This window comes from Chelonoidis abingdonii, chromosome 4 (assembly GCF_003597395.2).
Source record: "Chelonoidis abingdonii isolate Lonesome George chromosome 4, CheloAbing_2.0, whole genome shotgun sequence".
NCBI classification, from domain to species: domain Eukaryota; kingdom Metazoa; phylum Chordata; order Testudines; family Testudinidae; genus Chelonoidis; species Chelonoidis abingdonii.
In genome coordinates, this window is record NC_133772.1 from 124,049,515 (window position 1) to 124,121,603 (window position 72,089).

General features: G+C 43.0%; 2 protein-coding genes across 9 annotated transcripts in view; one reads left to right on the forward strand and one right to left on the reverse strand.

Annotated features, from left to right (window-relative positions):
* Positions 1 to 33,875: 33,875 nt before the first annotated feature.
* On the forward strand, positions 33,876 to 57,016 carry CHGA (chromogranin A). Its single transcript, XM_032777455.2, has 8 exons — positions 33,876 to 34,166; positions 35,048 to 35,094; positions 43,315 to 43,408; positions 43,725 to 43,793; positions 47,036 to 47,134; positions 50,516 to 51,046; positions 51,654 to 52,111; positions 56,482 to 57,016. Exons 1-8 carry the CDS (start codon positions 34,121 to 34,123, stop codon positions 56,563 to 56,565), a joined length of 1,428 nt encoding a protein of 475 aa, XP_032633346.1. The 5' UTR covers positions 33,876 to 34,120; the 3' UTR covers positions 56,566 to 57,016.
* A 3,742-nt stretch (positions 57,017 to 60,758) lies between these two features.
* ITPK1 (inositol-tetrakisphosphate 1-kinase) overlaps positions 60,759 to 72,089 on the reverse strand; it is a 237,205-nt gene continuing 225,874 nt past the window's right edge. For 5 of the 8 annotated variants that reach the window (XM_075065650.1, XM_075065652.1, XM_075065654.1 and 2 more), the window contains one exon: positions 60,759 to 67,568. In XM_075065650.1, coding sequence (XP_074921751.1) covers positions 67,246 to 67,568 — 323 coding nt within the window. In that variant the 3' untranslated portion in view covers positions 60,759 to 67,245. Of the gene's footprint in view, positions 67,569 to 69,904; positions 70,054 to 72,089 lie in introns of all 8 variants that reach the window. The other 3 variants (XR_012655830.1, XR_012655832.1, XR_012655831.1) reach the window with 2 other exon arrangements.

Below are 72,089 nucleotides of genomic sequence, written 5' to 3' on the forward strand. Positions count from 1 at the left end.
CACTGCTTTCCAGGATATAATTCCCCCTCATGTTAAGTGTAACCTATGTTCTTTGTTCCTATACGTATGATCTTTCATTTAGCAGTTTTATAATGCATGCTTGTTTGTTCCTACTTTACCAAGTGATCCAGATATCTCTGTAACAGTGACCAGCCCTTCTAGTTTATTTACCACCTCACCAGTTTGTGTCATCCTCAATGTCAGGCTTTATCGGCAATAATTGTATGTTTTCTTCATTGATGAAAATATCATAATAATATTGATCCCAAAACTGATCTTTGCAGTAGAAACACCCACCTACTGATGATTCTCCACTATCACAATTTGAGCTCTATCAGTTAGCCAGCTTTTAATCCTTTTAATGTGTACTATTTTGATTGTGCACAGTACTAGTTTTTTTTTATCAGAATGTTGTGTGGTACTAAATCAACTCCCTTACAGAAATATACACAGTATATTGTGTCAGCACAGTTACCTTAATTAAACAAACTTGTAATCTTGTCAAAGTTTTACAAGACTTATTTTACAGGAAACCATGTTGACTGTTACTAATTATATTTCCATCTTTGAGTTCCAGGTCATCCATTACCTTATTTTGCATTGGATCAATATCAGGCTAACCAGCCCATAGTTACCCAGATAATCCCATTTACCTCTTTTCTGTAATTTTACTCTTGCAATTTTGTTTAAATTGTTTTTCATATAATTTAAGAATATACAAGAAAAGAATTCTTAGCCTCATTAATAGAAAGAAAAATAAAATCAATCGCTTGCTCAAAGAAGAATTAGGGCTTAGAAGATGTGTTGTGTTATTTAAGAGGCTGTGATTGTTTTGGTTTAGTAACAAATGAATGACAAGGGTTTCAGGTGAAAACATATTGACCTATTGCACTGACAGAATGAAATCATGATGGATGTAGAGGTTTTGTTTGAAAACCAGGCCTGTCAAAAGCCATCCATCCAAAAAAAAGTGGAATGACTGCACTTTCTCTCCACTTCCCAGATGTTCCAGATGACTATTTTTCTTATTATGATGAGAGGTGATTTGAAAAATGACATTAAATTGTAAAAAAAAAAAAATGGCTTGAACATATATCCAGGAGATAGAAGGAAAGCAGCAGAATATCCATGAGCAAAAGGCTTCTATTTCACTCATCCAATAACAATAGCTGTCCTGATGGATAAAGCCTTAATCCCCAAGTACACGAAATGTGCTCGTTCTTTTATGCTATACATAAGTGAAGGATCAGGTTACACTGTGCAGTTAAGGTTTAGCTAGATAGGAATTTAATCCATGTCATTGTCCCCACAGTCAGATGTCCTCTAAATTACCAATCTCAGTGGACTAACTAATGTTTTTGGTGGAATAAATGCAACCGTTCTGTATAAATACATATGCAATTGTATTGGATCTTGGAGGAAATATGTTTTCCATCATGGCAAATGATTGTCAGTGCTTTTTCACCCTCAGTCAATAATCACTGGGTTCCTATTGTAGGTAGGTTTTATAGTGTTGCACTCTTCAAAATAATTTTGTGATAAAACCATTTCAGCATCAAAGGTGTTAATGGCAGTTTTAAACAGACATGCTGTTTCTCATCTCTTATTTGGTAGTGAGCTCTTGATCTGCCCACTCTGCTCCACTTCTATTGCCCATCAGTCAAATTTATCAACAAATAGGTTTTTGCTTTCTTCCACGCTGCCCCATGTGGATGGCAGAAGCTTCCTGAAAAAAAGGCCACAAAGCCACTACTTTGTCATCCTTCAAATCTCTCTTCAAAGCTCACATCTGCTGTGATACTGACAAAACACTCAACAAGGGCTAGGCAGCTGGTGTCCAGTGACCACATCTTATTACTCATATCATTAGCTCACTGTTACTTTGTGCTTCCCACACCTGTTTGTTGTATCCACCTGCTATCTCGCATCATACAGTTAGATTGTAAACCCACTGGGGCAGTGTAGCGAGGGGGGTCCCCTCCCCCATGCTCCTGAGACAGGGAATAGGCTAGGAACCCTGCAGCCCTGGGCAGAGGCCCGACCGCCTATCCCCGCTCCCAGGAAGTCAAGGGGCGGGACCGGAAGTTCAAGGCCCCCTCTGCCTGTTCCTGCCCCCAGGAAGTCAGGGGGCAGGACAGGAAGTATAAAAACCCGGTCCCAGCCCTCAGTTAGAAGGAGGCCGCCGGAGAAGGCAGAGGTGGGTGCCCGAGCTCCCGCTGGGCCTGGCTTACCCCACGCTCGGTATCCGGAGGGTCCTGGCCTGACCTCCCCGGGGGCCAGCACCCAGAGCAGCGGGCCGCGCTTCACGCTCGCCCTGCGGAGGACTGGACGAACCACCCAAACCCGGGACGGTGAGGACTGGACCGGACCGCCTGGACCCTGGTACCCCAGGGAGTGGACCCGACCGCCTGGACCCGTACCCCGAGGACTGGACTGGACCCCCCGCTGCCGAGCCGGCTGAGGAACCTATGATCTGGGAACCCCTGGACGACACCGGCGAACGGCAGGTACCCAGGGAGGGGAGGTTGGGAGCAGCCCAGGGGCGGCTGACTACAGTCAGGCCGCAGAAGGCCCCGAGCCGATGGTCGTGGCATCGGCCAGGATCCCCACTGACCATCCGGTCAGTGTTTTCGGTGGGAACCGGCTGCTCACCCGGTCAGTGTGTTTCGGGCCAGGATCCCCACTGACCGCCTTAGCGGCGACAGCCCTACTAGGCCCCGGGCTGGAACGCAGTGGAGTGGGAGGGCCTGCGTTCCCCTGCCACCCCTTAAGGTGGCAGACCCCCTCTTCCTTTACTTAAGTTGATTGCCTCCAGTTGTCCCTTGCTCTGCCCTGCCCAAAGGGCCAGAGCCCTAAACTGCTTGGTGCTCTGCCCTGCCCCAACAGGGCCGGAGCCCCGAAAACTGTTCGTTCGCCGCCCGGCCCTACCCAAGGGCTCGGACTACTGACTTCATTCGCTCAGCCCCTGCGACCAGGAGCTGAGCCCTGGCCAAGGCCGTTACAGGCAGAGATTGTGGTATTAGTTAATATTTAGAGCCTCTATTGAGAGTGGCCACCAGGGACTTATAGTGAGGTAGTAAGAGTCTGTGGACACAGGAAATAAAGGCATCTCTTGCATGGGGGGGATCTTGCTAGACAAAGCTATTTGCCACTCCATGGTCATTCTTTCATGAGCTGTTGTATTTCTTGTTTTCTCCATTTTACTATAGCCCTCTCTGGATCCCTTTGTGCTTGTACTGGTGTGGGCAGGATTTTTTTCTGGGCAGCCTGGAGTATTTTCTTCCCAGTGTCTGTGGCTTCCTCCTTAAAGTGATTCCTCAGAAGAGTCTATTGGTTCTTTACATACTGACTTTGGAGGACTATGTTTTTGGATGCCTCTAGTGTGAGATTAGAATAATTTTGGACTCTTTATTCAATTTCTGACATCATTATTCTGGGGGAACCAGGCTCTGGATGTGATATGAGAGAATCCATAAGTATCTGCAAGCTCTTAAAGGGCTCAGAGGAGAACTGGGGACCATTGTCAGTCATGTAACTGGCGAAGATGGTGTTTTATCCTCTCCATAACTGCGCTTGATTTGGTGTTGAGCCACCTGGCAACATCAGTGAATCTTGAGAAATAATCAGCTACCAAAAGGTAGATTGTATTCTCCCAACAGTTAAAAAACAACCAGTCTCAATTTCCTGCCAGGGCTGTCTGGTAGAGCAGATGGTAGGAATGCTTTCAGTGGGTTGGTTCTTATGTGAACACAAATACCACAATAGGCCCCTGATCCCTAATGGGTGTCTAGGCACAACCGCTGTACTAATAAGACTTTAGTAAACTAATGATTTATATTCCTGATTGTCCATTGTCTGCCTTCAATGTGCCTTGTCTGACAATCCTAATATACCCCCACATGCTCAGAGGTCCAAAGGCCGTAATGGAGCAACTCAAACTGAATTCAATAGGTAGGAAACCTACACCCAGATTTTTGTCCCTCCTCAAAGGCCTGATTCTGCAAAGTTCTGAATGATAGGTGAAAGCTACTGAGCACACTTAGTTCCCACTGACATCATTAGAAGCTACAGGCTCACACATAGAAGCTGCTCAGCACCCCCACAGGATGTGGCCCACCACCTCCAGGCCTTTTGCAGTGGTTTCCTCCATTTTATAGACTGTGGCCTGATCAATTTCCTAGAGAAGAGGCAGAAGGGAGAGGCAAGTCCGAAAGGGAAATCTAGCTAACGAGGAAGACTATACTTCTGATTCCCCTCTTACTTACCTGGGGCATAAATCAGAAGTGACGTTAGTGAAGAGACAGGGATGGCAGGACCAGGTCCAAAATAATTAAAATAATAAAATCAAGGATTTTAAACAAGAAAGGTACTGTGCTCCTGGAGAGAAGCTCAGAGCAAGGATAACAAGATCCAGAGATTTTCATCTACCTCTCAGTCACTAGTTCAGTATAGATGGCTCAGGTCAATGGTAACTGAAAGCTGTTATCATACACTGGGTGTTTTATGGCCTTGTTTAAATCCAGGTAGTGAGCTTAGTGGAAGTGTGCGGATATTATATAAAACAAGCAAGCCCTGGCTGGGATGATGTGAGGTGACCTCCTGAGGTGACCTCCTAGGTGACCTCCTGAGGTCTCTTCCCTCCCTAATCTTCTATGATTCTGTGATATGACTGCCACCATAGATAAGAGTCTCAATAGAGAGGCCAAGGACTATAGAAGCTTGAAGACTAAATTATCTCTTGCTCCTTGATTTTTGTCTTTCCAGAAGCCAGGTCCAAGCATCAGGCCAAAAGCCCAACCAGGGCAATGTTATGCCTGTGGGCAGAGGGGACACTTGAAAAGAGGGTGCCCCTATCAGGAAGAGAAGTCTATCCCCAAGGGGAAGAGAGTAGGGAAACCCTAAGGTCCCCAACCTGGGAAGAGAACAGGAAGGGGGAATGTTTGTTTCACCTATGGGGAACCAGGGCATGTGAAGAGGCAGTGCCCCCACAGACAGAACAGGAGCCCAAGGAAGGGCAGCATCCCGACTGGAGATGAGAAGGGGGACTTGAGCCAGGAGAAGGGCAAGGGGCACAGAAAGGAACATAAAGAGATGTCAGATACCCCGAGGGGGTGCACCAAAATGGTGGAGAAGGCCAAAGGGGCCAAGCAGGAGAGAAAGGAGAAACGAGAGAGAAAGAAGGGTCCCTTAAACATCCAGCTGAAGGATGTGGGGACCTATAAGGAAAGCCCATTGAAGGAAGCTGGGAACTCAGACCCTGGGAGAAGGGGTACTGGGAGAGCCAGCAGAGCAAAGGCCAGGGCTATGGGAAAGGCTGAAAGCCACCGAACCGGCCTTGCTAATAGCACAAGATGGTGCAGAGGCACAGACCGGGAAAAATAGGAATACCAGGGAGGAGAAGGACAACTTATTCCTCTTAGTGGAGAACCTAAGACAGGAGAGGGACACCCTGCGATCACAGCTGCGGGGAAAGTAAGGGAGGTCACACACACCACCTGGTATTCAGTCTTAAGTGGGAGGGTGTGTGATGGGGCATCAGCCCCACACTAGCCTATATAGGGTTAATAGAACCCTAGGAAGGCTGTGGAACTGGCAGCCAATTGGAGAAAACCTTAGGCAGGCTGCGCAGGAGACAGCCAATCATAGGCCTGCTCGACCCTATAAGAAGAGCCACAGGGCAGAGCAGGTCAGTCATTCCCTGGAGCTCAGGGAGGGACTGGGACTGGGACTGACACTGACACTGACACTGACACTGACACTGACTGCCTTGCAGGCAGAGGGCAGCTAGCACCTTGGACAGAGCAGTGCTGGGTGGGATCCGGGAGCAAGAGTGCACTCCAGGCTGGCTGCTGACATGCTGAGGCCCTGAGACAAGGCAGGAGAAGGTTCTGGGGCTGTGGGGAATGGCCCAAGGAAGTAGACTGCAGGTTGGAGGGGATGCAGCACATGGCTGCCATCTACAGGGTCCCTGGGCTGGGACTCAGAGTAGCGGGCAGGCCGGGTCCCCCCTTCTGCCCCCAATCACCATTGAGGAAGTGGCTGGACAGTGGACTGCTGGTCCCCCCTGAAAGGGGGGAGAACTGCATGCAACACAGCCAGAGGGCTGCGTCCTGAAGAGGATGCCACTGTCCTTGGGGTGACATGGGTCCAGAAGCAGAGGTGATGGCGGGTGAGACACCGCTAGGAGAGGGTGCACTGGCTAGTAGAGCTGATCCCTGGGGAGATCTAGCCGGAGGCGCTGCAGTGATGAGTCCCACTCTGTCACACATGGTCTTTCCAGAAGAGGATAGAGGCACTCTGGAGAGATACTATAGAGATGCTTGTGCGGTCACTGCCCATTCCGTACCTGTTCCAATCAGGGACTTCAGTTTCCAGAGCTCACCTCCAGTCTGGCATCTTCCACGGGTACTAAATTCTCTTTAAAAAAGAAACACTTGTCAGTTTCCTTTTGTATCACTGTCTGTTATTGATATTGTTGATGTTATTTTACATAGTTCGCTACACTGAGCTTGAATAAGGGCAATTATTCTGATCATACAGCGATCAACCCTTATTTGTTGTAAAGGCTTAGTTAAAAGGGAATCATAGAAGTACCATTTGTCCTTTCATAGTTACTATTGTGTGAACATTCTGGTTCATAACTCAGGTGCAATGATTAGTTGCAGACAGAATCTTGGCACCCTGGAACTGCAGCCCAGGAACATATGAAAGAGAACATTAGGCCTTGAGAGAGAACTGAAAATAAAAACAGAAGCCAGGACAGCACTGCTGCCTTGTTGTGGGAGCTCATAACAGAGGTTGGTTTTTCAAACATCAAACTTATCAGTTGGCTTGTGAATTAGTTCCCTTGCAAACTCTGGGAACAAAGGGCCTGATCCTGAGCGCCTACCACTCCCACCAAGGCCAGGCTCGGGGTGCAAACCCAGTGGCAGTCTGGGGCTGTACAAGGAAGGCAAAGTCAGGCCCTGTGATGAAGGGACATGTAATCAGTCTGGTGTGGAGGAGACTAATGAGCTCTTCAGGGCCTATTCAGCTCTAATGAGGTACATCTGCAAGGCTTGTTCAGCTGAGAGGGGGAGGGGCTTAAAAAGGGAAACCTGCCTCAGGAGGGGGCAGTGAACAGAAAGAAGGCTACTTCACTGTGAAACTGCTGACAACAGTCAGGTCAGCCAAGAAGTAGGCAGCCACAGGCTGCAAGAAGCTGTACTGACTAGTGGCAAAGCAGGTACACCCCATGGCCACTTGGGCAGGAGGTAGCCCTGCTAAGGGGAATGGACTCTGAAAGACTGAGCTCATATAGCTGAATTCCACAAGACTGCCTGAGAGCCAGGCCACCTGTGCCTTTTTGTTTTCCCCCACATTCTCCTTTTTTCCAAGGGGAGGAAAAGGGGAGAAGCCTTTCTTTTGCCTGTGTATTTGTCTCTGAAAGCCCCTACATGTGCCCCCAACTTGGAGGAAGAGAGTATAAATGATGGATGGGGGCCTAGGGAGCCCCTGTCCCCCACTGACTCCCAAATGTTTGAAGCCCATTTTGGGGAATCTTGCCCCTGTCTCCACAGGCGCAGAGGGTCCCAAATGTAGAAGAAGTGGTGTGAGTTGACTGTCCCAGGGCAGAGAGTGCTCCCTGCAAGATGCCCTAGGGAGCTCCCTGTGAGCCAGGTTAGACCAAGAGAAGGTTGGGAAGATGGCAATCCGTTGCTGTGGAGATCCATTGCTCCAGCACAGAGACTACTGTGCTCCTATTCCAGAGACAGCGGATCTTCCCATCAGCAGCACCCTATGCATTTTACTTGAGCTGATCTCCAGACAGAGGATTTCCGCTGAAGGTATAGGTACTTCAGCATGCATGTAAGAAGTTCCATGGGGGCAGCACAGGTGGCTGTATGTCACTGTTATTTGGATTCCATGGATGAGGGTCCCTGGCCTGAGTTAAGCACACCTGGAGGTGACTCTAACTTGCAACTACTTGGGCCCCTACAGGCAGTTGTTGCTGCCCAGAATAGCTGGGTGCGAGAGTACTCCAGCCACACCCAGTGCAAGTCTAGCTGAGGAAGGATGGTTGCGTGGTTAAGGCAGTAGACCAGGAGTTAGGAAACCTAGATTCAATTCCTGACTCTACAATAGACTTGGATCCCAATCCTGATTGACGTCATGGGATGAGTGTGATGATGGATTAATTCAGGTTTGTGTCTTGCTCAAGTACCACAGTGATGGAAGCTATAAACAAAGTCCCCTAAACGTATGGGATTTGGGGAGGGCACAAACAACTCTGGTGCCTCGATCTTTGACTTGTGGTCTATTGCAGTATTTTTGTAGTACAATTGCCAGTGACTAAGGCTAGTAATTGAGTGTCAGTCTAGGCCTTGGATTTCTGGGGTTTTGCTGTCACAACCTGAGGATAAAAATGAGTGTGATGTTGCATGGAGGGTTGGGAGCAAAACTGGATTAGCTACATGGTGGGTCCTTGAACGGTCCTGAGAGAAGCGGTTCAAAGGGGCCAGGTGAGATGTGGGACAGGGGGGAGGTGAACCTTACTGTCCTCCTACAAAGAGTAGCATGTGCTCCCACCAGTCATGGGAGGTGCCTGAGGCTTAGCTAACCAAATCCCCTTAAGCCCACAGAATACCAGCAAGCATGCAGGCCATCTCCCCCACCTAATGCTCCAGGGGGTAACGGACCTAGATACTGCTCTGTTCCTGAACAGGAGTGCTAGTGAAGTGCTCCAGGGGTAACGGATCTAGATACTGCTCCGTTCCTGAATGGGAGTGCTAGTGAGGGAGAGGCTCCCTGCATGCCCATGCACTTGACCAGAGGCCGCATTTTGTCCTCAGTGTTCCCACCTTAGGGCCATTTTAATAAACCTTTGTGTTTCTGAATAGTGTGTGGAAAGTGTTTGCAATGAAACCTGAACCCACCTGAAATTTGCCTGGTTTCGGGTTTAATTACAAAGGCCCTGTAACTCTCACCAGGATTGTTGAAAGGTTTGGTCTTTCAAGGGATCTTGGGCTGACTTATGGTGTTTACATCCAAACCACATGAAATTCACCATGTCACATGACTAGTTACCTGGGGAGGTGGTGGAATCTCCTTCCTTAAAGGTTTTTAAGGTCAGGCCTGACAAAGCACTGGCTGGGATGTTTCAGCTAGGAATTGGTCCTGCTTTGAGCAGGGGGTTGGACTAGATGACCTCCTGAGGTCCCTTCCAACTCTGATATTCTGTAATGCAAAACCAGTTGAAATTCAGCTGCTTCACTTGTGTTTCACACAAATTTATGGTTCAAAACGCTAACACAAAGCAAAACTATGGAGGTACAACTGCATCCAAACAAATAGTTAGTACAAACCTCCATGAACTAGCCCCTCTGAGGGTACATATACGCTGCAAGTAAAAGCTCACAGCTGGCCTGCGCTAGTTGACTGGGGCTTGGGCTAAGGGGCTGGCATAGAAGCTACTTGTGCTCAATTGTTAGCCTATATATAGATCGATCTATATATCTATATTTAATAATATTAGCATTATATGACCTCCCAAACACAGAAAAAGCATTTAACTGTGTAGCCTTACAACAAAGTATGCTTTGCTTCATTAAAAAAGGAGAATGGATGGGATTGCAGTGAGGATTTGAATGTAAATGCATTAGCAGATGCTGCCTGATCCTCCCAACAGAATACATCAGCTATAATAAACTAAGACCAGATGGCTGGCTACAGTGGAGGAAAATATGATAGACATCAAAAATGCTTTTTACTCCCCTTCTATCTATCTTTGTCCTCAAATCCTAAAACTCTTACAGCCAGGTCTTTGGCTGGTGTAAATTGACAATACACTGATCTAAACCAGCTGAGGAGCTGGCACATAGATTTTTGTGGCCCTTAAATTATAAGGGGGAATATGTCTTGTAATGTAGAGCCTCATATTGATTCAATTAATTAGATTAATTAGGCTGCACCAAAGGAAGCAAGAGTTAAAAGCCAAATCAATAAAAGGTTTTCCCCAGTCAGGGCTGCTGTTTTTATGCAGGCAAAACTCATGCCCATTTCAAAGAATTCTGCTGTCTGCAACTCAACTGCAGGATTGGGGTTACCTTTCACTAAATCTTTTGTTGTAATGAAATTGTCACTTAAGCAATTTACATGATCATCTTACCTCGTGACCAAAAGATAGGATGTGGATTAAAATAGGGGATGTTATAATAACATTAATTCAGCCACATTTTTATCATAATAGTAAATAATACTTCAGTGTGAATATAGGGCTTTCAATTCATAGACCTTAATACACTTTACAAAAGTGGCTAAATATCATTATCCCAATTTTAGTGTTGGGGAAATGAGGCATGGTGCAGTTAAATGACTTGCAACGGTCACATGCCAAGCAAATGTGGGAGTAGAACTCTTTAGACTCCATTCCGCTGGGCTGTCCCCTGGATCACACTGTCTCTCATTATGAATTGCAATGGCTTTCCATATTAAACATCAGTGAATATAGCTTTTTAATTAAAAAGTTTTCTTGCAGTGCTGGACACAAGCCCAACAGCATTGTGCTAATCTAGTGAAAGTGAAACACGTGTGACACTGGCAGATCTAGCTTCATGAGCAAAGAGCACAGGAACAATGTTAATGCCGAAAAATAAGTGAATTTCAAAATGAGATTTTAGCTTTCGTCTGACTGAGCATTAGTACCAACAGGATTTAAAAAATGACTTGTTTCTCTTAAGTGTCCCTTTAAAAAAAAAATCATACTCCCAGAAATGGCAATACCCTATTCTGACAATTACTGAACATATTGATCTTTGGGCTCCTGGGTGGGTGTGCATGTGTGTGGTCTTCCTTCTTATTGCTTCCTGCTCGCAGTTACTGTTTGTTGCTAGTTGGGGTGTGTGTCCACAGTGGATCTGTGCAGGTACTTGGGCCTGCAGCTCCATAGCTGCCATTTGGACAGTAATTATGTATTTTTCAGACTGTTGCAGACTTAAGCGGTTCCTGGTTATTACATGTTTTGACCTGCCTGCATGTCTGGCTTTGATGTCCTTGTGCTTTGGGGTGGCTGCTCTGGGTGCATCAGAATGTAACATTCTCTCTCTGAGGGAGGAGAGAGGAAACTCTATTTTGTAATATCTATATCTCTGATAGGCCAGAACAGACCAACTACACTTAAAAACGGGTTTAAACGCCTAGAATAGGAACTGCTGGAAAGGTGCAGTTTGGGTGCAGCAGGAAAAGAAACTAACAGGAGGGTGTTAAATAAGCAGGTAGACCTATTAGTTGCTTCTCTTGCTCCCTGTCGGCCACACTCACTTCCCATACATATGGAAGTTATACTGCCTATCATTACATCCATTTTATGATCACCATCACTGCCCCAGGAACTGGAGGCAGGCAGGTTAGCTATGTAAAATACAGTGAGTTTAGTGAAAGGGGAATATGAACTCTGATTCACTAGTAAACATACAATAGGGAACAATCTTGGTATGGCAGAGAGATGGGCTCAGTAGTTTTCTTTTTTGCCATCTCTACATTTTATAATTAGGAAGACAGACTCTGTCTTGAGTGGTTTAATAGCTCAGGTGTTGCGTAGAATAATAACTTGCAGAGATTACAGAAGGAATCACGCTAGCTGAGTTACTTTAAGATTGCTTTACCATCTGCAGCTTCAGTACCATAGCCAGAGGCTAACGCAGACCTACTTTGGTAAAATGAATAGAGTACAAGGCTGAAATTAGGGCACATCCACGATCTAGTCACCAAATTACTATTGCATCTGGAATGCTTGGGAAGCTAAGTACTGGGACCAGTAAACAACAAATGTCTTTCCTGGTAAAAATTGATCTGTGGAGCATTGTGAAATGCCCTAGAGGGAAGTTATATTGACAAAGGCAATGGGAAAACTGGGATCTACAATGGAAAGAGAAAAGGCTGCAATTGGAATAAATCTTAGTAGCCAAAATAGGGAGAAGGAAAATGAAATGAACCAAAATTCAATCTGTTCCCCACTTGGACGGTTGGTAACAGAGAAGGGAAGAAGGATGACAAAGAGTTAGGGAGCTAGCTTGGGATTCAGCAGACCCTGATTTCATATGTGATTTTGGACAAGTCACTTAAGGCCAGATTTTTAAAGGGATTTAGGTGCTGACACAGGCAGGCAGGCACAAGCATTTAGACAACAGTTTCAAAAGCACCACTCAGCAGTCACCTCCCCTCCTCAAGTGCCTCAGAGCCCTAAGCTCTTAGGCTGCTTTGAAGATGCCAGCTAAATGCTGCTGCCCCCCCCCCCACACACACACACGCACACACACCACTCATGTGCTGCTCAGAGCCCTAGCTCGAGCTGATGCCCCAGGAGCCCTGAAGCAAGATTCTCAAATGAGGCAGGGAACACCTGTCTCGCCATTGGGGCCCTATCCTGTCAGCATGTGCTGAACATGCCTAAGACTTGATACCAGCACAAGACAGCCAGGGCAGAAGGGAAACTGAGACTGAGGGTGAGCATGAGAGGTAAGAAACATGAGCAGGAGACAGAGACAGCCAATGGTGTAGGAGCTGAAACCATCTGTCTAAGCAAGTGACCTGGCTTAGAGGCCTAAGAAGAGGGTTCGCAGCTGAAGATCCCAAGTGAAGGGAGATGCCTATCTCTGGCCCATCAGTCAGATGCTCCAGGTCAGCCACTTAGCACCTAAACCCCTCTCCTTGGCATTCCTCTCATGGCTAATTTACGTGGCCCCCTGCTCAGCTGGCTGGCTTCTGAAAAATCCCTTTCTTAGGTGCTTGTCTATTCCCGTTCACCCTAAAGGGAGCCTAGGTGGCACAGAGTCACTTAACTTGGAAAATTCCACCAGGGCAGGCAACCTAGGGTTAGGCATTGCTTACGCAGCCAAGCAACACCATAACAAATGTGTCCCTAAAATGGGGATTACAACACTCCCCTATCTCACAGCAGGATTCAGACATTGCAAAGACTGGACCAGGGACCATATAAATACTTCAGACCAATAGAAAAATCAATAGCTCTGGGGAACGGTGTAGAAAATACAAGCACTTTGAGCAGAGACTTTCAAAGGCATGAAAGACAGCTAGGTAGGCAAGTCGCATTGAAAGTCAGTAGTGACTGGGTGTCTGTCTACTTTTTAAGCCTTTGAAAAGCTCCTCCTTTGTTGTTTTATTAAACAGAAACAGAATTGTTGACAGTACGAGTTGTTTTCTTACATAAGTATTAAAGAAGAGGGTGACCAACATGAAGTCAGAGAGCACAGCAGAGATGAGGCAGATGAAAAGGTCACATGGGATATGTGGGGAGGAGGAGCAGAATCAAATTAAAAAGAGTAGTAGGACAAAAGGATCACAGGAGATTTTCATATTCTTGGTATCACTCATAGTCTGGACTTCATCAGCTTGGTGGCCAATGCCATATCTACATTTTCTTGGTTCTTATCCCAGAGGGTGACATTTCATAAGTGATATGAGTCATAAGTCCTTAAGGGTAGGATGTTTTGGGCCTCCCTCCTCAGCCATGACCCTGCTCCTATGGATGTCAATGGCAAAAGTAAACTACATCAGAACTTGATGGTCTGCTGATTAAGGCCAATTGTAATGTGATTGACTTTCCTGTATTCAAAACACTTCATAGAACTTTCTGTACAGGCAAGATGGAGATTTTGCTTGTAGGCATGTGTCCCTCTTGGGAAGCTCCCTGTTTTAAGCATCTATTTATTGGTATAGGCGTGACCATACATTATAAGCTTTTAGGGAGTATGCAGTGAACTTTTCCATCATTGTAAATTTCTTAGTAAGGATGCAAAGAAGGGATGTCCAAATGATCCTTCTGAGAGAAGTAGCAATGTTATCCATGGTATGTGAACATGATATTACATTGTTTTAATGTAATTTAGATGGAATGTGAGGATGTGACTTTCTGCTTCTTGGCCCATGGCTGCTGCTTTTCTAATATGACTGAAGAAAAAGGCCTCAGACCTTACAGTATGGCTACAGGAAAAGGCCTAATCCTTACATAACCACTAGGTAATAGTCTTTTCCTTTTTAGTGGTTGTCTCTCTGAGGATTTGACTTCTCCAATTGTCTTTTGTAAACAAGAGATACATAAAGATTTCCCTTTCGCATTCCAGTCTAAATAAAAGCTAACAGCCTCATTAGACAATGAGTAATGTTGCTATCAAACAACAATACACTATGCCCTGGGAGCTTTCTTTAACCACAGCATGCACTATCTGTTCTAATTAAACTGAGCTTTAGGCCCATTGCAAGGGCACTCAAAGCTGCTGTTTTTTTCTGATAATGTCTTCATAGTACACCAGGAGCTCTGTATTTAGGTTAAGTGTATTACAATATCAATTTTCTATAAGCCACTGCACTTATCTACCTGGCTTAATCAATGGTGTTGCTCTCAGAATTTTAAATAAACATTTCTTTGCTTGAGTCAAGAAATAAACCCAAGCGAATTGAAGATTTGAGGCATTCAGATTGTAAATCAATATGTAAATATCCCCAAACCATGCCATTTGTAATGGTGATCAGTACTAGATTTGTTAAGGATGACTGTCTGTTTTGTACATGAGATCATCTATTGACTTAAGATATCTTCTCCAACAACAATGGAAACTTAGTCACACTTTATATTAAAGGTGCATTTATAAATAGTTTTCAAAGGGTTAATATGTTATGGACTGGAGTAGTATGTGAACCACAGATGTAATAAGCACATCAGTATCGATCTATTTTAAGGCACCAAGTTTAAAATATTTTTGTGAGGTCCAGGAGGCAAAGTCCTCTATACTTGAGAGTCTGCGGGCTGAAGACTCCCAAGTAGGAGACAACTGGCATACCTCAATCATACCTGTTGCATAGGGTTGCAATGCCACTCAGATTTGGCGCAGCCACTCCTACGATTCTATGAACATGCCAGACAGAGGACTGGAAGGGACCTTGAGAGGTCATCTAGTCCAGTCCCTGCACTCATGGCAGGACCAAGTGTTATCTAGACCATCCCTGACAGGTGTTTGTCTAACCTGCTCTTAATCTCCAATGATGGAGATTCCACAGCCTCCCTAGGCAATTTATTCTGGTGCTTAACCACCCCTGACAGTCAGGAAGCTTTTCCTAATGTCCAATCTTAACCTCCCTTGCTGCAATTTAAGCCCATTGCTTCTTGTCCTATCCTCAGGGGTTAAGAAGAACATTTTTTCTCCCTCCTCTTTCTCCTCTCAGTCTTCTCTTTTCCAGAATAAACAAACCCAATTTTTGTCTAGACCTTTAATCATTTTTGTTGCTCTTCTCTGGACTTTCTCCAATTTTTCCACATCTTTCCCAAAGCATGGTACCTAGAACCGGACACAATACTCCAGTTGAGGCCTAATCAGCATGGAGTAGAATGGAAGAATTACTTCTCATGTCTTGCTTACAACACTCCTGCTAATACATCTCAGAATGATGTTTCCTTTTTTTGCAATAGTGTCACACTGTTTACTTATATTTAGCTTGTGGTCCACTATGACCCCCAGATCCCTTTCCACAGTACTCCTTCCTAGGTACCATTTCCCATTTTGTATATGTGCAACTGATTCTTCTTTCCTAAGTGGAGTACTTTACATTTGTCCTTATTGAATTTAATCCTGTTTAATTCAGACCATTTCTCCAGTTTTCCAGATCATTTTGAATTATAATCCTATCCTTCAAAGCACTTGTAACTCCTCCCAGCTTGGTATCATCCACAAACTTTAAGTGTACCCTCTGCCATTATTTAAATCATTGATGAAGATATTGAACAGAACTGATCCCTGCAGGGTCGCACTCTTTATGCCCTTCCAGCATGACACTTAACCACTGATAACTACTCTCTGGGAATGGTTTTCCAACCAGTTAGGCACTCACCTTATAGTGGCTCCACCTAGGCTGCATTTCCCTAGTTTGTTTATGAGAAGGTCATGCAAGATAGTATCAAAAGCTTTACTAAATTCAAGATATGCCACATCTACCATTTACTCCTCCCGCCATCCATAAGGCTTGTCACCCTGTCAAAGACAGTGATCAGGTTGGTTTGACATGATTTGTTCTTGACAAATCCATGCTGATTGTTATGTATCTCCTTATTATTGTCTAGATGTTTGCAAATTGATTGTTTAATTATTTGCTCCATTATCCTTCCAGATAAGAAGTTAAGCTAACTCGTCTGTAATTCCCCAGCTTGTCTTTATTTCCCTTTTTATAAATTGGCACTATATTTGCCCTTTTCCAATCTTCTGGAATCTCTCCAGTCTTCCATGACTTTTCAAAAATAATTGCTAATGGTTCAGATATCTCCTTAGTCAGCTTCTTGAGTATTCTAGGATGCATTTTATCAGGCCCTGGAGACTTGAAGACATCTAACTTGTCTAAGTAATTTTTAACTTGTTGTTTCCCTATTTTAGCCTCTGATCCTATCTCATTTTCATTGGCATTCACCATGTTAGACATCCAATCACCACTAACCTTCTTGGTGAAAACTGAAACAAAGAAGTCTTGAAGCACCTCTGCCATTTCCACTTTTTCTGTTGTTTTCCCTGTTATTGAGTAATGGGTCTACCTTGTCCTTGGTCTTCCTCTTGCTTCTAACATATTTGTAGAATGTTTTCTTGTTATCCTTTATGTCGCTAGCTAGTTTGATCTTGTTTTGTGGCTTGGCCTTTCTAATTTTGTTCCTGTATACTTGTGTTATTTGTTTATATTCATTCTTTGTAATTTGACATAGTTTCCACTTTTTGTAGGACTTTTTTATTTTATTTTATTTTAGATCATTGAAGATCTCCTGGTTAAGCCAGGGTGGTCTCTTGCAATACTTTCTATCTTTCATATGCAGTGGGATAGTTTGCCCTTAATAACATCTCTTTGGAAAAATTGCCATTTGTCTTCAATATTTTCCCCCTTACACTTGCTTCCCATGAGATTTTACCTAAAAACTCCCTGAGTTTGCTAAAGTCTGTCTTCTTGAAAATCCTTGAAATGATGCGGGGGTGGGAAGGGTAAACAAGGCCAAATTTGAGTGGCGATGAGACCCTGTACACCAGGGTATGATGCCACTCAAATTTAGGGCAGCTAGGAAGCTAACCTGGGCCCGCCATTCTGGTTGTACCTCTGGCTCAAAAACAGCCTGGGCCACACATCCTACATAACCCAGTGCCTAAGTTGCCCCCTATATTGTCTGAGCACCTCACAATCTCTAATGTATACGTCCTCACAACACCCCATTTTACGGATTGGGAACTGAAGCACAAAGCAGCTAAGTGACTTGCCCATTGTCACATAGGAAGTCTGTGGTAAAACAAGGACTTGAACTCAGGTTTTCCAAGTCCTAGATTAGTCCCCTAACCACTAAACAAGACTTCTTCTCTATAGAGGGTATTATAGTTGGCTATTAGCCTTGGTTCTAAGGCAACCTGGTCAAAGAATAAAAACTTAATTCTGCGAAGGATTTCAGTATTTCAAAGTTGTTTTCATTTAGAAAGGTTTGAAACTGACCCACTTTCATTCTTCAAAATATCTGACAAACTTGTTAGCGATTTCCCCCTCAAAATTCCTTTTGGAAATGTTATTGAAGATGTCATCTGAATGGATGTTAACATTTTAAATTTGCCAGAAGCCTCATTTTTGATAAATGAAAAACATCGTTGTTGTTTTTGACAAACACTTCAGTGAAAAAGGTGGCAACATTTTTCACTAAAAAGAAGTATTGCCAACGTTTGTGGCAAATTTTCCTTTTTTATCAAAAAACACCTGTGTCTTCAAATATTTTCAATCAGCTTTAGTTATTTGTAGTGTTGGGTGAATAACTACCTTTTACCTTTTTTTTTTTTTTTTTTTTTTTTTTTTTTTTTGTGGCAGCTCCTAATAATAAAAAAATTGGTTTGAGTCAAACCAAATCTGAAATTTTTTGGAATTTTTCAGAATTGAAAGTCTCTTTTGGGTCTGTTCTAGGCAAACAATTCAAACCTGGATCTTCCAGTTCTGCGGTGAATTCTCTAACCATTGGGCTAAACCTTGGTGGGGGTCAAGGCAGCAGTACCATCACCACCTCTGCAGCCTTCTCTGACTTTTTGGTGAACGGCTGAAACGATCCGCATCAAATTTGCTAATAGGTTGGAGCTAAACTGCATTTTTTTTGGTCAAACTGTTAGTCAAAAAAATGTCACCCACCTCTAGCTGTATGTATCTTATGACCTGTATGACAATTGAGTGACCATTTTAAACATCTGTTAGCAATTTATTTCCCTTTTATTTATAAATGTTCCTTGACTAGAAAGTGTGTCCAGAAACCCCATTAACATATTTTATGTTGCACTTTCTCAAACAATGGCCTTATGACTTCCAGGGACCTTTATTGTTTAAAATGTTTGCTGACTGGAAATAGACTATTTGGCTCTATAGCAGGCAAAATGTCATTGGAACTATCTGTACAGTATGACAGACGCAAGGCTAGCACTACACATTTCCTTTCTCTCCCTGAGAACCAGCATGTTTAGATTAACATTTTCTGAGGAAAAGTTTGACTTAAGTGGTGTTTTGTCAGTAAAGTGAATTGATAATTTGGCTCCAATGTACATATAGCTCCTTGCCTGCGCTACTGATTTATTACTGTGATGGAGCAGTAGCTCCATCATACTTAAGGGCATGTCATAGATTTCAGTTTAGTAGGAGCTGTGAGCCTTTATTTTGTAAAGTTTTTATTGGAATGGCAGAAACTAAAACATAAATATAAACTCTGAGCACTATTTTTCATGGTGTTGGAAACATGGATTGAGACAGAACAAGGAGAGTTCAAAAATCACCCCCTTTGGGTAACTTTTCCCCATCTTGTCTCACTTTTTCTTTTCATCCCTTTTTGAAAGAAATATAAATCTAACTCCAGGATCTGTCCTCTGCCCATATCAGTGCTGCTCACATGCTGATTCCTTGAATAGTGTTTTAGACATCGGTAGTGTTTGCTTATTGAACACTTCAGAACTTTGGAACCATAATGGCAAACTTGTGCAGCGAGCCAAGCCCATCAAATCTGACAATGTGTCTGCTGCAGTATGAACATGTTACTCACACTGTACAACAGGTGAAATCCTGGCTCCACTGAAGTCACTCGTGTCTGGGGGTGCCAATGGGTGGGGAGTAGAAGAGACCCTGAAATATTCCATTATATTCCAAATGTACCATATATATTCGTTCATTGGCCTGTTCGTTTATAAGCCGACCCCCTCCCCTAGATGGATAGGTAAAAATAGCAAAAACTGTATGACCCTTTCATAAGCTGAACCTATATTTCAGGGGTTGGCAAACTTTGGCTCCTGGCCCATTAGCGTAAGCCGCTAGCGGGCCTGGATGTTTTGTTTACCTGGAGCGTTCACACAGCTCCCATTGGCTGGGAACGGCAAACCACGACCACTGAGAGTTGAGTGGCTCTGTGCCTGCAGACACTCCAAGTAAACAAAACATCCTGACCCGCCAGCGGCTTACCGTGACAAGCCAGGAGCCAAAGTTTTCCAATGTCTGCTATATTTTAAAAGCTGGCATCACAAGAAACACTCCAAAGTTTTGCTAGAATTATTTGAATGTAATCTAATGAAAAACCTGTTATAATAACTGAACAAATGTGTATTCATCTTCAAAATTACAGTCAATATTTAAAATCAGCAAATGGATATTTAAAACAAGTAACAGAACAATATGAGACTTTAAAAAGTCTTAAAATCCTTCAAAGTCTGAATCAGTCTCTGATTCACCAAGCAGTTCATTAATCTCAGCTTCAGTCACAGCTGCACCTGCATTGTCATCATAGATGTCGGCAGTGTCGTCTTCAGTTTTAGATTCCTTCTCATCATAAGCCTCTGTTGTGTCATCATCAAATATAGCATCATCTTCTGACCCATTGAAAGCATTGCTGATACTGCATTTCCTAAATGATTTTTCTGTCATTTCTGACGGAATGGACACCTACGCATCCTTGATCCACTGGGCGACCAGATTGATTGATTTCAGGCTTCATAAGATTCCCACCTTTTGTCAACTTTGCTATGGCTGAGCACGCGTAACTTTATGCTCCAGCTGTTGTGGTACCAGTGCACTGTGGGTATCCGTCCCATAATTTTCATACTGGTTTCAGAAATAGGGCTTTGAATTAACTATGGATTACTACTCCCACAATCCATCTAGCTACTTTTTTAAGTGAAGCATATTAATTAATATTTTTCCTTGTATAAAATAGCCTTATTTTGTAAAATTAAATGGCTTGGATTGCATAAAAATCATCTTTACATCTTAAAACAAGAGAACCCTACAGATTATGCAGATGAAGTTTCTATTTAATAAGCTGCAGTACAGCAATGTTATAGAATTTGCAGTAGCTCAAAACAAAGTAAATCGGGAGTAGAGGAGAGAGTGGTCTCTGAAGAGGATATGGAAGCACTGAGGCACTGTGCTCGGTGGACAAACATAGTGAGCCTACATTGCTACTGCAGTGGTGCAGTGACCCCCTTCAGGGTACCCTGGTGATGAGCATTGCTCTGATAAAGTGCAACTGTAATGCTGCCGACTAAACATGGACACTATTACAAACAAACATTATTGTGTATGGACATAAGAATAGAAATCCTAGCTCCACTGAAGTCAATAGCAAAATTCCCACTGATTTCAGTGGAGCCAGGATTTCACCTGTTGTACAGTGTAGGTAACTCCTAAAGGTTCTGTCATGGATCAGTAATGACAGCAAAAAGAACGAGGTTCTGTGATGAGTTCAGAACCTTGTATACAATTGTCAGTTGCATGGATCTTAGAAGTGATCTGCCTCCTCCACATGCTGTTTTGTCAGGTACAGAAAACACTTCTCTTCCCCCACCGTCCTTTCAAAACACCACTGTCTTTGAGTAGTCATTCTTACTCTACAGTCCTTAAAGGAACATTATTAACTCATGGGAACCTGGAGGGGTCTGGGGGTTAAAGCCATTCCCAGATGTTGTATTTGCTCTACTGAGCATGTCTTTTACATTTAATTCACCTTTTGACAGCAGCTTTTCTGCCACTCTCATCTTTCAAATGGCTCTGGATAGTGTTATTCCCGCACCACTGCAGCAGCTGTCCTGCATGACAAGATCACTCTGGGGTCCCATTCAGAGCTTAGCCATTGACTCCCTATGGGAGTTGGTGGATTCTCTGTAACTTGAAGTTTTTTGACGATGATTTGAGGACTTCAGTAACTCAACCCGAGGTAAGGGGTCTATTGTAGGAGTGAGTGGGTGAGGTTCTGTTGCCTATAATGTGCAGGAAGTCAGACTAGATAATCATGATGGGCCCTTCTGACCTTAAAGTTTGAGTCTATAAAAGCAGCACCAGTGATGCTGCCAGGAGATAAAGAAAGAGAGAGCTGGGAAGAAGACAAGCATTGCCTAAAAGGTGAGGTGCTCTCATACTGCAGCAATGAGGGCCAGAAAGTACCTAGACAGAGGCTCGCACTTGAGGCGGCAGTGAAAACTGATTCTCCTCTCACTTCAAGATTTGTAGATTCCAAGACTAGAAGAGACCATTTTCTAGACACCATGAATGACTGCTTCTTGGAGCAGTTAGTCCAGGAACCCACCAGGGGAGAGGCAGTTCTTGATTTAGTCCTAAGTGGAGCACAGGATCTGATCCAAGAGGTGAATATAGCTGAACTGCTCCATAATATAATTTAACATTCTTCTGGGGGGTGGAGAGGGAAGAGAATACCAAAGAAGCCCACCATAGTAGCAGTAACTTCAAAAAGGGGGACTACACAAAATGAGGAAGCCAGTTAAACAGAAATTAAAAGGAACAGTCACAAAAGTGAAATGCTTGCAAGTTCTATGGAAACTTTTTAAAACACTGTAATAGAGGCTCAAATTAAATGTATACCCCAAATTTTAAAAAAAAATTGTAAAAGGACCAAGAAAATGCCAACTAAACAAAGTAAAAAAAGCAGTTAGAGGCAAAAAGGCATCCCCTAAACATTGAAAGTTAAATCCTACTGAGGAAAATAGAATCATAGAATATCAGAGTTGGAAGGAACCTCAAGAGGTCATCTAGTCCAACCCCCTGCTCAAAACAGGACCAGTCCCCAACTAAATCAAGAAAGGAGCATCAACTCTGGCAAGTCAAGTGTAAATATATAATTAGGCAGATTGAGAGAGAATTTGAAGGGTAACTAGCAAAAGATTCAAACTAACAGCAAAAATGTTTAATTACACCAGAAGAAGGAAGCCTGCCAAACAATTAATGGGGCTACTGAATGATCAAGGTGCTAAAGGAGCACTCAAGGAAGATACAGCCATTGTAGAGAAGCTAAATTAATTCTTTGCATCCATCTTCACTGCAGAGGATGTGAGGGAGATTCCCACACCTTAGCCATTATTTTTAGGTGACAAATCTAGGAAGTGTCCCAGATTGAGGTGTGAAGAGGAGATTTTTGAACAAATTGATAAACTAAACAGTAATAAGTCACTAGGACTATATGGTATTCACCCAAGAGTTCTGAAGGAACTCAAATGTGAATCTGCAGAACTACTAAGTGCGGTATATAACCTACCACTTAAACCAGACTCAGTGTGATGGGGAGGAGTCAACACAGCGTTAATAAAGGGAAATAATGCCTTACCAATCTATTAGAATTCTTTAGGAGGGTCAACAAACATGGACAAGGGTGATATAGTGTATCTGGACTTTTAGAAAGCCTTTGACAAGGTCCCTTACCAAAGGTTCTAAGCGAAGTAAGCAGTCCTGGGATAAGACAGAAGGTCCTCTCATGGATCAATAATTGGTTAAAAGACCGAAAACAACGGGTAGGAATAAATGGTCAGTTTTCAGAATAGAGAAAGGTAAATAGTGGTGTTGCTCATGAATCTGTACTGGGACCAGTGCTGTTCAACATATTCAGAAATGGTATAGAAAAAGGGTTAAACACTGGTGTGGCAAAACTTTCAGATGATACAAAATTACTCGAGACAGTTAAATCCAAAGCAGATTGTGAAGAATTACAAAGTAATCTTAAAAAACTGGGTGACTGGGCAACAAAATGGCAGAAGAAATTAGTTGATAAAGCAATGCATGCTGGAAAACAGTCCCAACTATACACACAAAATGATGGGATCTAAATTAGCTGTTATCACTCAACAAAGGGATCTTGGCGTCATTGTGGATAATGCTCTGAAAACATCTGCTCGATGTGCAGCAGCAGTCAAAAAAGCAAACAGAATGTTAGGAATCATTAGGAAAGGGATGAATAATAAGACAGAAAATATCATAATACCACTATTGAAATCCATGGTACACCCACACCTGGAATACTGTGTGCAGTTGTGGCCACCCCATCTCAAAAAAAGATATACTGGAATTTGAAAAGGTACAGAGACAGGCAACAAAAAGGATGAAGGGTGTGTTATCAGTTATTGGCTGCATGTGTGTTCTCTCTGTCTGCTGTGCCAGTGCTCTGCAGACCGCGATCAAACTTCTCAAAGATACCACAGACTCAGTTCACTTGACCAAGTTTATAGTCAACAAAGCACGGTCCTAGCTCCTCGGATCAATGTCTACAGTTACACTAGCACATATATGCCTGTTACAATGGATTCTGACCAGTAAGCAACACGACCTTCCACCCCCACTCCCCAGGCCGGACAACGACAACCCCTTTGTGACCTCTCTAAGAATCGTAGGACTGCAAGGGACCTCAAGAGGTCATCTAGTCCAGTCCTCTCCACTCAGGGCAGGGCCAAGTATTACCTAGACCATCCCTTACAGGTGTTTGTCTAACCTGCTCTTAAAAATATCCAATGAAGGTGATTCCACAACCTCCTTAAGCAATTTATTTCAGAGCTTAATCACCCTGATAGTTAGGAATTTTTTCCTAATATCCAACCTGACCTGCCCTTGCTGCAATTTAAGCCCATTGTTTCTTGTCCTATCCTAAGAGGTCAAGGAGAACATGTTTTCTCCCTTCTCCTTGTAACATCCTCTTATATGCTTGAAAACTGTTATGTCTCCTCTGTCTTCTCTTCTCCAGACTGAACAAACCCAATTTTTTCAATCTTCCCTCATAGGTCATGTTTTCTAGACATTTAATCATTTTTGTTGATCTTCTCTGGACTTTCTCCAGTTTGTCAATATCTTTTCTAAAATGTGGTGCCCAGAACTGGACACACTACTTCAGTTGAGACCTAATCAGCATGAAGTAGAGCAGAAGAATTACTTCTCATGTCTTGCTTACAACACTCCTGCTAATACATCCCAGAATGATGTTCGCTTATTTTGCAACAGTGTTACACTGTTCTTTCATATTTAGTTTGTGATCCACCATGATCCCCAGATCCCTTTCCGCAGTACTCCTTCCGAGGCAGTCCTTTCACATTTTGTAAGTGTGCAACTGATTGTTTATTCCTAAGTCGAGTACTTTGCATTTGTCCTTATTGAATTTCATTCTATTTACTTCAGATCAGAGGGGTAGCCGTGTTAGTCTGGATCTGTAAAAGCAGCAAAGAATCCTGTGGCACCTGATAGACTGACAGACTTTTTGGAGCATGAGCTTTCGTGGGTCAGTACCCACTTCATCAGATGCATGTAGTGGAAATTTCCAGGGGCAGGTATATATACGTGTGTGTATATATATGCAAGCAAGCATATATATATACCTGCCCCTGGAAATTTCCAGTTTGTCCAGATCATTTGGAGGATAGGATTAAAACCCCTCCCAGCTTGACATCATCTGCAAACTTTATAAGTGTACTCTATGCCATTATCTAAATAATTGATGAAGATATTGAACAGAACCAGACCCAGAACTGATTCCTGCAGGACCCCACTCGATATGCCCTTTCAGCTTGACTGTGAACCACTGATAACTACTCTCTGGGAACTGTTTTCCAACTAGGTATGCACCCACCTTATAGTAGCTCCATCTAGATTGCATTTCCCTAGTTTGTTTATGAGAAGGTCATGTGAGACAGTATCAAAAGCCCTACTAAAGTCAAGATATACCACATCTACTGCTTCTTTGCTGCCACTGCAGATACTCCCAGCACTGCCTGTCTGAATGCAGGCTTTGTTTTTGCACTCAGCAGCTCTTTCTTGGGTCCTTTTACTGTCAAAGAAAACTTTTTTAAAAAAACAGACTTGTTGGAATCTAACTCAATATGAGGTCTAGAAAGTGTTTGACATCTGTTGTTAGGTTTACCATGGTGCAACAGGATTGCCATTTTATTTGGCAATGTATAGAATTTAATTATATGCATTTTTTCCAAAACTTTCTTCCCCTTTACAGCAATTATTACATTCTGCTGTGTTCATCCTAACTGTTGCCCTCCTTGTTCACCTGTAATTGACATGAGATCCCATTATGTGGAAATGCTTCCTTAACACCAGCTGCTTGTAAAACTCTGGATGGGCAAAATTTATCAGGTACTAAATGACAGAGCACAAAACTGGGCACATGAGACTGCACAGGCAAGCTCAGAAATACCAGTTTTAGAGCCTGATCCAAAGTCCACTGAAATCAACAGGAGTCTGTCCATTCATTTCTGTGGGTTTGGAATCAGGCCATGAATGATTTATAGATGTGAGCTGTAACTTATATGTGAACCTTTCAGTTGCTATGCTGAGCAAAAATAGGTGTTGTTTTCTTTTAACAACTTCTAAATATAACAATCATATTTAGTACAACTTTAAATGCCACGTAATCTGTATGTGTGTGTGTGTGTATATAATATTCATACACACCTACATTATCCCTTTTATCCTCTTGAAACTCAGAGGTTACCCTTATGTATATACTCCATTGGGGTTGGACATGACAGAAACAAGCCCTTGTTTGGAAGGAAGCTTGTGAAAAGATTTCACTGCTGTTTTCTGTTACCTAGATACATATCCATTAAAGAGACACTGTCAGGTGACCTAAACTCCTGATTTAGGCTTTGTTAAAAAAACAGAACAAAACACAAGATGTTTTGGGGGAAAAAATCTAACAATAGAAATGTTGTCAGGCTTTTTTTGTTCAGTTTGGGTTTTTTGTATTTCAATGAAAAGTGTTATTTGTGCCTAAAAATTCCTATATAAGGTTGGCAAACCTAAGCTGAGTGAAATGCAAAAAGGAAAGAATAACTTCTAAGATCAAAATGGTGACATGTAAATTAAATTTCTAAATCTTTCAGTTTTGCAGAGTTACAATGTTGGCCAGTGACAGCTAGAATGAGCATCTTGGAAGATTTCCTTTAAATTGTTCATATACCTTAGTGTTCTAAATTAACGTGCATCAACTCAGGAAAAGAATATGAGCAGCATTACAGACAGCAATGAAGGCCTCTGCTCAATGTGCAGTGGTGGTCAAAAAAGCAAAACCAGATGTTATCATATAAACCAATGGTGCAGTCTCACTCAGAATACTGTGTGTAGTATTGGTCACACCATTTCAAAAATGATACAGCAGAATTAGAGAGGGTTCAGAGAAGGACAGCAAGAATGATCTATGGCCAGGGAGAGAACTCATTAAGAGAGACTCAAGGGATTGAGACAAATAAGTGAGAACATGATAAATGTATATGGAACATCCTAAAGAAGATAGATCAGGAACTTCTGTTCTCTCTGCCTTATAACACAAGAAGGAGGAGGAGACATTCAATTAAATTAAAAGGGAGTAAATTTAAAACAGTATAAAAAATTCCTTTCATCAATGCACAATTAAACTGTGGAACTCATTGCCACATTAAATCACTAAGGCCACAAACTTTGCAAGATTCATAAAGGGACTGGACATTACTATGGATAACAGGACAGTCTCTAGGTTTTATCCTGGTCTCTAATAGTTAATGTCCGCGGTGAGGCAGATTACCCCACATCTGCCTACTCCTCTGAAACATCTGGTACTGTAGGAGGCTGTATACTGGACTAGATGGACTGTGGGTCCAATCCAGTCTGGCAATTCTTATGTTCCTATGCACCATATCATTAAGGAAATTGTTCCAATGATTGATTACCCTTACTGTTAAAATGTGCATTCCCAGGTGAGCCAATGACCCAGTCTAGTCTGTACAAAAAAACTCTGCTGGCCCATTGGGGGTTAGGAAAGAGAAGACAGTTCCTGGTATTCCCCCATCCCACTCTTCCCTTCTCCCAACAGTGCAGGGGAATGAGGCATAGCTTAGTCTTGAGCTGCTTCAAGTGGAGCTTTTACAATACAGGCAGAACAGATCAAAGAAAAGAATCAGAATAGGGAGCTCTTGAGCATTTCACAATTGGGCAAAATATTGCTACAAAAGTGTCCTGTGTTTTTATTTTATTTTGAAAATCTGGTCACGTTATCTGTGGGAATCAACTCAGTATAAAGAAGAGTCAGTATAAGGGGATTGCTCACTTTGGAAAGGAGCCAAATAAGAGACAACTTAAATTACACAAGTAGGAGAGTAAATTACACAACACCTCTGAGTTTGGCCCAAAGGATCTACTCCTGTAGAACTGGACTCAGTGTGTCCTCACAGGGAATTTCATTTTACAATGGATTGCTTTATACAATAACATACTAGATCTACCACAGGGATAAAAATACAGCACTAACTCTGTATTCCTGGGGCAACCAAAGCTCACTTCGAACTGAATGGGAGTTTTGGATGCCCAGGGAATATGGGATTTGACTCTTAATGGAAGTAGATGGAATATAAGAGTCATCCAGGTGGAAAAACTTCAGTCAGTTCTTGTGCATAAATTACTCTCCAATTTGAGCTAACGGGAGCCACATCTCTGCAATGATCTTTAGGAAGTGCAAAGGCTGTCGTGTGAGCTCAGGAGCTTCATGATGCTTGTGCCTGTCTAAAGCTTCGTTATTATACTGACATCACTAACCCTTTTTTATGCTTGTATCATGGGAAAAGATCTGCTATGCCCAGGTGATACATCTGTGTGCAATTTTCCATTGAAAGTCTGGTAATTTATTTAGGCTATAACTCTGCCTAGTAGGTTTAAATAAACATTTCCTCATTTGAAAAAAAACAAAACCTAATTAAAAACTCCAGGGCTTGTTTGCCATCACTAACTCCCAGCCATAAACCACGCCGGCGTCTGTAGTGTAATGAAATAAGACTTTATATACCTGTATCTTTGAAGGTGTGTAAATGTTGTGCAATATGAATGTTCTAACCTGTTTGATCATTTGCTTTAGGCCAATGTCGATCTGGAAATATTGTTTCATGCTACTTTTAATTTTTTTTAAAATGTGACAAAAACTTTACCACCACAATCAAATAAATCATCGTTTTCCACAGGAATGATCAATTTACAGTATATATTGCAGAAAGTTCCAGTCAGACTGATAGATAATATTCGTCTTTATGGGTCTGTCTCCTCAACCCTTACACTTCGGGTAGCCTTTACTAACATGAGTCAATGAGATCAATATGCATGAGTGAGTGCTACTGGTCTGAGTTAGGGTTACAGAATCAGTCTTCGCATGTGTGTAAATTTTCAGATTTTAATGCAATTTGATCATTAATGGACTTTGGAAACCAATATGTTCATAATAGCAACCTCTTGCTACACCTTGACCAACTTCTGAGACCTAATGGTCTGTTCTCCCATCAATTCACGAGTCCCATCGCCATTGCCCAGAAGAATGCAGGTACATTAAGGACAGAATGGGGATAGATACCTAGAGCAGTAGCAGGATTTGGCACTACATTAGACATTTTTGACAGTTTGTAAGCAAAGACCTGAATGGTATGATTGATTAATTTCAGATTACCATAAATGCAGTCTAGACTAAGAAAATCAAAGCAATCAACAGCAGTTTGCTGCTGACCTACAAAGGAAAAGAATGAAAAATGCCATTTAATAGCGTGCATGGATGATCACCGCAGCAGTATGACCTTTGATAGCCTGGTCTGTTTAGGGACACAATGCATGGAAATATTCTTGGCTTGTACTAGCAAAATGGCAATGCTCATGGGAAGAAGTGAGTAGAGAAGTGATTAAAGCATGAGCCTGGCAGTTGAGTGATGTCTGTCCTGTAACTGACTCTGCCATGTACTTGACACGTCACCACAGCCATCTTACTTAGAGCCAGACTTTCAAAAAACAGAGAGCCAGATGTCTGTGTGCAGTCTCATGAATGAATCAGGGTGACAGTTACAACTTGTATGCACAGGTTAGTTCCACATGCAATCATGGCAATTGTAGGTTAAAATACAGATGGACAGTTGTGCGTGGATCTTGCACGTCTTTACATCTTTTCTGTGAACTTGGCTTTAACTCTCTCTGCCTCAGTTTTCCTACCTATAAAATCACAAGGTGGTTCTGTGGCTTAATAAAGCATTTTGCATGCTCAAGTGGCAAGCACTGTTGAAGTGCAAAGCTCTATTTCCAAATTGAATACAGAGCATTTGGAATGGATAACTTGCCACATAAATATACCCATTAAGCATGGCACTGTGCCTGAGCTCCTCCAGTTACACAACCAGACCTTTTTCATTTTCTATCTTCTGAATACAGCAACTCGTCTCATGGTTTTAGTGGGCTCATCACCATGTTTGTATATAACTAACTTGGGGTGGATTATGGAAGACAGGACTTTTTATTATATCAGTAGCCAGGCTTTGGGGGCAGTGTTCATCAGCCTTTTCTTAGCACACTGTTGCATATTTATATCTACCTACCCTCACCATGTTAGTGATCACAGTAGGTACAACGGAAAATTATTTATTATTCATATTCTGGTCATGCCCCCAAATGGATCAGGACACTATAGCCCTAGATGTGTACAACCATATAAAAGAAACAATCCCTACTACAGTGAGCAGGCTATCCATTGGAAGCATGCCATGAGCAGGGATGGAGTAGCTAGTGAATGTCTAAAACGTCAATTTGCTAGCTACTAACAGGTCATTTCTGTCCTCCACTTAGTCTCAGACTCTTTGAGAGACTCTCAACCTCCCTCATACCTTGAAGTCTGTTTTTCTGCCTCTCTCTGACTAGCTATCTTTCACATTCAGCTTTGATCACTTTTGTACTGCCTTTTGACATAATTCTTATCCTGATATGCTTTACTTCTGCAGTTCTTAATATAGCTGTGCCTAATGAGACAAAAGTCAGATAGGCAAAGGAAAAGACTGATTTGCTGAGTTAACAATTTCATATCCATTCATCTTCAGCTAGAAATAAAAAAATCAACAGGACATAGGCAACAGGGCTGGTGAGCCCAAAGGGATCATTCATGCTATAGCGCAGTGTAACATTTAGGGCCGAGTCTTACTATTGACTTCAGTGGAAGCACTGTTAGACCTTCACAGAAGGGGGAAAATGTCCTTTTAGTGGGAAATGCAGGTGCTTCCAAACCTCACAGCGGCAGGCCCCAAGGGAGGAAAGCACAGGCCATAAGCACCTGGGTAAAGGCTGAACTAACTTATAGCCCTAACACAGTCATATTTATATGGAAGGATGAGTGAATGTTGACTATGTTAACAATAACATGTTTGGTCAATCTGTGTTTTACTGTATGAAGAATATATAGGAAATAACCAATTCAGTACTGTTAAATGTACCAGATGTAGGGTGACCAGTTGTTCTGATTTCATAGGGACAGTCCTGATTTTTGGGTCTTTTTCTTATATAGGCTCCTATTACCCCCCAACCCATCCCGATTTTTCACATTTGCTGTCTGGTCACCCTAACCAGATGCATACTCCAAAACGCACCTCCAGGCCACACATCAAAAAGCTATTTGAAGGGAGGACAATGGTATATGAAAAGAGGAGAAAGATCATCTACTTGAGGGTACAGATTTCCTTAGACAGCAAAGCTGTCATTGGTGTTCATTTCATGGTCTCATAAACACTTAATCAATATAATGCATAAAACACTTTTAAAATGACCAATTCACTACCGGCTGTTCAGTATAATTTAATGAAAAATATGTAAGCAAGTGGAACTCTACTTTTTATATTTGGTATGAATGGGCTTCTGTAACCCAACCCTATGTTTAGGGACATGCCCTTAAACAAGACTGACACTGGTGGACATTTGACAGTGCAGAAGCCACATGAAAATGTAAGTAGGGAACCTGCTATGGAATCTGAACCCTTAGTTAAATCAGTCCCACAGTAAAGATCTGATAATCTTAGATCTATATTACACTCTAGCTATTGCAAGAGGCACTGTGCTCCAGGGGCTGGCCCAATGCAGTGGGACTTGGAGACCTAGGTTCTGTTCCTGTCTCTGGTTTGCTAAGTGATCTTGGGTAAGTCTCTGTGCCTCATTTTCCCACTATCTGTCAAGTGGGGATAATAGTACTTAAATCCTAACATGCTTTGAGAGCTATGGATAAAAAGCACTTTACAACTGAATGCGTTCTTCAGGCTTGGTGGTGGTATTGAACATCAGCTGTATGTATTGGAAAGGAGCAAAAAAATTGCTGAACGTGTCCTAAAGAAACAGTGCATTTGCCTAGAAAAGGAAGTTTAACTGGCTAACCTGACTGATCCCATAATCTAAAGATTAGGTCAAGACTCTTAGCAGCTGCATCTTAATGGCATCTTGTCTGTTATGAAAAGGTCTGGAGTATGTAAATAATCCTGGTAGAGATGTGGCAGATTGCAGTGCCAGAGAGGGGGCACTGGCACTAGCACCAAAATCAATCCACAGATTCCAAGGCCAGAAGGGCCCATCCTGATCATCTGGTCTGACCTTCTGTATAATACAGGCCAGAGAATGTCTCCAAATTTTATGTAGCAGATCTTTTAGAGAAACATCCAGTCTAGTTTAAAATTGTCAGTGATGGAGAATCCAGCATGACTTTTGGGAAATTGTTCCAGTGGATAATTACCTTCACTGTTTAAAAACTTACACCTAATTTCTTGTCTGAATTTGTCTAGTTTCAACTTTCAGCCATTGGCTCATGTTACATTTTCGCCTGCTAGATTGAAAAGCCCATTTTCAAATACCCGTTCCTCATGTAGGTACTTATAAACTGTGATCAACCTTAAGCTTCTCTTTCAACTAAATCTACTGAGTTCCTTGAGTCTATCATTCTAAGGGCATGTCTACACTTACCTCCGGAGCGATCGATCCATTTATTACATCTAGTGAAGCTGTGATAAGTCAACTGCTGAGCACTCTCCCATCAACTCTGGTACTCCACCAGAGCGAGAAGCATACGCGGAGTCGATGGGGGAGCATCAGCAGTCAACCTACCGCAGTTAAGACACCGCAGTAAGTACCTCTAAGTACATCGACTTCAGCTGAAATGCGTAACTTAGACCAATTTAGCTTGTGCTCCCCTCCCTCTATGTAGACCAGGCATAAGGCATGTTTTCTAATCCTTTATTCTTGTGGCTCTTCTCTGAACCCTCTCCAATTTATCAGCATCCTTTTTGAATTGTGGATACCAGACCAGGACACTCGTACCAATGCCAAATACAGAGGCAAAATAACCTCTCTACTCCTACTCAATATTCTCCTGTTTTTACATCCCAGGATCACATTAGTCCTTTTGACCATGGCATCAAACTCAGAGTTTATGTTCAGCTGAATATCCACCATAACCCCTCAATCTTTTTTTTATTAGTCACCGCTTCCCAGGATAGAGTCCCCCATCCTCCAAGTGTGGCCAACTGCCTTTGTTTTTAAATGTACACATTTACATTTAGCCATCTTAAAACACATATTGTTTGCTTGTGCCCAGTTTTCCAAGCAATCCAGATTGCATTGTATCAGAGATCTGTCCTCTTCTTTATTTACCACTCCCAAAGTTTTTGTGTCAGCTGCAAACTTTATCCGTGATCATTTTGTTTTCATCTAGGTCATTGACAAAGATGTTAAATAGTATAGGACCAAGAACCAATCTGTGCAAGACCCCACTAGAAACACACTCACTCAGTGTTGATGCCACACATGCAATTACATTTTGAGACCTAGCAGGTTAGCCAGTTTTTAATCCATGTAATGAGTACCATGCTAACTTCAGAGCATTCTAATTTCTTAATCAAAATGTTGTGTGGCACCATATCAAAACCTTACAGAAATCTATTGTGTCAACATTATTACTTTTATCAAGCAAACTTATAATCATCAGCTAGGCTTATTTGCTCCAATTTTGGAGACAAGTTAGCAAGGGGAATAATACTATATTTTGTTAGCCTGGGGACTGTGCTGAGCACAGAATAGCTAGATGGCATGTCTTCTTGCACAATCACAATCCTGACAGCCTTTGTCTGCCCAGACTGGCTGTTTGGCCCCCCAAAGGCCAAGGGTGCATGCTGTGTGGTGTGTCTTCTAGCACAAGAAGTGACTTGTCAGCTCCCCTGGAAAGAGGACTGTAACTCTGAATCATTCCTCTCAAAGTGGGGGGTCATGACCCCTGATGTCGTTACAGGGGGGTTGCCAGCTGTCAACCCGCCTGGGCTGGCAGACCTTAGTCCCTGTTAAATTAAACGACTCCCTCCATTTTTAATTTCCAACGGAGGGTTGCACTCAGAGGCTTGTGTGTCAAAGGGGTCACCAAGACAAAAAAGCTTCAGTCCACTAGTCCTTGAATAACCCTGCCTTCCTCAACCCCACTAATTGGACCTATTCAATGGGTGACTTTGATCCAGCTCTTCTATGCTTGTTACCAAAATAAAACGAGTGACCAGCTCACTGGCTCCCTTCCTGCTGAGCCAGCCGCGTGGGAGGCGATGGGGGCCCTGAGCTTTGCTGGCCGGAGCCAGCGCGCTGAACAACAGCTGCCAGCGGAGCGCGTGCGAGCCACAGAGCGCTGCGGACCTGGGCGCCCGGCTAAGCAGGGGCTGGCGGTGGGCGGGCGAGGGGGAGGTGGCTTTCTCCTGACGCCGTTTCCGAGGGCCGGGGTATATAAAGGAGGGGGCTGCTGCTGCAGTGCCCTGTCGGGATCTTCGGCAGAGGCGGCGGGGACGCGAGGTGCTGTGGGGAGAGGCGGCTACACACACGAGCTAATCCCGCCAGCGGATCGGCCCCGCCCCGGCTCGGAGCCCAGCGTTCCCGGCTCGGAGCCCAGCGTTCCCCGCTCGCCCTAAGCCGTCCGCCAGCGCTGCAGGGGGAGGAGCGCATCGCCCCTCCCGCACCCGGCCAGCCTTCACTCCGGCCTGCCGGCGCCATGGGCTGCAGAGGAGGCTTCGCTGTCCTGCTGCTGGCGGTGCAGGGTAGGCGTGGGGGCGCCCAGGGCTCGGGTCGGGACTCTTGGCTGGCCCCGGGCAGAGGGAGGTGGCCCCGGACGCTCTTCCGCAGTGACTGTCCTTTCAGCACCAAGGACAGCGCCTCTCCGCTTGCGGCGGCTGGGGCAGCCGAGAGCCGCTGGGGTCGCAAAGGTGTTTCTAGCCTGCGCTTCCGCCCAGCCTTGCCTGGTCGCAGACATCCAGGGCTGTCTTCTGGGCGGGGGGCGCTGAGACAAGCCTCTGCGTGGGTGGGAAATGAAAGTGCCCCGAACACAGCGCCGATGCACTGAGTTACTGAGTACACTTGCAAGGTCATCTCCGCCCGCGGGGACTATATAAAGCCCGATCCAGCCACCAGCTCGCCCCTCCATGGCTCTGCAGAGGCGGCTTTCGCCCATCTCTCTGTAGTTAGCAGCCATACGATCGGTCTCTAGCCCCATCTCAGAGCTAGCGGGAGCCGGACAGGTACTGGCTACTGGGAAGGGCTTGATTTCCTGAGCCGTGGCGTTGGAAGAATTCGGCACAGGCTCAGCCACATGAGGCTGATCCTTGCAAAACGTCTGGCCAGATAAAAATCTCGCCTGCAGTCCCGTCTGCTTCACTTTGGGGGCCTGTTTAAGTCAACCTCTAAGGGAGAAACCCAAACCCAAGCGCTATCGTTAGAGTCCGCCCGATTACTGCTGATTGGTGAAGCCCATAGTTAATAAGCTGGTGTGGTTTATGGTCGAAAATCAAGCCTAAGATTCCACCTTCTTGCTAACATTCTGGCCACAGCTGGAGCGCTTTGCCCAGCCGTGCCCCGGGTCGCTGGAAATGTGCCAGGAAATGGAGACTAACCAGGTATCCTTTCCTTCTTTTGATGTTTACAGTCATTTCCCTCCCGGTAACCAATCCAATGAATAAAGGAGATGCTAAGGTAAGCGCTGAGACTGGGTTGTTAAAAATCGGAGTGGTGATGTCTCTCTTGCTGGTAATTCAAGAAACCTCAGGGACCTGGATCTCTTATCTGGAAATAATACTTGAAATGTTAATAGGGAAGCATGAATCATTTCTTATTAGGGCAAAGATTTTTCCAGCTGCATTATCTGCTCCTCTTTCTGGATTTACATTTTATGCATAATTCAAACTGTGTTTGGTTGTTTTTGTTTTTGTCAACCCCCTGATAAGTTCAGCAACAGACAAAGGAGAGTGTGAATGGTCAAGGTTATATTGTATTTGACTGATTATAAACACATCCTGAGCCATCTTTGTTGAAAATGTAAAGACTTTATGCAGGTGCACGCATGCATGTTTAGAGGAGTCACTTTTTTCTGTCTGTTAATCTTTCTTCAGCTATCTTGATTTGCTTAGCAATATCTTTCTATGTATGTATGTGTGCATGAGAGATACATATGTGAGTATGTACATATTTGCACATACATGTATACTTATACATATGTATAATTACCTACTTATTTATCTACATACATCTACCTATCAACCTACCTAGCTGTGAGAGAGGTGCAGTCAAAAATTCTCTAACGTTATTCTTTCAAGTATGTACCTTTTCAAATTAAATTCTCTCTAATATTTGTTAAAGGAGCAGAAATGCCAGTTCTCATCCCTGCCTGTTGAATGTGTTTGTTAATCAAAATCTTCTCTCAGGGATAAGCCACCAAAGGTGGTTTTCCTTTTCCTTACGGGGGGGGGGGAAGCTCCTGTCAGTCTCCATGCTCGCTCCCTCGCACTCCACCATTCATCATCACTGTTACTTGAAGTGTAAGTACTACAAGAAAACACTCCCCCTCCTTTATCTACAGACTGGAACCCAGACAGCTGTTGCAGCTGCTTTGTTTAGAACTCCTAGCCTGCTGGCTGTGCTGTGAGCTAAGCTGATGGCTCATGAATGCAGCATGGCATTTACTATTGTCTCGGTCTTTTTTGCTGGTTGAAAAGACTGTAATTGTAAAAGGCTCCATGGGTAGGTAAGGAGCAGAAACGTTTTCTGCTCTGTACAGACTGCTTCAGTGGTTGCCATCTGAGGAAGCCTATTAAACCCATAATTTCCCCTCTACTGTAACTGGTGATTTTCTGAGTCTGCTTTGTGATGGCTTCCCCAAGTTAAGGGCACCATCTGTGTGAAGTGCCCCTTTTCCAATCCTTTAAGATTAAAGGACTAAATCCAGCCTTTATGTAAGTAGGTGTAATGAGGTGGAAATCAGTGGGGTTATGCCAAGTCTGAATTATTCCCCAAGAGCTCTGTTTGTTCATGATTCCAACTCCTGTAATGGTCCAGCTCCCAGTGATTTCAGTGGGGGGGGGGTCTTCTATTAACTTTAGAAGGAATTGGATCAAGCCCTTGATGAGTAATTAGGCTACCAACACACTAGTGTGAGCCATGCAAAATTCTAGTTTAAGTTACAGAGTAAATAGCAACCTCATCAACCTGCCCATGGTGCAAGACTTTGAGGTTTCAGCGCAAAGCATCCATTGTAGGATTCTGCCTGCCATATTGTCCTGTGTTCCTAGTTCTTGATGTTGACTTGAGAGGTGGAGTAAAATGTACAGGTGGGGGCAGTGGGAGTTTGAGCACTGAAAACTGTTCCTCCATAGCTAGGTATATCTTAACACAAAATTACTTCCACTGAGTCTGACCATAACTTCTTAAAACATTTGAAATACTCCTGGTCCTTCATCAGTTCCAGGACCCCAGAAGGCCAGTATTTCAGCAACAATAAAGGCCTTTAAGTGGGAAAATATTTCAAAGAGTCTCATCTTTTGTTCCACTCCTTCTAAGGGCCTGAACCCTTCAATGGGATTTTCTTCTGTGTAGACACAGCAGGATGGGACCTTTACAGGATTTAATTCCACAATCTTACTTAGAATAGATCTATGGAGAATGTAATGTCACAGTGGAGAATTAGAGCCTGAACCTGCAGACCTTACTCAGGCCAAACAATCAGTGGAATCAATGCAAGTTTTGCCTGAGTGGGGACTACACAATTGTCATATTAATAGCTGCCAAGTTCCACCCAGACATGGCAGCATTTCCGTGGTGAGTGAAGGGAATCTCAGGCATGTGTACAAGTATAAAATATGTATGGGTGTGAAACAGCATGTAAAGAATTTATGTCCCAAAGGAACCCAACAATATAACGGTCAGACATTGTAGAAAATGATGATATAGAACCACAAAATGTTTGTTTATAGCATTTCTTTGGGCCAGATTCTGATATTTTTACTTATATTAAGAAAGACCTTACTCCACAAGTCCTATTGATTTAAATGGGACTACTCATGGAATACGGTGCTACTCAGCATGAGAAAGGGTATCAGAATCTGCCTCTTTGTCTTGTTTGTGGGTGCACGGTGTGTTTTAGCACTCGTAAAATTAATATTAATGGATTGCATGTCGTATCGGAGAGCGATTCCAAAGGGAGCATAGACCTTTTTATTTTAATTGTTAGATTTCTCTGTTAATGCTTCTAGTCCACCAAGCAATCCCTATAAACAGTGAAAGTATTTACAAGAAGATACTTCATTTTGTTATCCCTTTCTGAAATCTCTTTAATCTGCAAAATCAAATGGTTGAAAGAAATTAGCTATTTACAAATTGTGAACAGTTTAATTATTTTAGCTGATAAATGAATACATCTGATTGCTTGAACAAGCAACATTGTTGGCACCTGGAAATTGCTGATTAGTGTTAACTTACTGTGCAGCCACAATCTTCTGAATCTCTTGTGAGTTGTACAGTTTAGGAGGTTAAGAAGGCCAGCCTGCTGAAATTGAAAAGAAGTTCAGGCTATGAAGAGATGAGCATTCATTGAGAACATTAGGACATGAGGAGTTTGGGGTGGAGGAGGGTGCTCTGGGCTGGGATCAGGGCTGGTGTAAGGGGTTGGGGAATAGGGGGGAAGTGAGGGCTCCAGCTGGGGTGCAGGATCTGGGGTGGGGCTGGGATGAGGGGTTTGGGGTGCAGAAGGGTGCTCTGGGCTGGGATTGAGGGGTTTGGAAGGTGGGATCAGGGCTAGGGCAGGGGGTTGGGGCACAAGAGGGGCTCAGGGGTGCAGCCTCTGGGCACTGCTTATGTCAAAGAGTGGCATATCCCCCCTCTGGGTCCTATGCAGAGATGCGGCCAGGTGGCTTTACACATGCCCCTGTCCGCAGGAGCTGCCTCTGGCCACAGTTGTAGCCAATGGGAGCTGTGGGGGCCGGCGCTTGGGGCGGGGGCAGCGTGTGGAGCCCCCGGCTGCCCCAAATGTAGGAGCTGGAGGGGAGACATGCCACTGCTTCTGGGAGCTGCATGGAGCAGACACCGACTCCACTCCCTGGCTGGAGTACTGGAGCAGGGCAAGCCCCAGACCCCGCTCCCCAGTGGGAGCTCGAGGGCTGGATTAAATTGGCTGGTGGGTCGGATGCAGCTCACGCGCCGTCGTTTTCCCACCCCTGATCTAGTACAGTATTTCTAAAATGTGGCTACCAAGGGCTTTTCTTGTGGCTGTAGCCTCCTGGGTGATGATTAGGGGTTGGGTGGGGGGGAAGCAGAGGTCCCACCCCCGGGGCTGCCAGCAGGGGTTGAGCCTGCTCCACTTTGGAGACACAAACACTGGAGGAGCAGGCAGCCAGTGAGTTCCCCCCCTTCCCAGGGGCAGTGAGATCAGACTTCAGCCCTGGGATGGGAGTTGGCAGGCTCCAGCCATGGGGCTTTGGGGTCTAGCTGCTGAGCATCAGGCTCCGTCTCCAGGCCCTGGGCTCTGTCCCAGGACTCCATCCCCTGGCCAGGTGGTGACAGGTTCCAGCCTGAGGCTCAAGTCTGCTTCCCTCCACCCCGGCCCCTGCCACCTCCTCTGGCCCTGGCTCCTGGTCATGTGGCGTGGGCTCTGGCCCAGGGCTCACCACTCTTCCACCATTACTAGGGCCTTACCAAAGTTGTAGTCCATTTTGGTCAATTTCACGGTCACAGGATTTTAAAAATAATAAATTTCATGATTTCAGCTATTTAAATCTGAAATTTCATGGTGGTGTAATTGTAGGGGTCCTGACTCATAAGGGAGTTGTGGGCAAGACACAAAATTATTGAGGAGGGGTTGTGGTACTGCTACCCTTACTTCTGCACTGCTGTTGTCGGCAGTGCTGCCTTCAGAGTGGGGCAGCTGGAGAGCGGTGGCTGCTGACCAGGAGCCCAGCTCTGAAGGCAGAGTCGCCGCCAGCAGCAGCACGGGAGTCAGGATGGCCTAGTATGATATTGCCACCCTGACTTCTGTGCTGCTGCCTGCAGAGCTGGGCCCTCAGTCAGCAGCCACCACTCTCCGGATGCCCACCTCTGAAGGCAGCAGCGCAGAAGTCAGGGTGGCAATACCATACTAGGCCATCTTGACTTCTATGCTGCTGCTGGCAGCGACTTTGCCTTCGGAGCTGGGCTCCCGGCTAACAGCCACCACTCTCCAGCCACCTAGCTCTGAAGGCAGTGCAGAAATAAGGGTGGCAATACCATGACCCAATAAAATAGCCTTGTAACCTCCCTGCAACTCTCTTTTGAGTCAGGACCCCCACCTTGAGAAACGCTGATCTCCCCCATGAACTCTGTATAATATTGGGTAAAAGCACGCAAAAGACCAGCTTTCACAGGGGGAGACCAGATTTCACGGTCTGTGACACGTTTTTCTTGGCTGTGAATTGGTAGGGCCCTACCCATTACCCCCGGCCCCCACTGGCTTCTCCAGATCCTGGCTTTGGCTGTCCAGTGGCAGGCTCCAGGAGCCAGCCTCAGGTTCTGGTATCTGGCCACAGGGCTTTGAGCTTGGGCTGTCAGTGTGGTGACAGGAGCCAGCCTCGGGGTCACCCCTGCCCCATTGCTCTGGGCCCATGGTGCCTCCCTCAGCTCCCATCCAGGGCTTAATTTGTCCCTGAGCTTGCAGGGGCTGAGTAAGTCTGCTGTGAAAAGTGATATTTGTATGTTTATTAATATCACTTTTCACAACAGACTTAGTAGCTAGCTGTGAGGCTGTGAAAAGTGATTTTAATATACAAGTATCACTTTTCACAGAAGATGACTTACTAGTTAGCAAGTCTAGTTAAAAAAAAACCCGACAAAAGCAACAAAAAAAAGACAAGAACATGCAAAGCACCTTATTTGTTTTTCTATTCTGTTTAGGTCCAGTAAAGAATAGAGACAACTGTACATTATTTTATTGAGTCTTCAAAAAAAAAAAAACCCTGCATAAATAAATTACAATAATTTGGACATGTATATATGTATGTCTTTTTTTTCCCTAAAGTTAATTATTTTAGGAAAAATTGTCAGAATGGCCACCAGCAAGAGTTGGTGGCTGCACTCTGAGGCCACCAAAAACTTTGTGGGAACCCCAGATCTAGTCTGACCTGCACGTTGCAGGCGACAGAACCTCACCCACCCACTCCTATAATAGACCCATAATCTCTGGTCCTCAAATCATGGTTTAAAGACTTCAAGTTACAGAGAATTCACCATTTATTCTAGTTTAAACCAGCAAAGTGACCCATGCCTTGTCTCTGCCATTCTCTGCAGCACCTTGAAGAATTTGCCTATCTGACCTGGGGGAAAATTGTTTCCCAACCCCAGCTATGGCAATCAGCTGAACCCTGGACATGTGGCAAGACACCTGGGAAAGAATTCACTGTAGTAACTCAGAAGCTTCCCATCTAGTGCCCCTCTATGGTGTTTAGGGATATTGGCTACTAGCCATTGCAAATGGGCCACATCCCATTGTAGGCAATCTTATCACACCATCCCCACCATTAATTTGTCAAGCTCAGTCTTGAAGCCAGTTAAGGTTTTTTGCTCCCTACCGTGCCCCTTGGAAGGCTGTTCCAGAACTTGACGCCTCTGATCATTAGAAACCTTCACTTAATTTCAAGCCTAAACTTACTGATGACTAGTTTATATCCATTTATTCTTGTGTCAACATTAGTGCTTAATGTAAATAACTCCTCTCCCTCTGTGGTATTTATAGAGAGCAATTGTATCTCCCCATAGCCTTGATTTGATGAGGTTAAACAAGTCAAGCCCCTTGTGTCTCCTTTCGTAAGTTAGGTTTTTTGTTCCTCTCATCATCCTAGTAGCCCCTTTCTGCACCTGTTCCAGTTTGAATTAATCTTTCTTAAACATGGGAGACCAGAACTGTACACAGTATTCCAGCTGAGGTCTTACCAGTGTCGTGTATAATGGCAATAACACTTTATCTCTACTGAAAACACCTTGCCTGATGCATCCCTACACTGCATTAGCCTTTTTCACTGCTGCATCACATTGGCGGCTCATTCTCATCCTGTGATCAACCAGTACACTCAAGTCATTCTCCATTTCTGTCACTTCCGACTGATGTGTCACCAGCTTATAGCAAAACTTCTTCTTGTTAGTCCGTGGGTGCATGACCTTGCACTTTGAACTATTAAATTTCATCCCATTTCTATTCCAGTTTTCAAGGTCCTCCAGATCTTCTTGAATGATATTGCCAGTACAGAGGAGAAGTGGAATACCTCCCAACTTTGTGTCATCTGCACATTTTATTAGCACACTCCCACTTTTTGTGCCAAGGTCATTAATGAAAATGTTAAATAAGATTGGTACCAAGACTGATCCCTGAGGAACTCCACTAGTAACCTCTCTCCAGCCTGTTAATTCATCTTTCAGTATGGCCTGTTGTAATCTCCCCTTTAACAAGTTCCTTACCTTTCAATTCTCTCATTCCCCACTGCTCCAATTTAACTAGTAATTTCCCATGTGGAACTGTGACAGATGCCTTACTGAAATCCAGGTAGATGAGCTCTACTGCAGTTCCTTTGTCAGTTAGCTTCTCAAAGAGATCAAGTTGGTCTGGCACAATCTGCCTTTTGTAAAACCATGTTGGAATTTGTCCCAATTACCACTGACCTCAATGTCCTTAACTACTTTCTCTTTCAAAATTTGTTCCAAGATCTGGCATACAACTGAGATCACGTTAATGGGCCTGTAATTTTCCAGATCACTGTTTTTTCCCCTTTCTTAAAAATAGGTACTATACTAGCTATTTTCCAGTCATAGGGTATGAACCAAGTTTACAGGTTCATTAAAAATCCTTGCTATTGGGTTTGCAATTTCATGTGCCATTCCTTTAATATTCTTGGATGGAGCTTGTCATCCAGTCTATATCTGGGAAACTAAAGGAACAGGAAATTTTCACAAGTAAAGGCTACAGGTTAGGTCTGCATACTAGCGTAAACACTGCTGGAGTCAAACCAATGCTATCATCCCTCACTTTCCCAATCACTTAATTCAAACACAATCACACTGCTGTGTACTCAGATGTTGGGTTTTCCATGTGCAATGGACTCACAGGCACATGGCACATCTGTTGCATTTCTGTTTTGAAATCTTCGGCCTTGTGTCTCTTCTCACATCAATATTAATCAGCTGTAACTCCAGACACCAATGGAGTTACTCTTATCTGAGAGGAGAATCAAGCCCATTGTCTCATTTCTGTTCAACAAATCAGTGAGACAAATGGTGCAAAATTCTCTTATTTACATTGATGTAAATGGGAACATAGAAACACAGGAACGGCCAGACAGGATCAAACCAAATAATCTATTAGTAGTAGTATTAGTCTAGTATCCTGTCTCTGACAGTGGCCAACACCAGATGCTTCATAGGAAAGTGTAAGAACCCCACAGTAGGCAATTGAGGGACAAGCTGCCCCCCACTCTGATCTCATCCTGGACTCCAGTAGTTAGTAATTGGCTTAGGTCCTAGAGTACATGTTTTAATAGTCCTTCCTAAATCTATTTATTATAACTTTGGATATTCTTGATAGTCATATAAATGTCAATGCCTTTTAGAATATTGCTAAATTATTGGCCTCAAAGACTTCCTGTGGCTATGAGCTCCTCAGGTTATTCACATGTTGTGTTCAAAAGAATCTACTTTTATTTAATTTCACATCTTTTAATTCCATTGTTTGCCCCCTTGTATTCTGAGCCAGGGAGAACAAACTCCCACTCTACCTATTGTGGAACTAATATATGTATGTGGAATGTAAATATTTGTAGGATTTGCCCTATGTTCTTTTTCACTTAACTTGGGTAATAAATAAAGCCAAGATGAGAGATTTTAATTGGTATGTTTGTGTCTTTCTAGGTGATGAAGTGCATTGTAGAGGTCATTTCTGATACTCTGTCAAAGCCAAGCCCGCTGCCAATCAGCCAGGAATGCCTAGAAACTCTCAGAGGAGGTATAGACAGACACTTTCCCATGGTCTCATGAAATACTGAGTATCTGTTAATTATGAAAAATCTATTTACCAATTCAGAGACTTTAACCTTTGGAAATGAAGCTCTTGTGCTGCAGTCATAGCACTGATTGTCCCAAAGCTGAAGTCCGGGGTCACTTGCATGAAATTAAAAACCTAAGTCATAATTTTTTAATTGAATTGATTTTTGATGGGTCTGCAATTAAGAGCAAATTCAGTAAATAAACTGACTAGCTAAAGGAGCATGTGAACAGAAAATTTGCATTGCTGTACCTATAATAAGAATCTTCTGTTGCAGATGAAAGGATCATTTCAATCCTTCGTCATCAAAATTTACTGAAGGAGCTTCAAGAACTTGCGGTTCAAGGTACAGTTCTACTACAGTTAAAGTGGCAGGAAGGTGTTAATAAGTTATTCAAGTCCCTGGCAAATTTTTTAATTCAATGTACATTATTTGAGTCATAAAAATGTTCTACAGATAACTTTATAAAACTTTTCTATCAGAGTTTCCAACAAATAAGACCATAAACTCAGAAGGTCATTTTCTGCCCTCAGTTACATCTGTGTACATCCAGATTGACTGCACTGAAGCCAATTAAGTTACTTCAGGTTTACATCAGTGTAACTGACCGTATAACTTACCCAAGAGAACCTACTCTTTTATGGATAGCAGATACCTAAGGGAAACACTGTTTAGTTTAAATAAGCCACAATCTTTAAAGTTAGAAATACAATTGAACTTTGACCTAATCAGTGTCTGCTCATTATGAAGTATAAGATCCAGAGCCAAAGCTCATAGAAGTCAACGAGAATCTTTTCCACTGTTAAATGCTGTATTTCAGTCATAATTTAGACTGGAGGACTTCAGAGCATTAAATATTAATTCTTATCCCTCTTAACAGCAGGTAGGGAGAAATGAGGCTCTGCTGCAGAGAGCCCAAAGCACTTGGGTAATCTGCTGGTGTATACATGTTGAAATCCATCAGCCCCAACCTGAGGCCATGCTGGAGGCTTGTAATGCTGTTCCCTCTGTGGAGCTTCATGTCTTCTGCACCTGTTGCTTGGAATGTTGGGGGCCAGTGGATTCTGTGGCCTCTCCCCCAAACCACATGCATGACTGTCCTCTGGAACCAGGCTCAGCCACAGAGAGCCAGAGCATCTGGGTAATCTGCGTTCTGCTCCTGGTTCTGTCTCTGTGACCTTGAACACACACACTCTGAGTAGTGCAAAGGAGGCCCAGCTGTCACTCTGCCTCTGTCCTCCCATGCAGCCACAAAGCAGAATTTAAGTCATGCACATAGGGCTGACCAGTTCTCCCTTCTCAGCACATTACCTGTGTGGATGAAAAGATGCTACCTGCTCCTACTAGTAGGTACAAGTGTTGTACCACATTTCGGTCTGAGCTCAAGTCAACATATCAGGAACAGAAGCAACATCTAATTCTTGTATTCTTTCATTCATTCATTCACTGTCATTAAGGGATATTGAACGCTGAGGCTCTGGAATTTCATTGCCAGTGTTTCCCACAGCCCTGGTAAGAAGTAGCCATGTGGCCTGCTTTGGATGACCAGGAATAACATGAACTAACCTCAGAAGAGAAACCAGGAAGTCAGACATGACGAGAACAAATGAAAAGGAGAGTGGAAGGGCAAGAGATTAGGAAAAGTATCTGGTGCATTAAAGAGCCTCAGTTACATTCAAACACAAACCAACCCCATGGGGGCCCCAAAGCAGCTTAAAAGCAAAGTGAAAACTGTGCAGAGGGGGCAAAAGCAGCATTGACCTGCCCATCCTGCCTACCACGGATGTCTCAGCCAGAGCTCACCAAAGAGGCGGGATGTGGGTGAGCCAGGAGCATGACCAATGGGTCCCTACAAAATGCTGATCCATTGGCCCAGATCCCTACTTGTGAAGAGTAATGGGCTATCTCTACAGATTGCCCAGTAGCAGCAACAGTCCAGCTGCCGGGCACCCTGAACAGATGGGCTAGGTGACTTAGTCCCACTAGCCCTCATGTACCCTACACAGAGCTTTTACCCCATGGGGTGCCATTCCTCACAGTTTGACCAAACCCCTATTAAATGCTCATGAACTCTGTGGAGTTGTTGTACAGGGCGAACCATTGTTATGCTCTCAACTAGAGCTACCCCTGCACAGTGACACTGAGCATGCGTTCTCCACGGGTCTTTCCTTTCACTCACAAAATTAGGCCATGTTTAAAATAATGCAAGTTAAGCTAGCTAAAGGCACTTCCTTTCTTCCCCTTCCCCACATCTTGTAATTATTCCATCACATGCCTCCGTCCTCCCAACTACTGGGCTCAGCTCAAAATGTAGCTCATAGATCGCTAGTGGAAAATGGTTCTTGCAGAATAGGGAAACAGCAGGAGGAAGGGAAAGGGAAACACCGACCCTGGAAAGCTCTCTCCTCCCTCCCTCTTCTGCACATCTGGCTGGGGCTGAGGTAAATTGGTCTGGAAGCGGCCACATCTTAAATTGTTTTGCCTGTTCGTAGACTTGGGGAAGGATTGAGGTGGCCTGTTTCCCTCTACACAGATGGGAGGCAGGGGTTAATTTGGGATTGGAGAGGCCATGCCTGGAGAGAGAGGTTGTTATTCTGATGAACCGCACTAGAGAAGACTGGGTGTTATGATTTGTGACTCAGGCACTGGCTGGGCCTCAGGAATTCTGGGATCAGTTCCTGGGTTTGCCTCAGCCTTCCTGACTGCTCTTTCTCCAGTGGGCATGTCTGAGTCTCACATCCCCATCTGACAAGAATAAGACTTCTTTCTCCCACCCTTTGTCCGCCTTGTCTATACTACTCGGAATTCCTTGGGGGTAAGGACTAAGTGTTTGTATGGCCCCTTGCTCAAGGGGATTGAGCTCTTGGTAAGGCTGGGACTTCTGGGCACTATGTAATACAAAGAATGTCATAATAAATACCACTCCCTGCTGCTTTTCTTCAGCGGCATAAATTGTAAAACACCCTGTTTGAAGGCATCCCTATTTATCTTCCCACTCGGGGGGGGGGGGGGAGAAGATATATACAGGGCCTCTAGTGGCAGCTGATACATCAAAGGGGAGAGGAGCATGCATGGGAGAGGAGCAAGTGTGTGGCACTGTGGGGACAGCAAGCCCTGAAAAGGGAACAGGTGCACATGTACTGGGTGCTTTTGTATAATGGTAGAAGTGGGTAATTCACGGAAGGAGAAGGGCGAGGCTTCTGTGGGACCATTCAGATGCTTAAAGTAAGCACCTATCTAAGTACTTTGCTAGAAAGAGGCCTCACTGCAATTCAACAGCTACTTTTCTGTCCTCTTTCATCCCTAAGTCTCCTTCAGCATTACTGTTTTCCAAGTGTCTCTTCCCATTAAATGCCTGTTTGCTTAGGGGTTATCTGGCTCCAGCTGCACTGGCTTGCACATGATGTACTTTGCTGAAGCGTGGTTAATACAGTTGGTTCACATAGCGCCTAGTGATGCATTTTTCTCATTCCAGCTTCTTATTGTCAGAGTTCAGTATTAAATGTAGTGAAACAGTTTTCCTGACACAATTCTTTAAAATATAATGGGGAATGTTGCTTTCTGACCCTCCTCCCTATTTGACACAGGGGCTAATGAAAGAACCTGGCAGCAGAAGAAAAACGGTGGCTTTGAAGATGAACTTTCAGAAGTCCTTGAAAACCAGAATGACAAGAACATGCAAAGAGGTTAGTGTCAGCCTAACCCCCAGGAAATCCACATAGAAAGAACATCCCTGTTTGTGCATCAAGGCTGTTAGTACAGTAATCTGCTTCACATTTTAGCCCTTTTTTTTGTTGCTGAAATAGACTAGCGACCTTGGGTTTGCTTTGGAATAGTTAATGGCTTAAACATTTCATTTTGCAGTCATAATTACTGGAAAAATTCTAAATCATAACAGATATTGATTTGCCATCCTGCTGCCATTTTCAGTATTAAAATGAGTGACAGGTGAGTCCTACAATGAAAGGTGTGACAGATTCCCATCCTCTTTAATAGTCCATCTTCTTAGCTTTGTGTTGGACTAGGTTTTCATGCGACACCAATCACCACTGTATCCGAGCACCTACAGCATTAATGGCCAGCTCATGTATCGCTTGAAGTCAATGGGAGTTTTGGATGCACAAAAAATGTAGGCTCCTAAAACAGACCAAACTCAGCTGTGATTATTTCCCCCAGGTCAGTCCTGTTGGTTAACTGGAGTTGCCCAGTGGAAGTAAAAGGAGACACTAGGCCATTCTCTCTGGCTCAGAGCCTTCTCTTTTCCATATCAGAAGAAGGTAGTGCCTGTGTTGGATTAGTTTGGTGCAAATATAGTTCAATACAGAATGGATTCTGAAGTAAAATCATGGCACTATCTAACTTAGTGAGTGTGATTTCTGAAAGAACTATTTGTTTTAAGCAAAATAAGCAGTCATAGGATAAGAGGGAAGGTTCTCTCATGGATTGGTAACTGGTTAAAAGGTAGGAAACAAAGGGTAGAAATAAATGGTCCATTTTCAGAATGGAGAGAGGTAAATAGTGGTGTCCCCCAGGGATCTGTCCTGGGCCCAGTCCTATTTAGCATATTCATAAATGATCTGGAGAAAGGGGTAAACAGTGAGGTGGCAAAATTTGCAGATGATACAAAACCATTTGATAAGTCCCAGGCAGACTGCAAAGAGCTACAAAAGGATCTCACAAAACTGGGTGAATGCATAACAAAATGGCAGATGAAATTCAGTGTTGATAAATGCAAAGTAATGCACATTGGAAAACATAATCCTAGCTATACATATACAATGATGGAGTCTAAATTAGCTGTTACTACTCGACAAAGATCTTGGAGTCATTGTGGGTAGTTCTCTGAAACCATCCACTCAACGTGCAGTGGCAGTCAAAAATGTTGGGAATCATCAAGAAAGGGATAGATAAGAGAGAAAATATCATGTTGCCTCTATATAAATCCATGGTACTCCCACACCTTGAATACTGCGTGCAAATGTAGTTGCTCCATCTCAAAAAAGATGTATTGGAATTGGAAAGGTTCAGAAAAGGGCAACAAAAATGACTGGGGTATAGAACGGCTTCCGTATGAAGAGAGATTAATAAAACTGGGCCTTTTCAGCTTAGAAAAGAGGCAACTAAGGGGGGATATGATAGAGGTCTATAAAATCATGAGTAGAGAAAGTAGATAAGGAAGTGTTATTTACTCCTTCTCATAATACAAGAACAAGGGGCCACCAAATGAAATTAATAGGCAGCAGGTTTAAAACAAACACAGTATTATTTTTTCACGCAACATAGTGCCAACCTCAGGAACTCCTTGCCAGATTGTGTTGTGAAGGCCATGCTATAACAGGGTTCAAAAGGGAGCTTGATAGATTCATGGAAGATAGGTCCATCAAGGGCTATTAGCCAGGATGGGCGGGAATGGTGTCCCTAGCCTCTGTTTGCCAGAAGCTGGGATTGGGTGACAGGGGATGGATCGCTTGATGATAACCTGTCTGTTCATTCCATCTGGGGCACCTGCCATTAGCCACTGTCAGAGGACAGGATACTGGGCTTGATGGACCTTTGGTCTGACCCAGTATGGCCGTTCTTATGTACTTACCAGGCTTTGTTATTCCATACTGTGCAGTGTTCTGAGCTGTTGCATTCAGCAGTCGAGCACCCATAGCCATCTCAGTTGATTAACTTGTGAGGGAGTCTAATATATTCAAACAAAACTGAGGGGACAGGAAGCTCCCTGTCATTAAGGCTTGCTCCTGCTTCCACAGAGTTCAGTGGGAGTGGGATCCAGCCATCAGCCTTTCATTTAAACCAAATTGAAAAAAATTAAACTGCTGGCATGTGCACTCTTCCAGCCCCAAGGGGCGTATCGGTCTGAAGATTCTTGGCCCTGACCCTCTCACCCGCTGGGACAGTAGCTAGTCATTTCAATGCCACTTTTCTGCCAGGAATATAAGTTATAATGCAGAAGCTTGAATACATTAATGACATTTACTCATCTTAAGCTTTTTTAGCACTGCTTTATTCCATTTTCTCTCTATGCCCATTTACTTTTACCTCTTTTTTTCTAGTTTTCTCATCTCTCGTCTCTTCCTCTTTCTTTTGCTCTTAAAATATGATTGACTTTTTTGTATTTGAGTAGTGCCTATGCTCCTTCTGAGCTCAGGCCCCATTGTGAACAATAATAATAAATAAATAAATAAAACCCTTTGGCCAACAGTAGCTGCCTGTGACTGTCTGAGCAGCCTTGGCCTAGTCATACTAATCCCATCTGTATCAAGTGAGAATAACACTTCCCTTTCTTTTAGGGTTATTGTGAGTAGGAATTAGCCAGTCTTTGCCCAGGACTTTGAGCATGTAAAGTGCTATCTAACTGTGAAGCATAATTATAATTCTAAGATTTTCTATTTCATATTTAATCTCAAAGGCAGTGGTAGTTTATCATCGGAGACAAGGTAGTAATATAGGTTCTGCTTCAGCAAAGCACTTACGCACATACTTAACTTTAAGGCCTAGTCTACACTTGGGGGACGAGGGGGATCAATCTAAGATACACAATTTCAGTTACAAGAATACGTCAGCTTCAGCTACGTTATCTTGGATCAACTTACCTCCCGTCCTCACGGTGCAGGATCGATGGCTGTGGCTCCCCCGTCAACTCCACTTCCACCTCTCGCCCTGGTGGAGTTCCAGAGTTGATAGGAACGCGCTCGGGGGTCGATTTATTGCGTCTAGATGAGACACAATAAATTGATCCCCAATAGATCGATTGCTACCTGCCGATCCGGGTACCCTAACTCTACTGAATAGTGGGTCAGCTTAAGCACATGTCTACTGTACTGAAGCATGGGTGAAATTAAAGATAATCAATGGGCCTACTCACATGGTTAAAGTGCAACATATATTTAAATGTAGTGTTAACAGGATGGACTTACTCATGTGCTTAAAGTGAAACATAGGTTTAATTAAGTGATTTTCTTTTTTTCCCGGAGTTGAGCCCATAGATCAGTAAGAAGCCTCCTCATTTGTGAAATAGACTTCTAAAGAGAGGTTCTGGTTTTGCCATGTTGCTACTACAGATAACTCAAGGGAAACTGCTGTGAAGGAGCCCACAGCCTCATTTGCTGAGCTAGCGGCAGAGAGAAGCCAACAGAACAGTGAAAGGGAGGAGTCCAAGGAGGATGAGAAAAACAGCCTGGAAGAAAGGGAGCTAAGACTACATGAAGCTGGCCCTGAAGATGACAAGCAGAATGCAGAGGAATCTGACAGCAACAAGGTCAGTGAGGCTGAAGAATCGCCAAGGGAAGATGCTTTAGATGACCACAACAATAACGACCTCCGAGTGGATGAGCTGGCCGAGCACACGCTCCAAGAGGCTGAAGAGGAGCAGCCTGAAGAGACTGATAGAAGCCAGGAGCTTCAGGGAGAGAAGAAGCAGATTTCCAAAAAGGGCCAGGAAGAGAGCCAAGAAGCGGGAGAGGAGACCCTACAAGAGCATACTGAAGAAGAGGATGCTGGGAGAAGCACCCTGGAAGATGAGCGGCCTACGGAAGCAGACAGGATACTTGGCTCAGCTGAGGATGAGACAGAGGAGACTCCAAGGGAAGGCGGTATGTATCCCATATGATGTCTCAGCCATCTTCTTCATTTCGTGCTGTATGACAAAAGGAGAACTCCGGGCCAGCTCACAAAGGTATTTAGAGGCCTAAAAGTGCAGCTAAGCACCTAGTGGGATTTCCAAGTGCACCTAAGCATGTTAGAAGCATAACTCCAACCAGCAGTTATACATAAATCCCACTAGGCCCATCTGCATCTTTAGACACCAAAATACTGTTGTAAATCTGCCCATCAGTTCCTTCACTCTGAGCCTTATGATGGGTCTGGTCAGTTTTCAAAGAGCTTTTACATCATTTATTGAAACTTCTTAGGCTTTTTAAGTTTCTTGACTACTACTGGCTCCAGTCTCTTTGTCGTCAATATTGCAGGGCATATGTGTCTTCTCCTCCTGCACGTCTAGCTGTATTTTCATGTGACCTGTGTTGTATACAAGAGGTCAGACTTAACATTCATAATGGTCCCTTCTGGCCTTAATCCATGAATCTGTTGCTTCAGCATGTCCGTTAGTTCACATAGAGCAATTCAGTAAGAAATAAGGCCTGGTGCAAAGACTGGGTCTAACTAATCTAAATGCCATTTCATTGTCATTCTGTTCAATAGATGCTTCATATAACAAAGATGCTTTGGGCTTTGGCCAAGGTTTGAAGAACTCGGAAGAGGAAGAGAAATCACATGAACTAAAAGGAGAGAGGCATCAGTCAGAGGATGAAGCAATGCGGGCAGAAGACACCTTCCATCCTAGGGATGTCAAAAGCAAGGAAGTGGAGGAGCCCTCCAGAGAGTGGGAAGACTCCAAGAGATGGAACAAAATGGATGAGCTGGCCAAGCAGCTGACATCCAAGAAGCGCATGGAGGAAAATGACAGCAGCGAAGACCCAGATAGATCCATGAAAATGTCCTTCAGGTCCCACAAGTATGACTTCCATAACCCAGAAGAGGATATGAGAAGGTCATGGAAACATCATGCTAAGGAGGACAGCAGCGAAGCAGGGTTTCCGCTTGCTGCCATGCCTGAAGAAAAGAAGGATGAAGAAGGGAGCGCTAACAGAAGAACAGAGGTTGGTGGGACACCTGTGCATGCACTTTAAAAAAAAAAAAAAATCTAGTCATTTGCAGGGTATCAAAAGTGCACTGAGAGGTTTAGGAAGGTGCCATATTTTTTTAAATATCTGACACCTTACTTTATTATGCCCGGTGTTAGGCAGGTACCTGTGTTTTGTTAGTCTGTGATCCTCTCTCAGTTCAGGGTTGGTTTTTATTATTTGATTGCTCTAGAGTTTAAGACTCTGGAACCAATTTACACATTGTCCTTCAGACCCTCTGAAATCCAGGCAGACTAGTCACTCTGAACACCAGGTTTGCATGCAGAACCAGCAGCAATGCCTTTGTACTCCCAGGAAACTGCAGGGAGCCCAATCTGCTCCTGTTTTTGAACCAGTCTTAGAAGCAACCAAACCCCCTTCACATTAGCCTGGCTCATAGGCCTCGGACCAGCAGTAGAATTTCTTTTTGCAACCTGGCTGTCTCAGAATGGGGCATCTTAGTTTGGAAATCACCCCACTCACTACGTGGGGCTGGGGATAGGACTAGACAACTCTTGTGAGAGGCAACAAGCTACCAGTACCAACTATCACCAAGTCACCAGTAAATGAGGGAAGATAAGCCATTGATTTCAGTTCAACAAGGGAGAGGCTATGCCCCCTGTGCCCTGCTCAGCTACCGCAGATAAACTACACCTATGATGTTAAACCTCAACATGTGGGGAGAAGAGCAGGGAGCTTAATACTAACAGAGCCAGCTCAGACTTTAGGATTTACTGACTGACACACCGCCTCACACCCCACCCAGATCCTGCCTCCCTGCCCAGGGAGGGACTAACAGCCCCCCCGCCCCCACCCACCAATCTCTGTACTCCATAGAGTGCCACCTGCATCCCAGCTGGGGGAGGGATCAACAGTCTTCCCTGCACTCCTAAGGGCTACCCTGCCCCGGAGAGGCACTGACAGATCACATCACATGCCCAGCGCTAACCACTACAGATCTTCCCCCCCTCACCCAAGTGGGACCGCCCACACACACCCTTCCATAGGGAACCTGCCAGATCCTACGCCCCTGTGAACCCCCCCTTGATCTTCCACATTGAGTTCCCCCCCCATAGGGAACCCTTATGGCACCCAAGTCCCCTGCACTGGGAAGAGCCCGATGGCCACACACATACGCCCCGCCCCATGAGGACACTGTTTGCTGCACTGCCCCCCCCCCTCTCTTGCCATAGGAACCGTCCCCGTACCCTCCATAGGGACCTTCTTCCTGAAGCACGCCCCCCAAGGACACGCCCCCCCGCAAACCTGCACACGCATTCGGCCACCAGGAAAGGGCAGGCCACCAGTGTAAGTGCCCCAAACTCAGATTTCCGGACACCTGCTTCCCCACAACCTGGGAATGCCTCCTACCAGGCACCAGGAGGTGTGCAGCTGGTGGGAAGAGCCTTACAGAGCCCCCTCCGCAGTTATTTCTTATTGGGGTAATTTTACCATAGGTCAGGTGGGGTCTCAAACTGTGTGCACGACTCATTTTAATGGGTCACCAGGTGTGGCATTAGACTTGCTGGGGCAGAAACTGAAAGCCTGCAGGCCCAGGCAAAGCCCTAGCACAGAGCTTTCAGTCCTGGGTGGAGGGGCTCAGTCTACAGACCCACCCCCACTTGGGCTAAAGCCTTTGGGCCTCCTGCCAAGTGGTGGGCTCAGGCTTCGGCAGACTCAGCTTCGGTTTCCCCTCTGCTGGGTCACGTAGTGATTTTTATCAGAAGGGGTTGTGGTGCAATGAAGTTTGAAACTAATGCCATAGGTTAAGGCTGTAGGGGGGAAGGTGATAGACCAATAGTTTGAATTGCGCCTACTAAACCAGAGTGGTGAGCTCAATCCTTGAGTGTGGCACGTAGGCAAAATCCAGTACTTGTTCCTGCTAGTGAAGCTTGGGCTGGACTCAATGACCTTCTCAGGTCCCTTCCCATTCTAGGAGATAGGTATATCTCTTTTTGTTATAGCAGTGGTGGCTGCGGAGTTACAGTGAATTAGGTTTCATAACATCTTTGTCCTGGGGATGCCTGGAGAAGTAGGACCTGCCACCAGCTACCCAGAGGAACAGCCCAGGAAAAGCTATACATTTTGGCTTGGCAGGATACAGTACTGTTCTTTGTGTTGAAGTGGGATTTGAATTCATAACCATAATGGAAGTTACCCAACTGGCCCATAGAGCCACTGCTGTTTACATAATGCTGAAAACAGGAGCTAGGGTAAGCTTGACTTTTTAATGACAGAAGGTTTGACATTTGTCTTACCTGCTGCAGCAGAATGCAGCCCCAACACAAAGCTGGAGCATTCAGCCATTTTCATGACCATGTATAAATATTCACTGACACACACACACACTCTCTCTCTCTAGCAAGGACAAGACCCTTCTACTTAGCGGAGACCTTTCTTTACCTCAGTTGGTGCAGAGTTTGGTTTGGTGTTGCTAAATGCTTAGTTCACTTTTTGCAGTTGATCAGTTGTTGTGCTTATGCAGCCACGGTCAGTGACACATGTACCAAATTAGCCTGCAGATTTTAAGTCCCTATTGAAATACATTTACATTTTGTAGCAAAAAATAGGATTCAGGACAGACTGGATTTGACCAGCACCATTACAGTTATGGTGCTTAATCTGTGTCTTTAAATTGCTAACAAAAATATGCTTCAGGTAAGTAGCAGCTGTAATACACAAGAGAACTTTAGAAAAAATCATTTCAATTTTAGAGACATTTTCAAAAGAAGTTGCTCAGTTTTGTATACTGAGTTTTCCCTGATCTCTCAACTTCTTGTACATAGGTCCTAAATGACAACTGGCATAGCAACTGTTTCTGCTTCTACAAACACAGGTAGCTAGCAGTACATTTTTGTATTTAGCACTTTGATTTCTATGGATTAATGGCTTTGTGATCCCACCCTCTGTTTCTAGGTTCCGTCTCTCAAAGTAGGGGCATTGCTGTACCTGTGGCCACAAGGTTGTTGTGAAACTGATTCTGTATAAGTACATTATTTTCGAAAAATTATAAACATCACAAAAGTGCCCAGAAAGATTAACCCAGATTATTCTACAATGCATCTAGATTGGGTTAATGCTTCAGACATGAGAAATGTATGTCTAGCATGTACCAGCACATGGATATTAAACATATCCAGCTTGTTATAGCTTTCTCTGAACAAAACCCAGCTTTCTATTTTAAAGAAATTAACCCCCCCCAGACAAACAGCTCTTTCGATTGCTCTCTGCGTCAGCTGGATTGCCTCGAACTCCACTCAATGTATTGAAATTACTTTCCTTTCTTCTAGATTCTCAGAGAGCAGTGAGGCACTCCCACAGCACCAATGTAGGAGTGAGGAGCATGGCACCCTACTTCTTAATTGAAATCCTTTTTTTCAGAAGAAAAGGGAACAGGTGGATGTTCCATTGCCTGAAACCACGCCAAATAGTTTATGCATAAATTCAGCTTAAGGCTTGTGGAGGGTCCAGTGGTGAGAATCCAACCACCAAAAAATCCCCCAAATAATTAGCTGATTTATTACAGTACACGAAAGCAGTGAGTCCCCAACTTTTTACCTTGTGCCCCGCCCCCAGTGACCCCGGAGCTCTGGGAAGGGGGGAGATGTCGACATGGGTAAGGGGGCCGCGGTTGGAGCCATAGCTGGGAACAGGGGTGGGAGCACTGAAATAGGATATCTATGGAGATATCCTTAGAGATTTTTAAGGCCCAGCTTGACAAAGCCCTGGCTGGGATGATTTAGTTGGTGTTGGTCCTGCTTTGAGCAGGGGGTTGGACTAGATGACCTCCTGAGATCTCTTCCAACCCTAATATTCGATGATTCCATGAGTGGTGCCGGAGGCCGGCAGCCACGGCTGGAAGCAGAGCCCCAGGAAAGGAGGCAGCAACTGGGCCGCTGGGTGTGGGGCCCTAGGAATGGAACAGGGTGGTGCTCCCTCCCTGCCCAACACGGGGACTAGGCCAGGCCCATGCTGCATGCCCCCAAATGGGCATGCCCCACAGATTGGGGACCTCTGACCATGAGTTTCTGGCCAAAAGTCAGGCCCTAACATGCTACATCAGGCCCCACATTGTAGGAGACAGACTATGAGCTTCTCAGGGCAGAGACAAATAGAGGCACAAAGGGGTGATATGACTTGACCAAGATCACACAGTAGGCCACTGGCTGAACTGGGAATAGAACCCTTATCTCTTGACTTCCACTAGATAACACTGTCTCTTCCCCTGCTTCGCCTGTTGGGCCCATTTAAATACCATAAACTCTTAGATTGGTCAACACAAAGGGACTTAGGGATGACGTTATGCTGTGTAATTACCTCTCATATTTTTACTTCTGATGTTTTAGGATCAGGAGATGGAAAGCCTGGCAGCAATAGAAGCCGAACTGGAGAAAGTCGCCCACAAGCTCCATGAATTGAGGCGGGGCTGAAGTTCCCCCTACGCATAACACAAGCAAAAGCCAGAAATTTAACTCATCCTTTTACACTGCATCTTAAGTTACTGATTCAAAAAGTAAAAAATAAAGACGGAGCAGAAGCATTTCGTCCAGGAAGCCAAAATTGCTAGGAAATGACAGGCTTGCCCTCTTTGCAGTAATATTACACTCATCGTCGGCTTCTTCCTTGATTTTGTGCTCCCTTAGCCACTATGGTTCTCTCTTGTACCCTTTGGATAATTGTATCCTGAGCAGTGTGACTTACTCATGTACTTTCTGTTTGTTTGGGTTTTTCTTTCTCTTTTTTAAAGACAGCTTTCTAGAATGTTTTACTTCTCCTGTTAGATCCGCTGGATAAAATTGCAATAACTTCTCTTTTGATTAAAAGCTGAGAACTCTGACTGTAATATATTCTATATAAAAATTTATCTAAGGAAAAATAAAACTGTGATGGGTTCCTTTCTTTGCCTTTCGAGCTCCAGCCTCAATCGTCAGTACTGAACACAGCAAGAGTTTTTCTTTATACAGTGCCAAGTAGAGGAAGTGTTGAAGTCTCCACTGGTACCATGAAAAGAGTTCAGTGTAACCTCCAGGTTTTGCATAGGCTTCCATCAGCATGAAACAACAGAACACATCAAGACTGCCATAGGGCATAGAAGAAGTATGGTCATAGGCAACAGTACAAATCCTGAAGATAAAATGGAAAAAGGCCATTCATGCTAAGAGAAGCACAAGGCCCAATCCAATGGATCGACCTCAGTGGGTGATACAGAGCAAGGCCCAGGATCTATACACCTACAACACGAAGTTAAGCAATGTGAATATAGTTTAGACATTTAAGGAATTGGTTAGCTTGGGGATTAAAAGGAAGTCATGTGGGGAGCATGTGAGACTCCTGTAAGTGAATTTTTAAACCCTAGTAAATGTGAGAATGTGATTTTTGTATTTGCAGAGAATTAAACTATTGAAAGTCTTCCAGCAACAGTAAAAGGCCCAGCCTTAAGGAGTCTAATTCTGGTTTCAGTCACTCTGATCCCCAGGAAGCTCAGCAACTTTAATTAGAACTAAGAGCAGAATTTAGGCCAAGAAGTTCACAGAATTATCTCGCATTCTGTGGGCCAAATTCTAGCCTCAGCACGCACATGTACAACTTCAAACATTTCAGAGAGCATCCCAGGAGTGTAACTGAGGACATATTTTGTCCTCTAAGGGTCCCACTACACAACAATACACATACACAGGGTCAAACAAAGCTAATGACAGGGTGGTACATCATGCCAGCACTTATATCATAGCCACATCAGATTCTACAAAATAAACTTTTACCTTACAGCCACAAAGGCAACCTCTCAAACATGACTTGAGGAAGCAGTGTCTTACTGAGTCTACAGTACGGCAGTCAAACTACAGCTCTAAAAGGGTAGAACTATTCCATTCATCTCAATGGGTGTTAACTCTGAAACTTAATGACATTAAAAGGCCACAGTTACCACTGTATCATAAATGCCTAGACAGATATGGCACCAGGGTTACATAGTTAATTGATGTCAAGTATCAGAGGGGTGGCTGTGTTAGTCTGGATCTGTAAAAAGGAACAAGGAGTCCTGTGGCACCTTATAGACTAACAGATGTATTGGAGCATAAGCTTTCGTGGGTGAATACTCACCTCATCAGACACCTGACGAAGTGGGTATTCACTCATGAAAGCTTATGCTCCAATACATCTCTTAGTCTATAAGGTGCCACAGGACTCCTTGTTGCTTTTTTTAGTTAATTAATAAACATTTTAGCAGATGCATCAAGCTAATCTGGGATTGTGGATAGAGTTTAGGAAAAGTTCTCTCTCTTTTTAAAGACAACCCCTCGCCATCTGACCCCAGCCCCATATTACAATAACCGGAAAAGCAGGCTAAAACGATGTTCCAATCTGTGGCAGACACCTCTTTGCCTGTGTGTCACACCCAGATACAGTCTTGCATGTGCCTTATACTGGTTAGGTAACACTGTCATGGAGCTTTTACCCAAATCAAGGTACAGTTTTCTTGTAGTCAGATACCCTCATTCAGTTGTTCCTAGAACAGAGAAAGCTAATTTTCCCACTGCCCAAATTGCAGTGCAATAAATTTTTAAAAAAAGATACATCTGGTACAACAAGTAGGTTTTGTTTTTTTGTGATATACCATCGGTGACTCTTTAACAACAAAATCCCTTAGCCTATTAATTTTATTTTTTGTATATGGATTTTTACCCCATGATCTGGATTGCATTGCAGTTAACCTCGCTAGTTACATTCCATGCTTTGGGTAAAACCAGCCTCATTGTTATTATGTGGTACCAGTGCCTAGTGTCTCTATTCAAGATCAAGGCCCCACTGCATTAGGTCCTGTACATGCACATCATGGGAGTGCCAGAAGAACTTACATTATAGATAGCCAAGACAAACAAAGGAGGGAGAGGAAAGAGCAACACAGGGAGGGTAAGCGACTCGCTTAAGGTCACACACAAGTCAGTGGCTGACCCGGGAATAGACCCCAAGACTCCTGACCCCTAGTCCAGTGTTCTGTTAGCTTACAGGGCCATATCCATTATGAAAATGATTTTAGAGAAGAAATCAGTGGGGTTCCATAGAAATTATTCTAAAATGCTAGGGACTATTAGAGGGTTATAGCTTTCATGTAGGATTTTTGTTTTAAACCATCCTATGAAGTTATTAGAAGAGATTGTAGATTCTTTGGAGAAGGACTGTGTGGACAGTGCCTAAAACAATGCAGGTGCTATTAGAATATAACTATAACAACAATTTCTATAGAATGGCTCAAAAAAACCACAGAAAGGTGGCTGTTTTCTATTAAATTCGACAGGACCTTTCCATAATAGTAGCTCAGCAGAGACAATTAGTTTATTGGGGTATCAATGGAAGGAAGAACAAATGTTTTAAGGGAATCCTACAAGATACAGAGGCTTGGGAGAATTTGATTTTCATTTTAAAAATAATTTTGATAGATATCAATGTTTACTTTTAAGCATTTGTTCAATTTTTTATCAATTTAAATTTTCATAGTTGTGGGAAATTATGGGAGGAGCCAGACAATTATTATATAATGCCAGTAGTTGCTGAGACTCAAAAAGTAAAAGTTTATAACCATTAAAACACAAAATTGTCAACATCACATTTCAAAATATACAAAATAAACATCCTTAAACCAAACCCTAAATTCTCAAGCAGTATTCTTCCTACTTTGCCTATCAGTACATTTTGATCATCATCAATGGAAATTTTTTCGGGGGGGGGGGGGGTCAGTTTGTGTATGAACAGTGAATTTGACATTTAAAGATAAAAATCAAATCCTTCCAAGCCTAAAGGTACATATCTTTTTTAATCAAGTAAAAAGCAATAAAAGGTACTTAGAATTCAGAGATTTCCCCCATCTGAAAAAAACTATTTTTAAGCTATACTAGAAAACAAAAAAAAGTCATTATTTGCTGACTGTTGCCACAGATGAGTTAAGAATACCCAGTGTTAAGGATAAGAAGAAATGGAGGTAAACTCAGACAACAGTGTGGGGCTGTTGGTAAATGCTCATTTGTACTGGACAGTATCCCATTAATTCACCAATTAAGGAGCCCAGGCTTATAGAATAAAGTGAAAAGTACACAAGGAAATAAGCCACATATTTTATTTCAGGCAGGCCCTGTTCATGCTTGTAACAAGACCTGTGTTTAAATAGTGTTTGCTGCTTAGCAATGTTGTAACGTCCCTGCCATCACGGACAGGGATTTTGTTCTGCTGGCCAAATTGTGCTATTCATTACTTAATGCCCAGCAGAATTTAATAACAGGCTTCTCAGACCACAAGTTTCATCTCTATTACAATCCAGGGAAAACAACACTAAAGCACTACCAATCACCAACCATAAACAAAGTTGTAGCTAACACGGCTCCGACTGTATTGAGGGCCAAACCTCAGTGAAGTTTGATGCATATCCTACTTTCCCACCAGTGTCACTGAGGGGAAAAACCTCCCTCATTAGCAATGGCAATACAAGTAGGTCCACAATTATCAATCAAAATAACTGGAAGTTTGGAAAGGGAAGAGGACAATATTAGATGTGGAATCCAAAATCCTGCAGGTGAGTTTCCCATAACCACCTTTCCCCCTTCCCACTCATTAATAGAATGCAAAATAAGATGTTGTAAGGCATTTATTTCATTATGTGTTGGAAAGGGACAGTTGTGTCTCCAAAACAGTTACAGAAACAACAATACAATATGTACTGCATATTATTCTACTGTTAAAATCAAAATAGTGTCCATCACAGGTGCTTGGCAAATGAGGAAAAGGGGTAAGTTGCCACTGAAATAAATGGTACCAGAGAGAACAAAGCACCATCTTCATTGTCATCATCACATGTTTTCAGTCATGCAGTATAAGTAAAAAGCCAAAGAGTAAATACTTTTGGCTTTTACAGTAAGCCATGGATTTTTCTCTTTTATATATTTTATATACAAATTAAGTACAAAACTGGTTTTATATTTCATGTCATTTGTGAACAGGACTGAAGCAAATCACAAAAATATACTTGTTAACACCACAAAGCGGGTTCATGTGTGGACATTACTGTACTTGTGAAACTCCGCACCAAAAAAAAAAAAAAAAAAAAATGGTCCCCAAAACTGGCGGCTTTGGACTGGAGACACTGAATTTTAAACATGCCTAAGAGCACAACAAAGGGGATATACAACTCCATTCACACATGAAGTGATATTTCTTTAAAGCTGTAGGATTTTACGAGATTATTTGCAAGGAGAATGACTGCATTTCAGTGGGACGTGTGGTTCTCACAGGGATATGCAGGAGCCATGTAAAATACCAAATAAATGATCTAAAGAAATAAATAATTAAAAAAATACATCTAATACATTTTTTTGTTTGTTTTTTTAACAGCGCTGACTTTTTACAAGAGATAAACAACTCTCTCATTCTTTTGGGCTGCTAATATCTCAAACATAGGAGTCACTATTTTATACTTACATAGATGCGCCCTTTTATCATTTTAATATATGTTTAGATATATATGCCTTTTCACATACAATATTGTTAAATTAATTTATATCTGAAAACTACTGTAGAAGGAATGGAAGATAAAGAAAATACAATATGGATTTCCTTAAAAGGATTACCAGGAAGACCTGATTTCTATGAGCTCTATCATTAGCAATTATGGCTGATTCTGGAGTTTTCCAGGGCACCAATGAAACAGCCCATCAGGAGCTCCAAGCCAGCGAAGGGATTTGGATTCTTGTTATTCACCATCCCTCCTTGTGCAAATGACAAATTGGCTCAAGCCACAGTTGCAAGTACACATGACACCATCAGATTATCTCTGTCTCTCTCTCTCTCTCTCTCAGACACACACACACACAATCTTCTTACAGTGACGTCGTTGTCTTCCCACTACACAAAAGCTTCACAGCAAGCAGAGGTTCAGTATAAATCAAACAGCAACCAAAACATTGTTATGTGCTGGAATATTCCGTAACGTTCACTCTACTCTACTATAGATTTCACTGCACTATTTAGAACCAGATTCACTTAAATGTATTTTAAAACTCTAACCACACGAGAGCTTGTTGAATCTAGCAGAGATATAAACAGACACATGCAGTCATGAGTTTAGCTTTCCATCCAGTGGGATCCATCGAGTGGGTGGGGAAACAAAGGTGCAAAAGGATCTATTCTGCTGAGTACATCCTTATGATCCTGGTATTAAAGCAGCAGGTACAAATAAAATTAAACTAATCTGGAAGAGAGAGAAAGTGAGAGTGTGTGTAAAAGGAGATTAAAGGAAACATTGTAATCTACACTGAACGTTTTCGTCAATTTCTAATTTTTAAAAAGTATTGCAATACTGTGCATAATTTACATGTAAAGACTATAAAACAATACAGCAGTTACTAAAAAGGGAGGGGAAAAAGAAAAGAAAATTAGCAAAGGTAATGCAAGTAAATTGCTGCAAGTGGGCACAGGGGTAATTGTGACAAACTATGTACTAGAGTTTATTTATTAAAAAAAACAAAAAAACCACCACCAAGATTTTCTGCACAGCTCTACAGGCTCAGAGCTGCTAGCTAGTTTGAAAAATAAACAAAAAAACAGATCCACTTGACACTACTACCACTCACACAATTTGTGAAGCAAATGTTTGCCTGAAAACTGAGAAGTCTGGAAAGGATCAAAGATTATTTTTTCCAGAGACATCTAAAGTTTTTGGCCAGTTTTACTCTGTTGCCTTTTGGCTGTATCCTGATACTGATTTCTGTGCAAAACGCCAATTGCATGTTTCATGATACAGTCCTAAATTATCTGAAGAATTTTGGGGTTTACCTTGTGAGATCCTTAGCCCCTGCAACTCACTGAAGTCTCAGGGCTTATCTACACTGGCACTTTGCAGCGCTGCAACTTTCTCGTTCAGGGGTGTGAAAACACACACACACACCGGAGCGCAGCAAGTTTCAGCGCTGTAAAGCGCCAGTGCAGATAGTGGACAACGATGGGAGATGTGCTCCCAGTGCTGGTAGCTACACCTCTTGTGGAGGTGGTTTTCACATTGCCAGTGTAGACTAGCCCTTAGAGTCAGGCTCTTAATGTGTATTCACCTACTTAAAAGAAAATGAAACAAATGGAAAAACACCTTATCAGTGGTTTTGTTTCTGCAACCTGCTGCAGATTACACCAAAATCTAACAGATCTCCTACATACAAGTGCACATGCATTTAGAACTGGGATCTTTGAACCACTTTGTCATTCAGGTTTTTAAAAAGCCTAGATTTACAAATCAACAGTCTATGAGCTACAAGAGGCATCCTATAAGCCAGCCAGCCCAGTCAGTCAGCATCTAACGCACACAGGTTTTGTATCCCCAGATGTGGATGTGGATAAAACAAAAAGGAAAAATGCCATAGTCCAAGTGTATGTTCTATTTCACTACCCATAACCACTGATCATCATCACAGTTAGGTTGCATTTTAAAACTGCGCTCTGAATAAAGCAGTGTGTAACTTTTGAATGATTTACCATTACAAATCAAAGCATAATTTGGCAAAGCAAGCCGGTTGGGTGGATAGATGGATAAATGGTAACAGCTTTCCATTACAGGCTACTCTAATACCATGCAAGTATTCGCTACATAAAGGCAAATCTTGGATCTTTCAATTGTGAAACTATAATTGGATTCAACAGGATCAAGACTTTGACCTTCACAGTCAATTCTGCTCCATTTAAACCAGAGTAAATGTGGAGAAAGGCCAATGAAGTTAATAGTGTCACCGCAGATTTACAAAAGTGAACAGGACAGAATTTGGCCATTTTGGGTAACGCTTGACCATTCTAATTACTGTGGAAATGATATCAATCCATACAATGATAAGTATGTAAACATCTGAAACCACAGCAGAATCTCACTAATTCACACATCCTACAATTCACATACACAAAACGGTAGTCTCTCCCTGATTCTCAGGAAAGTTTTAATAGCAAGGACACTATAGTGAGGTCTAATATTACTAAAACTTCATTACTTTTATAAAATACATTATAGAATATTAACTAGTTTACTATGAAGCAACATCATAACTAAAGCTCGTCTACACTTGCCAAATAAGGTACAGATTCAGCAAAGCACTTAAGCACTTGTTTAAAGTTATGCATGTGTTTAAGTGTTTTTCAGAATAGGGATGGACTTAAACACATGCTTAAAGTTGAGCACATGCTTGAATGTCTTTACAGTGAAGTAATCTTGGATGGTTTGTTTCCTTTGTTGCTGCATTTGTTCGTGTGCTTCATACATGAACACAAATTTCAATAGTTCATCATTGGTCTCCCAGCTGTTCATGTGAATTAGCAAAATTCTACTGTGTGAGTCAATCTGAAGAAACATATCATGATTGTAGCTACTTGAAATTGTAGCTACATGCAGCTGTCTGGAAATCCCATTGTAATGCTATGCCATTAAAGAATATTTGCATGATATTTGTGCCTAGTAAATTAAAGCAATACCAATAAACTAGATAAATAAAAATAAATTATAGAATTTTGGAAAGACCCTGCCAGGGATCATGCTAGTGAACTAAGCTTATTTTCTAATTATTGCCAAGATCTGGATTATACTTAAATAGGTAAAGTATCTTGTAAGGTTTCAGAGAACTACAAAATAAACTTTTTAACAATCATTTGTAAACAAGTGTAAAATGCACAATTGTATTTCAGTAGTTTATTTTGGAGAAATAAAGCAGTGCAAAATAGGCCAACCAAAATTCAGAAGGTAGCCAGGGAAAATAAATTCTTATTCAATGTTATAACTAGGAAACAGCATACAGACATTTTTAACTGGATCCAACACTCTGATTCACGTAAACACAGTTAGTTTGAAAGGTCTGGTGCTACTAAACCATATTAAGCATCGCCTCTTTTCCTCCCACCACCACCCATTAAATTTTTTCCATATTAATAAAGGAAGCAAATGGCAAATCTATAAACATTCCACCCACCAGTTACACAAGAGTACCATACAAAAATACACACTGGTGGGTTCCTTCCTGAGGCATCTTTGTTTTACTTGAAACAAAAAAAGATCTAAAAAAACCTCTTTAGATGTCTATTTTATTTCAGTCTTGGCTCTAGGAAAGGTTTGGTCAATCATGAACATTGTTTTAAGTCCATAACTACAGTTGTCCTCCTCACTCCCACCCCTGCCACCTGGGACCTACAACATGCAGTAAATGATGGGATTAAGCAATTATTCAACAGCCTCTATGCATACTAGGGTTATGACAGGTGCCCAGTTCAGAATGGATTTGCACACAAATCCAGGAACTTTGCTGTATTCGTGTTTCATACAAATCTGACTCCAAAATCCCCAAAACAAATGACATTCCTTATGGAACAGTCTTGTAGAATTTAACAGAAATTGATAGCCTCTCCCCTAATAAAACCCTATAGAAAGGTTAAGAGTGATTTTTACAGGACCCTACAGAACTTCTCCATGAGGGATGGCCACCATCATATAGCAGTGAGCATTTTTCAAATGGTTTGGCTCACTCCTCCCTCCCGTCTTCCTGCTCTGGCTACCTCCACTATCCTAAGGTTGTGTTACATCCCCTACCTGCTCCTTCCCTCCACATTGGCTATCAGATTCTAGAATAATTGACGCTATGGTGTTATGGTGATGCATGCTCTATAAACGCTTAACATAGGAAAACATGGAATTGTCACATCCCAGAGCTTAACTAAGGTGAAGCTTTAGTAATAGCATCTCCGTGAACATATTTTAGGAATTTCTTAAAGATGGAAAGGCCATGAGCCCCACAAAAATAATGTGTATGCTAGAAACCTGCTTTTACAGCATTGACTGATTCAGTTACTTCCAATTTAGTGTTCACAATTGACAAAAGCTGCAGGAAATTTAAAAGGATAGAAGATGCTGCCATGTTGCAGGAAGAGAACATACATTTTAGTTTTGCTACGGTATCTCAACTGTAATGTATGATCAGACTGTGCTATAGTTCACAAACGAGTACACCCACTACTCTTGTAATTTACCTGCGTAGCCTCCTCTGGCAGTCCCAGATAGTAACAGTCTCTATATCAGAAAAACTGTGACAAATCACTAACTTACACAAAACCCTGCTCACTCCAATTTTGCTCCTGTTCAATCACTGTTGAGAGCAATGATTTATGCATAGCCATGTATTAATGGAGAATAGTGGCTACAAATGTGAATTACACATGTATTTACAGGATGTGAAGTGGATCCGTTTGCTAGCCCTTTAGCAAAAGCATTCCTATACTTTGTCTGAGTGAAATGGAAGGACAATTATTTTCTCGGCTAAAGAATAAACTTTAGGGTCTTATGGGCAGCCAAAAGTACAAAGAGCAGTGTTTTATCTACCAAGACACCCAGCTCCCACTAGTAGTATGCACCCTTTGCTTTTAAAACTCAAGCCTTGCTGGATCAGAAAAGAGTCTTTACTGCCATGGTAGCATTCTTGTGGCGAAATACAATTTGAAGCTTCCTTTATCTTAAACAACTTGGTTCAAGGAAGAGAACCCCAGAGTTGGAACTGCAGTCTCCACCTCAGTTTTAAACAGGAGGGCAGCTGCAATATGTTTTGATCCATCAAATAAGGTGCAGCCCTACTGCCCTCAGCAAGTTGCCAATGAAGCTCTGGGCACACATGTTCTGCTGATACTGAAGCTTTTTTAAATGTTCTTTTCAAGGGTCCAGCTGGAAAGAGGGAATGGGAAGTACTCTGGAAAGGTGAAAATCTCTAGCATTATCAAGCACGCCATGTCAACTATAATTCTTTCTGGTTCCATGAGGTCTGATTTTAAAATGCTGGTCACTGGTGATTACAAATAAAATCTAAAACAAAACGCAAAAGCAACCCTCCCACATTAAGGTCTAGTGTTAAAAACACAAGCATGTGCAAGCTCACTACAGATTTGCAACTGGAATCTGATGAAACGTATCCAGATAATTTTTCTTCCCCACTCCTTTTCAGATAATTTCATCAACAAATCGTGTTAAATCAATAGAAATTTGTTACAGCCTGCTCTGATTCTAGGACTGTGATTTGACTCCCCACGGCTTTTCCTCAGTCCACGGTGTTGTCTGGCTATTGAGAGGAAGCTTTTGTTGCCAATGTGGCAACGCAGTGCTGCTGAAAGCTGGGGGACACTGCAGAGTTGCAGCCTAGTCTCTGGTGCTGCAGCTTTACTGAGCTGTTGGTCTCACTTTCCACAATCCAGGAGGAGTCTTTTCCCACCACGCTTCGGCAGCCTGTACTAGCACAGCATGTCCGCTCCCCTACTACGCCACTGGTCTGCTCAGCCAGGAGTTTGCTGAGGTTTAGCTGGGTCACCTCTGGTGTCTGGCCCTGCAGAACAGCAGCTATGTGGTTCAGGAGGTCTGTGAAGAACTCTGCAACACCCTCATAACCTGAGAAAGAGAGAAAAGCAATGCCATCAGTTCCATCTTTCCATTTCACTGGCCTTGTGTACAAGTCTCCCTTCTCTGACCTCTGTCTCTCACCCCCCCCCCCCCAAAAGTGGCCTTTATTTTTCTGGGCACCATTTGGTGCACACAACTAATTGCATAAGACAGACATCTGACTGCATCCTCAAATAAGCTAGCTAAATATCTACATGCTAAGTAACTGCAGAAGCCAAACTCCACCTCCCACACCCCACAAATAGATATCGGGTTCACGCACATAAAAAATTGCTCCCCTCATTACTTTATTTCTAGTTATGTTGCTGCTAAGGAAAAATTATTCAGCAACCAGAGATCATCTGGTTTGGTTGATCGTAAAGCCTCATGAGGGACTAAAACAACAAGGTGTTTGTAAAAGTTGTAGCAAAGAGACTGCAGTAAGTTCCCCTTACTTCGCTGTAGAAATTAAATTAACTTTTGTTTAAATATTTTGATGAGGTGACTTGTGTTCTCTCTCAATTCAAGCTCTGGTTTCCACTTCTCCCAAGTTGTTTGTTTTTATAGCTTATCATCTGTCTTCAATTCCACTTTTACCCCTAAATTACATACTATTTGGGACAACCTTAACTAACTCTTGTCACTCGATTTCCAAATCTTCTTCTGAAGACTCCTTCTAAAGTACAATTGCCCTGAGGGGCTGATCCAAGGCACCCTCTAGAAATTCCTCACACGAACCCCAACTGCACATATTTCACAGAGCAATTGGCCTGGCTTTACAAACTACAGAAAATGCACTTTGTGAACTTTCCATTCATGCTTGTCTAACCTAATCCAATGAGGCATTTATATCATGCACCCCTCTGCGATACTGTGTGCCAATGTTAGGGCAATGCTAAAGCCAAATCAACAGGGCAATATTATTTAGAAACAAATTGTTCATTTCAAGCCTGAAACCTGGCAAGCAATTATTCAGACCAATATTGGTCTAATGGTTGAGGGTGAGAGGAGGCAAAATACTGAAATTTAAGAATTGTCTGTGCATGGGAATGATTCCTTTGTTCTGAAAGATGCCAAAAGATTTACATTATCCAGTTTAACAGAAACACTATTATGGTTTTCTGAGTAAATAAAATTGGCCAAATCCTGGGGGATTACTTTGATTATAAACTCTTTGGGAAAGGGTCTGTTCTTTTTGTTCTGTGTTTGTACCGCACCTAGCACAATCAGGTCCTGGTTCATGACTGTTTCTTTATATTATATAAAAGAAGAAAAAGAAAGAAACAGCACTGAACACATAATATCTTGACTGTCAGCTGCAGGTGGTCAGAACCTTTATTTCAATTGTAGGCTCTTGGGAGCAGGGTTTATGTATGTTTGCACAATGCCTAACACAGAGTCAGTAGGTGGTACTGTAACATTATTATTATAATAAGATCAAGAATTTGGACTAATTATGTAAGAAGTATATCTATCAAATACATGACATCTTAAAAAGGCTATATACATATTTTAATGATCACTAGGCTACTGTGTAAATAACTAATATTTTATAAAATTTCATTTGAAATCCATTCCCAGGCCACTGTGAAATCAGAGCAAAGAGAGCATGAATGAAGGAAATATATATTTAAAAACCTCTAGAATTGTGTGGCACAAGGTAGAGCAGGACAAGGAGGGAAAACTCAAATATTTATATTTTTAATCTCCTTCCCCTTTAAAAAACACCCTATCAAAATAAAAATACTACTACAGACTGAAAAATGTAAGCTAAAATCAGAATCTAAAGAGCGGTATTTTGGTGATTTTAAGGTGTATTTATAAACAATGGGTGAATCAATTAACTGTTACTTATATAGTGCCTTTTTTAAATTTTAGTGACAGCTACAGGTATAAATTTTCATATGCTCCTTTGATAATGCAACTAGTGTGCTGTTCATGGTCTAAGATGGTAGCTTTTAAAATTCAGTTTTCTTAGCAACTTGAGACCATTAAAAAAAAAAATTTAACCCACTTCAAATGATAAAGTGCCAGGCCACCAACACTAACCATCACTATCTATTCATCAGCCAGGGTCTAGCTAAGACTCTCAGAATCACAGGAGTCATGGAATCCCAATCTCTCTCACAAAGAGTTGGCCTTCTAAGATTTCTTGCTTATGTAAACCCTTCCCCCAGGATTAGCCTTTAAATCTACTCTGTGTGCTTCAAATGCCCTGGGAATAAGCCATCTCCATAGTAACAGCTTTAATGTGCAGAGAACAGATCCATAGCTCCTTGAGGTGTTTTGGACATGCTCAGTGAGAACAAAATCAGACCTATTAGGATTGCACAAGGGAAACTCACAATGAAGTTGCTCTTAATGCTTTATGGCCATAGGACAGAGACAGTGATTAACTCCTGGTACCAGCATATGAGAACCCTGCACATGGTCACAGTCAGGTTGTTGGGCGCTGTTCACTGACACTGCTGCTGCAGCTATTTTGACAAGACAACTGGGGGAAAAGATTGCACATTTACATTCAGGAGACCAAGTGGAAGGATGATTTAATTAAGTTTGAAGAAATTTTAAGCAGCTGGGATAGGGTTTACATTGAATCAAGGCACAGTGGCAGGACATACTTTTCATAAGCCTTTAAGTGGGTGCCACTCCCTTGAAATCCATTCTAATCAGTGTAGTTGCATCTGCTTACATGAGGTCTGAATTTGGCCCTGTGTGGGAATGGAATGAAAATACTGGGTGTAAGTGGATAATATCAGTGTCACCTCATTGAACTGAGTATAAAACGAAGTCCACGCAGAACTAGAGATGGGGCTGAACCAGGAATTCAAGTCCCCGGTCCTGAACCTTGGGGGCGTTCAGATTCAGATCTAGTTTTGGAGACTGAGGCTCGTCTCCGCACAGCTCTGGGAAATGATTAATATTCTTAAGCTAATACTGCAAATGCTGTGGGGGCCTGCTTTTTAAAAGAGCACCTTCACTCATGCAAATTCAGTTGAGTACCCATTTTTTGTGTGCGGTCACCTAAGCACACAGGAGAAGATAGTCACTGCCTTGTTCACACACACAAAACTTACGTATCCAGATAGAACTGACACACTCAACCCCTGCCTAATGCACATGGAATCTACACATTGCATGTGCAGGTGGTAATGCACGAGAAGAGTATATACACAATTCCACAGAGGCAAACAGAAGCCAGGTTAAGGCAACATGGAAAATCAAGCGTTATGAAACCTTTTGCACCTTACCAGCTGCCCAGAACAGGAGCCCATAAAAACCACATGCTACCTGACTATTGGCTAGTATTAAAGATCTCCATGTGTAACCACAACCAAGTCCAATTCAACCAGTTTTCTGCAGCACAGGACAGACAGTAGGCAACACTCATCTTTTAAATTTGTTGAGAGAGGGACTGTTACTAAGTGAAGCAGGTGACAGATGAGGTCCCTCTACGGATACATCTTCTCCCAGTTGGCTACGTTAAATCAGTCCCAAGATCACAGCACTGGCTTGGAGAACTGACAGATTTAAATGAACTTTGAATCTGGTTGCAGCAGCAGCAGGAAGCAGGTCTAGGGACGAACTGACACAGGCTTTGGCCTGGCCTATCACATCCTGCCATCTGTGATTATATTGAGGAGGATGTGAGCCCTTCTTAAAGGAACCCCATACACCTCCATTGATTATAACAAACAGATGGCCAGGTTTGGAAGCCACTACACTTGCATGGATCTTGCCTAGCCAAACTTGCATCCCCCACCAGCAAGTCAGGTAGATGGGACAGAAACTGTATCATAGAATCATAGGACTGGAAGGGACCTTGAGAGGTCATCTAGCAGGGTGGATAAAAATAAATAAAATAAAATTAAAAAATTGAATTTTTTGATAAAATGCTTTTTGAGGAAAAAACCTATCCAAAGATAGTTTTAATTAAGACACATTATGGCTCAAATATGTCTCATCATGGAATAGGGATTATAAATTCTAATTCTATGGTATGAGACAATATATTCATGTAATGTTTAAGAAAAGTTTTGTAAATTAGTTCCAATGCTTTAGGGACCCAATCTTATGGGGTTCCAGGGGCTTCTGTATAGATTATTTAGGTTCATCTTTCTATGTACCTAATGGGACTCAGTGCTCAGTCTAGAAGATACTATCAGATATGGCCTAATTTTGGCAATTAATTGATCTTTGACTATTAGCAGTAAATATGCCCAATGGCCTATGATGGGATACTAGACAGGGTGGGATCTGAGTTACTACATAGAATTATTTCCTGGGTGTCTGGCTATTGAGTCTTGCCCACATGCTCAGGGTTTAGCTGATCACCATATTTGTGGTCGGGAAGGAATTTTCCTCCAGGGAAGATTGACAGAGGCCCTGGGGGTTTTTCGCCTTCTCTGCAGCATGGGGCATGGGTCACTTGCTGGAGGAGTCTCTGCACCTTGAAGTCTTTAAACTACAAGTTGAGGACTTCAACAACTGGGACATAGGTCAGGGATTTGTTACAGGAGTAAGTGGGTG

Excerpts from the sequence above, each read along its gene's own strand:
- CHGA (XM_032777455.2), top strand. The coding sequence starts at position 34,121 with ATGGGCTGCAGAGGAGGCTTCGCTGTCCTGCTGCTGGCGGTGCAGG. Across the intron at positions 34,167-35,047 it reads CCTGCTGCTGGCGGTGCAGG|TCATTTCCCTCCCGGTAACC; the intron begins GTAGGCGTGGGG and ends TGATGTTTACAG. Across the intron at positions 43,794-47,035 it reads TCAAGAACTTGCGGTTCAAG|GGGCTAATGAAAGAACCTGG; the intron begins GTACAGTTCTAC and ends TATTTGACACAG.